This window comes from Colossoma macropomum, unplaced genomic scaffold (assembly GCF_904425465.1).
Source record: "Colossoma macropomum unplaced genomic scaffold, Colossoma_macropomum, whole genome shotgun sequence".
In the NCBI taxonomy this organism is placed as follows: domain Eukaryota; kingdom Metazoa; phylum Chordata; class Actinopteri; order Characiformes; family Serrasalmidae; genus Colossoma; species Colossoma macropomum.
In genome coordinates this window covers 5,752,911-5,824,999 of record NW_023494799.1, presented here as the reverse complement: position 1 = coordinate 5,824,999, position 72,089 = coordinate 5,752,911, and the positions used below count along the sequence as shown (strand labels likewise).

At 40.0% G+C, this 72,089-nt stretch overlaps 1 protein-coding gene across 1 annotated transcript; it reads left to right on the top strand.

Annotated features, from left to right (window-relative positions):
- The first annotated feature begins 27,916 nt into the window (after window positions 1–27,916).
- On the top strand, window positions 27,917–64,220 carry LOC118819052 (histamine H3 receptor). Its single transcript, XM_036586664.1, has 3 exons — window positions 27,917–28,277; window positions 34,431–34,597; window positions 61,713–64,220. Exons 1-3 carry the CDS (start codon window positions 28,064–28,066, stop codon window positions 62,601–62,603), a joined length of 1,272 nt encoding a protein of 423 aa, XP_036442557.1. The 5' UTR covers window positions 27,917–28,063; the 3' UTR covers window positions 62,604–64,220.
- Window positions 64,221–72,089: the final 7,869 nt, after the last annotated feature.

Genomic DNA, 72,089 nt, shown 5'->3' with positions numbered 1-72,089 from the left:
TGATGTTGACACATGAAGCCACCAAGACAGCATCAGTGCAGAACCAGACTTTCTCCATTGGTCTAATTCCTGTTAATCACTTGCTATGTTACCCTGCGTTCACAGTGGCAGTGGTCACCTCTCGTTGCCCAAATCAGTGAGTGCTCATTGCCTGTGGACGTTTCTGAACTCGAACAGACCTTTATCTGCCATGATTTCACTGACGCCAAGCACAAATAAGATGCGTTCCAGCTAAAAATAATAATCCTGGTGAGGAATCGCTAGCGTGCTTATTTTTAATTTAATCCCTCCGCCTTTATTCCGTTTCCAGTTGGAACAGTTATCTGGGAACCAAATAAGGAGTGCACGGATTCACAGTGGCAGAGATAAAGCGTGTACTACGCTGCTCAATGCTCAATTTCTATTGGTAATCGCCACGTCGCTTCACTCCTTATTTGCATAAAGTTAAACTCCCCTCAACTCCACCCACTTTGCATCACCAATGTCCACACTGCCTCATGTTGCTAGGAATGCCCCACTCTCATTGAAAAAGAATGACCTCTGGCTGCCTTGTCACGTCGTGCCTGCTGGTGTGAATGCAGGGTGGTATGGTGGGCAGCGCTGTCACCTCACAGCAAGAAGGGGCTGGGTTTGATTCCCCAGCCAGGCGACCGGCGTCCTTTCTGTGTGGAGTTCGCATGTTCCTCCTGTGTCTGCGTGGGTTTCCTCCCTCAGTCCACAGACATGCAGTCAGGCTAATTGGAGATGCTGGATTGCCCCTAGGTGTGTGTGTTAATGTTTATGTCTGTGTGTCTGCCCTGTGATGGACTGGGGACCTGTCCAGGGTGTTTCCTGCCTTCTACCCAATGAGTGCTGGGATAGGCTCCAGCACCCCACAGCCCAAGAGGATAAGCGGCTTAGATAATGGATTAACTTGCTACGTTATTTGCCGAAATCTGCCACAGGATGCTAATTTTATGTGTCATGGGATTTCAGAATTGCCCAAGCCAGATCACACAAACAAGTTAATCACCCTTTGAAGCATCTGGCCACGAGAGCCCAAAGTATATATTTTTTTTTCCTCCAAACATGGTTAGCTCAGATCATTTTCAGCCGAACATAGACATCAGCAGAGAGGCATTAGCATTGCATGAAAGTAGTTCATTTGCATCGCGAGTAAGAAACCCTGCCCTTTTGTATGGCCTACCGGCTGACGACAGAATCAGCTGAATAAAATTAATTGGAAAAATCAAATCAGCAAATTAAACGTGGCCCGGCAGGGCTCTTGCGGTGAAAGAAAAGCAGGCAGAAATGGTAATGCATGTTGTTTTTTCCCCAGCTGAAGTGGGTTCTCTTAGATGGCCACTGTTGTTTACTCAAACGAGGGTCTGGACCCTTCATCTCAGGAGATCAAACATCACAGGGGAGCAGCAGAAAGCATTCTCGCTAACCATCTCTCCTCATTCTTTCTAAGGAGGTGGACCGCACCAGGACAAAAGAATTCAATCTCTGACACTAGGCCTTTTTCTTATTCAAGCCCAGCTGCTGCAAAGGCAAAATAAAAAACAACAGATGCATTGAAAGTGGTTTTGAAGCATGCTGGGTTTTTTCTTTGGCTGTTTTTTTTTTTTTCTCGCTACACAAGAAGCTGGTGTGAAAAACCAAATCACTAATGCATCACTTGAATAGTGAGACCAGACTAATCTGTTAATGGACCGCTTTTTAGCCTCTATGGTGGGAAGAACAATATCAGGGAGTATATCTTCACTGTCAAAACAAAACCTGATATGTCTATTTTTTGCTGTCTTTTACACTGTGTGAACATTGTGTGATGAATGGACCACTTGGAATATTCTAATATGTTAATACTTACTTCAAGCCAATATACACCGATCAGCCATAACATTATGACCACCTCCTTGTTTCTACACTCATTGTCCATTTTATCAGCTCCACTTACTATATAGGTGCACTTTGTAGTTCTACAGTTACAGACTGTAGTCCATCTGTTTCTCTGCATACTTTGTTAGCCCCCTTTTACCCTGTTCTTCAGTGGTCAGGACCCCCATGGACCCTCACAGAGCAGGTACTATTTGGGTGGTGGATCATTCTCAGCACTGCAGTAACACTGATGTGGTGGTGGTGTGTTAGTGTGTGTTGCGCTGGTCTGAGTGGATCAGACACAGCAGTGCTGCTGGAGTGTTTAAACACCTCAGTGTCAATGCTGGACTGAGAATAGTCCACCAACCAAAAATATCCAGCCAACAGCGTCCTGTGGGCAGCGTCCTGTGACCACTGATGAAGGACTAGAGGACAGCCAACACAAACTGTGCAGCAGCAGATGAGCTATCGTCTCTGACTTTACATCTACAAGGTGGACTGACAAGGTAGGAGTGTCTAATAGAGTGGACAGTGAGTGGACACAGTGTTAAAAAACTCCAACAGCACTGCTGTGTCTGATCACACCACCACCAAGTCAGTGTTACTGCAGTGCTGAGAATGATCCACCACCCAAATAGTACCTGCTCTGTGAGGGTCCATGGGGGTCCTGACCACTGAAGAACAGGGTAAAAGGGGGCTAACAAAGTATGCAGAGAAACAGATGGACTACAGTCTGTAACTGTAGAACTACAAAGTGCAGCTATATAGTAAGTGGAGCTGATAAAATGGACAATGAGCGTAGAAACAAGGAGGTGGTCATAATGTTATGCCTGATCCATGTAAGTTGTTCTAGTAAGGTACTGGGCCACCACAAGCCACCAAAACAGCTTCAATGCACCTTGACATGGATTCTCTTTATCAGTACTGGAGGGATGCAGCACCATTCTTCCAAAAGATATACCCAAAATCTCCCATAGGTGTTCAGCTGGGTTGAGTTTGGTTGAGGCCGTAGCAGATGATTTACATTGTTTTCATTCTCAACAAACCCTTTAGTGACCACTAATGCCTTGTGGATGGGGACTCATTGTTCTGTAAGTGATCACTCCCATCAGAATATAATATTAATATAATATTTTTGGTGATCGTTCAGCATAACTTTGTATTGGTTTGCAGACCCTTCCCTCTAAGGGACCTAGTGGACCCAACCATGCCAGCAAAAATCCCCCCAATACAGCACAACCCTCCCCACAGCACAACAGAGGCAGTGGACCACCTCACTGTGAGAGCATTCAGGCCTGTTCTGTTGGTGTACACCACACATACACTCGCCCACTTGTGGAGAACATGGTGGAGGATGACTCATCTGACTCATCTGATCACTTTTTTCCACAGGAGGCCAGTGCTGATGATTTTTACACCACTAAACTCTCAAATGGTCATTTTCTTATATACTGCATTAACCCTTGTGTGGTGTTGGGGTCTGTGGGACCCATTTTCAATGTTTAAGAAAAGAAAAAATGATGCAATTTATTATTAATTCAACCTCAGATTCTCGGCCTTTGCTCATTTTCTGTGAAGAACATATAAAATAACCCATGTTCAGCGTCTTCACTCTGTTCACCCCCCACACATTTATATTACGCAAGTGGTGTTGAGTGAACCTGCGGGGAATAACAGTGTGGAGGTGCTGTGTCCTTCACTCTGTTCTCCTCCTACATGGCCTGCTGTTAGTGTCTGTGTGTGTGTCTCTGTGTGTGTGTGTGTTTGTATATACGTGTGTGTGTGTGTGAGGGTGGATAACATGGACAGGCTGCTGACTGGCTACAGCTGCTAAAGGAGAACCCTACGCTGGACACTTGTGATATTTAAAACATCTGGTATTTTTACATAAATTGTTATGGCTGTATTGATTTAAAAACAATAATGTGGTGGGTCCACCAGACCACTGAGTAACAAACACATCAACACCACACAAGGGTTCATGATCTAAATGCTTAAGATTTAAATGCTGATGTTGCTTTAGTCACAGTTCTTATTAAAACACAAGTCAGGTGTCTTTGTGACTGAGGCTCCTGCCATCTGTGCCTTAATATTGAACCTTCTTTCAAAATCACTTAGATCTTTTTCTCTTGCCGTCGTGATTCAAAGTCAAGGTCAGCTGGGCCTGACCAGCATTTTTATGCAGGTTGGATGTCAATAGCTTGTATCATGCTGTACACCTGTCTGGAAGCATCTGCACTCATGCTTTCAACTCATTTATTTAGTTTTTTTTTTTTCTTTTAATCTGTCACAAGACAAACTGCTCTCTGTCCAACATAACCAAGCCTAACTCAAACAACAGTAGAAGGATATATATACAGCAGAGGGGAATTCTCAGGGCCTTCTAGGCCTTTAGAGAAACGCTAATGATTTTTAGCAACTAAATAATACTAATACTAATGTTTTACTTCAGACTGTGTAGGTGATGCTCAGTTACTGTGCTTATTATATCTACATTATATTAGTTTTACTACATTTGTAATCATATAGAAATGTGTTTCATTTGTTAGTAATGCTAATCCAGGTAGATCTCAGACATACTTCTATAATTTATAAATGTTTATGTATCATTATCAGCATCAGGGAAACTTCAGGGCCATTTTTGAATGAAGACTTTCAGAAAAGGCCTAAAGAATATACATGCAAATTTTGGTTTATTCTTAATTAATAGAATCATCAGAGTTTCTGTATTTAAAGCCTGCAAGTATTGCAGTTATACTCTTATTATATTGTTCAGTTTTGGCTTGTAACAAAAGGGTTAAAATCTTGAAACACCTAATGGAATATGAAATATCCTGTTCAGGATTATTTTCTGTGTGGTATCTGGCAAAGGAGTTCTCCCATTGGTTAGGACGTCAGGGGCTGAACTGAAGGCCTGACATGTCAGATTAACTTCTAACATAGGAACTTGTGAAGGAAGTGAAGTGAAATCAGCCAGTCATGTTTTGGTTCTCAATGGGCAGGACCAACATAAAAAAACATCACTCCAGGCCTTCTGGAGGTTCTAGGTAAGTCATGACTTCATATATGAGATCTAACCAGGTTTCAGTTAGTTGTTGGCTCTTTACTGAAAGAGTCACTGTAAAACAAAAAGTGTTAATGTGTACTAATGTTCGCCTAGCGCTAACATTCTATTGGAAATCTCATAAGGGTGCTAGCAGAAATTAGCATTATTGTAAAGGTTTTTCTTCTTGTTTGCCACTGACATATATACAGTCTCTTCGGAAAATAAATTAAAGCAAGTATTACAAAATATTGGGTTGCATATCGCTTGTCTGCAACGAGTGTTTTAGGCCAGCAACCCACTGACATCACCAAACTGTTTCATTCTTCTTGTGTAAGGCCTTTACAGCAGCTTCTGTTGTTTTGGGCAAGTTCTCCTTTCAGTCTTCTCCTTCATCAGGAGATGAAATGCATGCTCTGATTGACTTGGCCAGTCAAACATTCCACTTTCTTCATGTCTTTTTTCTCCTTTTGTTGTGTTGGAAATGTATTTTGGGTCCTTGTCTTGCTGCATGATGAAGTTCCTCCAGATTAGATTGGATACATGTCTCTGTAAATTGGCAGACAAAATGTTTCTGTAGACTTCTGAATTTATTCTGCTGCTACCATCATGAGCGACATCAACGATAAAGATTAGTGAGCTTGTTCCAGAAGCAGCCATGCAATCCCAAGCCATGACACTACCTCCACCATGCTTGACCGTTGAGCTTGTATGTTTTGGATCATGAGCAGATCCTTCCTTTCTCCACACTTTGGTCTTTCCATCACTTTGGTGGAGGTGAATCTTGGTCTCTTCAGTCCATAAAACTCTGTTGCAGATCTTTTACAACTCATCTCTGTATTTCTTTGAGAATTCAAATCTGGCCTTCCGATTCTTACTGCTGATGAGTGGTTTGCATCTTGTGGTATGGCCTCAATATTTCTACTCTCGAGGTCGTCTTCAAATGGTGGATTGTGATACCTTCACCACTGCTCTGTGTGCTCTGTGTTGGTGATGTCACTGACTGTTGCTTTTGGGTTTTTCTTGACAGCTCTCACAATGTTTCTGTCATCAACTGCTGTTGTTATTCTAGGCCGACCTCTCCAATGTCTTGTTGTCAGGACATGCCATCTTGTTGTATTGGCTATGCCCAATGTTTGTTGGCTCTGATCAATTTTCTCTTTTTCCTCAGCTTCAATATGGCTTGCTTTTCCCCTTAAACAGCTTTCTGTCTTTCATGTTGGTTTATCCTTTATAACAACAAATTCCGTCTTCATAGGCGAGGCCCAGGGCTTGAATCAAGAATAGACATTCACAGCTATTAATTATTTAAACAGTCAATCTAACAGGGCACATCTGGAAAACAAGAAACACCTGTCAGTCACATGTTCCGATATTTTTTGCTCACTTGAAAAATTGGTGGGTTCAAACAAAATATGAGGAAATGGTGGACTGTGATACCTTCTCTGCTCTGTGCAGGTTGTTGGTGATGTCACTGACTGTTGCTTTTGGCTTTTTCTTCACAGCTCTCACAATGTTTCCGTCATCAACTGCAGTTGATTTCCTTGGCCGATGTCTGGTTGTTGGTACGCCAGTGGTTTCTTTCTTTTTCAGGACATTCCAAATTATTGTATTGGTTATGCCCAGTGTTTGCACAATAGCTCTTATTGATTTTTTTCTCTTTCCTCTGCTTCAAAATGGCTTTTTCTAGCTTTTTCCCTTGACAGCACTCTGTTCTTCATGTTCGTTTATCCTTTTTAACAACAAATTCATGGGCAAAGCACAGGGCTCAAACCAAGAATAGACATTCAGAGCTATTAATTATTTACAGTCAATCTAACAGGACACATCTGGAAAACAAGAAACAACTGTCAGTCACAGTGGGTTGTTCAAACAAAAGGTGCCATGTTGGAGGTTCACACATCTAGACGTAAATACACCGATCAGGCATAACATTATGACCACCTCCTTGTTTCTATGCTCATTGTCCATTTTATCAGCTCCACTTACTATATAGGTACACTTTGTAGTTCTACAGTTACAGACTGTAGTCCATCTGTTTCTCTGCATACTTTGTTAGCCCCGTTTACCCTGTTCTTCGGTGGTCAGGACCCCCATGGACCCTCACAGAGTAGGCACTATTTGGGTGGTGGATCATTCTCAGCACTGCAGTAACACTGATGTGGTGGTGGTGTGTTAGTGTGTGTTGTGCTGGTACAAGCGGATCAGACACAGCAGTGCTGCTGGAGTTTTTAAACACTGTGTCCACTCACTGTCCACTCTATTAGACACTCCTACCTTGTCAGTCCACCTTGTAGATGTAAAGTCAGAGACGATAGCTCATCTGCTGCTGCACAGTTTGTGTTGATCATCCTCTAGTCCTTCATCAGTGGTCACAGGACACTGTTGGCTGGATATTTTTGGTTGGTGGACTATTCTCAGTCCAGCATTGACACTGAGGTGTTTAAACACTCCAGCAGCACTGCTGTGTCTGATCCACTCAGACCAGCGCAACACACACTAACACACCACCACCACGTCAGTGTTACTGCAGTGCTGAGAATGATCCACCACCCAAATAGTACCTGCTCTGTGAGGGTCCATGGGGGTCCTGACCACTGAAGAACAGGGTAAAAGGGGGCTAACAAAGTATGCAGAGAAACAGATGGACTACAGTCTGTAATTGTAGAACTACAAAGTGCACCTATATAGTAAGTGGAGCTGATAAAATGGACAATGAGTGTAGAAACAAGGAGGTGGTCATAATGTTATGCCTGATTGGTGTATCAGGAAATAAAAGCTGAAATTCTATCATCTCATATTCATCTTTTGATTTCAAAGCCATAAGTCTGCAAGTTGGCCTTGCTGTTCCAAAACTTTACACATAGTAGAAAAATAAATAGGATATACCAGTTAACAGCTGAATATCACCCTTTTGTGTGAATGTGAAAAGTTGAAAGAATGTCTCTGATACATGCAAATGAGATCACATGAAAGACAGAAGCAAACGAAGTTAGAAAATTTAAATATATGGCCTTCAGGCAGTTCGAACCTCACTCACACATTGGCTCGGTACGCACAGGTCTACTAGGAGACAGCACCTCATTCTGTGTAACTCCTTATCTATTCAAGGAGCCACGGCAGGATGAATACAGCTGGCAGAAGAGGGAGGCACAGCTGTTCTTACATGTGGAGAGGCAAAAAGAACTCCAGCACAAAAGATGCTCGTAGCAGATGTGCATGCTAAGGCTCCTGAGTAACACTGGGAATTATAACCCACCTTCTCTCATTATTCTGTTTTCATTCTGGCTTCTATTGTTTTTGATGCAACACTAAATCAGAATCAACAGCAACCGCAAGGACCTGCAGAATGGGGCGATAAAATCAGCCCAGGTCCAGGTAATTTAGTTCTGGCTAGAGGCCTTCTCTCACCACTGCCTGAGGGCATGTGTTCCGTTTTAGAGCAATATTTGATTTGAGCTCTATGATGTTTTGTGCACAATTCACCAGAGCTTCAGCCAGGAATGCTCACTGTTCAGCTTGAACCTGTCTATTTTATTCAGAAGTGCTGTTTACTAGTTTGGATCATGCCTTCAACATATGGTTGTGATGTGAGAGGAGGCTGGGAGGAGGGAGAGAATTCTGAGAACTTGGGCTGGAGTTCTCATCAGCTTCTGCCTCGAGCAAGAAGATCTGATCCTCGCTTGATGAACAGAGGTGGGACTGAGAGATCAGACTGAGGAACAGGGAGGAGACGGGGGCTTGGTGGAGTGTGAAAACTTCATCACAGGAAACAGAAGGTAGACATCAGGGGAGTCTCATGGATAGAGGGGCAAAGCCTGAACAAGAGAGGAAGGGGGGATCTAGGGGCGTGGTCCCCTGGGAGAATTTTTTAATACAGAATTGCTCTTCATCTTTGAGTAGCAACATGCAGAAAATCAAAAATCAAAAAAAGGCTATTCAAATTGGCTCTGATCTCATGTATGTATCTAAAATGTAAGTATGCATAATGTATAACTGCTAATTCACCCTTTAACGCTGAAGATTGGCATGCAGACTGCTGGTCACCATAGCGACACAGACCACAATCTGGCCTAGTTAGTATCTAACGAAAAGGCAAAGTGAGAGATTTAAGATAAGCATAGATAATTTGGAGACAAATGGACTTGTTTACATTTATAATCACTCCAGCTGGTTTCCTGATACGTTTAATCTGCAATGTGAAACTGACAAACACTAAAAAGTCTTAAAGCTGAAACAGTTTCTCGTTCGTCAGCTTCTTGTTCAAATTCTCCACTTCCACCTTAAATGGTGCAGCAGTTACATTGTGGCGACTCAGGCACCATTTAAGATGGAACAGGAAAAATCGAAAAAGAAGCTAGGGCATGAGAAGCTGACTTGAGGTTTGTAAAAAATGAACATTGAAGGACATTTTACAAGAAACTGTTCTACTTTTGTGGAAAACTTTCCTGCCAGAGATGCGAGAAAAACGGCTATAGCTGAGCTAAAGCTTAAAGCAGAGCAAAGTCTGCGTGTTTTAGTTTATGCTAAGACATACTGAGACATATTTACAGCCAAGATGGTAAAACTTTACTTCAATAAAGTGGACATAAAATGTTATGGCTCCCAAGGTGGTTTAATTTTTGTTAAAAGGACAAAATGGCTCTTCTTAACATTTGGGTTGCCGACCTCTGCGCTATACCTTCCCCTTACAACAAACACAGGTCAAGCAAAGGCACTGAAGTCAAGCAATGCTATCTCTTCTCTCTTTGAGTTTAAGCTGCATGTTTTAAATATATTACCCAAATACATGGATTATAGATTCAGGCTCAGTTGGTGCAATTAGAAGGAGTGTGATTTTGTTCTGTAGGCATGTTTAATAAGCTTATGGAGGCGTATGTCTATCAAAATTAAAATAAAAATGTGATATGTAAAATGGCAATGTATTCTGCAATTTTTTAATTTGCCATTTTGTTTACTAGCATTGACATTTCATTTACATAAAGATTCAAATGCTTTATGAGTAGCTTTATTTAAATGAAAATGTATTTCCAGAACTGCATATTTAAGCTTAATGTGATTATGTAATAACTGTGTCACAATGCATTTATTGGATCTTAAATGTATTTTCACTCTCTAATAATGCATTTAAATTGCATTATCAAAGTGAACACCAAGCTAGAAAGAAGGGAAAATTCGAATGTAAATGGGAAGCAGTGCCTTTACTCTTTGCAATTACATATTCTCACCTACTGCACTCATCCTGTGGCAAAATGCCTTTGAAAATGATTGCATTTTCATTTTCATGGTCTTCCCAACCTGTCAATCATCCCATCAGGGCGGAGCCAACACTATGTCAGCGGAAAAGGCTTTATATGAAAACATGCTGGCCGGTCTTTCTTTAGAAGATGGAGTGAAACAGAGTAGCGCATATTTAGTGACGATTATTTTGTCGTTGTACACGACCCACGAAGATTCTTTAACCGAGCATGTGGCAGATGTTTCTGTTTCAATCAGCTGGTCAAAATGACTGTCCGTGTTCACTGACCACAGGCTACAGATGTGGAAGATAGAGATTAATCCAGCCTTGAGAGCTATTTTTTTATTTATATAGTGAACATCAGATGTGGATAGCATTAACAATGGCTTTTAGCTAACATTAGCTTAATTCTACATCCCTCCACAATTCACGTAGTGTATTACCAGGTGAGCTGATGGCAGAGGAATACATCCAGCTCTGGTTCTCACATTGTAGAAGATGTCCCTGCATGACATCAGGTGGAATCTCTATGTCCAGCCTCACTTTCAGCCACCATTCTCAGTTTGTGAAACAAAGCTGAAGTTAGCTTCTTTTTGTAATTTCCCTTCCACCTTAAATAGCCTTACTGAGGCACCGGAACGTAACTGCTGCACTGTTTAAGGTGGACCAGAAGATGCAAATAAGAAGCTGACGAGAAGGAAGCCAAGTTCAGCCTCATTTTTATCAACCAGATTAAAAACTTTTCTCATGGGGTTGTACATGAAGACATTAAGCATCACAAGTGGCTACATCTCTCTTCTTCACCTCATCTGCTAACATAAGAGTAGCTATTAATATATTAGCAGCCATGTTTTTAGATAAAGCCTTTTTCACTGAATGTGCTGTTGGCCCTAATGGAATGATTGACAAGTTGAGAAGACCATGAAAATGAAAATGCAGTTGGCTCAAATGCATTTTCTAAGGCATTTTGCCACAGTATGAGTGCAGTATGAGAGAACATGTAGCTGCAAAGAGTTTAGAACCATAAAACCATAAAACATGCCAGTATTTTTAATTAAAGCCAAGCCCAAACTGGTCTCAGTTCACTCATAGCCTCTTTCTGCAGGCCCCCTAGTGGCCATTCCATCAGCAGAATGGAAGTCTCTGATTAATTAACATTATATCAAATCAAATATTTTTCCCCATAACTCTTTTATCAGATTAACTAGAACTCTGTTGACTTTCTGTGTGAAATGTTGTTACTTTGTTGAAAGTACAGTTTGTGTCTAGTTTTGCAAATCATACACATTTTCACTGAAATATATTTATGTTTTTGAAGAAATGCATAGTTTAGCTGAGGGACCTCCAACAGCCAGAAAGTCTATTTTGTGGCTCTTGTGAAAAAGGATCGAACATCAAGGTGCCAAAATGGTTCCTCTGAGCAATCCATAGGTTCCCTAAATAAACTTTCAGTGAATAGTTCTTTAACCTTTTAAAATGTGTGATAGTAGAACCTTTAAAGAACATCTACATGATACAAAGGTTCTATACCATTTAAAGTATTTTCTAGAACTGTTTGTCTAGACCAGGGTCGTCAATCCAAATGTTAAGAAGACCCTTTTTGTTGTTTCAACAAAAATCAGTCCACCTCGAGAGCCACAACATTTCATGTCCGTTTTACCATCTTGGCCGTACATATGTCTCAGTATGTGCTGATGTTCTAGTGTAGGCTAAAAAAAATAAATGAAAATGCAGACTCTGCTTTAAGCTTTAGCTCAGCTGTAGCCGCTTTTCTCGCATCTCCAGCAGGAAACTTTTCCAGAAAAGTAGATTAGTCTCTCAAAGCTAATTTTTTTTATGAGACTGAAGTCAGCTTCTCCAGCTTCAATTTCTAGTTCCACCTTAAATGGTGCCTGAGGAGCGAGAATGTAACTGCTGCACCTTCTAAGGTGGAACAGGAAAATTCGAACAAGGTGAATGAGAAGCTGACTTCAGCTTTGCAACTTTTTAGTGTCTGACAGTTGCAGATTAAACGTATCAGAAAACCATCTGGAGTGATTATAAATGCAAATAAGCCCATTTTTCTCCAGATTAATGACTTTTGTCTCAAATCTTCTCTTTGCCGTTTTGTGAGCTACTAGCTAGACGAGATTGTTGTCTTTGTTGCTATCTGACCAGCAGTCTGCACTGATCTTCAGGGTCAAAAGTTGGTAAATTATCAGTTATAGGCTACATGAACTCGTTAAAGACCATTTATTGTTAAACTGTGTTGAACGACCAGCAGAGCTTTATTTTACTGCAAAGGAGGATTATTTTATTTTTACCTACTAATCTAATTTTGTGTGGAGCCACAACAGGACAGTAAAAGAGCTGCATGTGGTCTCTGGAGCCGCATGTTGCTGACCCCTAATCTAGACAATGAACCATTGAGGAACCTTCATTTTTAAGAGTGTGTCATCAGTCTTCCGAAGGAGATCATGGCAGAAGCGTTGGCTGAAAGGCGTTTGTGTTCCCTAACATTTAAATAAATGTCTTAAATAAATATCACAGATTATTTCAGTGAATTGCTGTGCGGCAGTAAAGGCCACTAAAGACTCAGCAAAGCAGTTTTACGCTGAAGATACCGAAGAAATGGAGGAGAAGCAGATGAATGTTTACTCTACGTAAATTCCCGTGTCCTGCTATGGCAGCTAGCGTAGGAAGACCTCCAATTTGAATAGAGTTTTATTTGTTGGATGCTGTTTGTTGGAAGGCGGTTCAGTAAGAACCAGCTGTCCTCAGTCCCAGAGCTTTCTCATAGTGGTCAGCCCAACTCTTAACCAATGAATATGTAAATCCATTCACACAACACTGGCAAAGTCATTTCTAACAAAGACGGCAATGTGTCAGCTTGTTACCCTGACTGTTTGTAGTAAACAGATTCAGTTATTCCAGCTCCTGAAATGCCGTTGTTTGCTTACATTAGGCCAAAATTGGCAGCAGACAATGAAACAGTAGAAAGGTGCCCTTCCCTCACAGTGACAACAATAGGAAGCTGGCAGACCCGAGCGTGGCCCTCGGCTCCACCCCCTGCTTTCCCCTGCAGTGCTGGCAGCCCTGTTTTCTCAACGTTCTCTGTTTGACCCCTCTCTGGACTCACTGCACGTCCAGCACGAAGGGAGGGGTTTCTGGAGGAGTTGCAGGAGAGAAATTCCTTCCATTGAAGCGTGTGTTCAGGCGGTTCTCAGCTGGATGTGAGGATCTACTCATCACAAACTTCCAGCTCACGTCGTTAAAGCAAAGAGGGACTGAATACTAAGAAATACAGCAATTTGTGTAAACATGTCAAATAGTCTACTTTTTACTCAAATTGTTCTGCTGATGATAAAATTTGTAATTAAAAATGTTTGTATTACGTTAAAAAGGAATGCAAAAAAGAAGCATTTTAAATGGTGGTCCCCACTTCATATGTTTAAGGCACCCCAGCTCAAATTGCATGTTGATTTTCTAAGTGTAAGTAAGTTAATGCGACCTCTACAGAGAAGACCTCTCTGCACTTTTTAATGCACAATTATCGTTTTTTTTGCTGATTTTAAAATACTGGGAAAAAATTAAGCATAAAATGTGGCCTCTTCAAGTTTTATATTTTATGGTTTTTCCAATATGTTAAACTGCACAAATAAATAGAAATTGTCCATTAATATTTGCAGAAAAATGCCACATTTCACATGTTCTTTGCAGAGGATATTTTCACTTACAAAATCAACAAAATATGTCATTTGCAATGTAATTGTAATGTGCAAAGGAAATCTATTTATGTTTATTTACACATATTGGAAAATTATATATATATATATATATATATATATATATATGTAGACTGACGTGCCAAAAGTCATGGGACAGGAAATAGTCTCATGTAGGACCCCCTCTAGCGTGGCAAAGTGCAGCAACTTGACGTGGCACCGATTTGTTGGGAGGGATGTTGAGCCATGCTGTCTGGATAGCCATCCACAGCTCTGTGACATTTGTAGGTGCAGGATCTTGAGTGTGAATGGTCCTCTCCACCACATCCCGCCACATAAATGCCTGATTGGGCTCATGACGGGCAAGCATGCAGGCCACACCATTCATCTGAACTCTCCAGAATGCTCCTCGAGCCAATTCTGGACAACTTGGGCCCGATGGCACAGTGCATTTTCCTGCTGGAATATCACATTATTGTACGAGTACATGAGTCCATCAAGGGCTGCAGATGGTCACAAAGCAGTGAAATGTAGCGGTCAGTGGTAAATGCTTGTTAAGGCAGACCAGTCAACCCAACCCATGCCATGAGAATACACCCCACACCAGTATGGGACCACCACCAGCCTGCACAGTGCCTTGTTGGCAACTGGGCTCCATGTCTTAATGGGGTCTGTGCAATACACGAACCCTACTATCAGCCCGAAACAATTGGTGCCCTGACTCACTGGACCACGCCAAATGTTGCCAGTCTTCTAGGGTCCAGTTAGCAACCTCACGAGCCCTGGTGAGGCGCTGTGTCCAGTGTCGTGGGGTTAACAGAAGCACTCTGGTGGGTCTTCTGCTCCCATATCCCATGGAAGCTAAAGAACGATGCACTGACCTGCGGAATAAATTGTGTGGGGCCTTCTGCACTGAATGTGGATGTCATTTCTGCCAGAGTCGCTTGTCTGTTCGTGTAAACAGTTCTAGCCAGACACCACCAGTCATGATCATTAAGCCACTGTGCTGTCCACTGTGGGTAGTAATACCTGCAATGATGTATTCCTGATACACACATGATACTGTGAATTGAGGAATGTTAAATGAAAAATGCATATATATATTAGATGTGCAGAAATATATGTACATATTTTTTTTTTCCATATTGGCGACTGTGGGGAGTTAGAATTTTAGCAGATGACTGTATATATGCCCCAGTGTCTGTTCAGCTCTGTTACTGAATCCTATTTACCCTCCTAAAGTAATGTTTTCACCATTAAAGAACACATATATCAAAAAGACCATACAACAAAATGAGACATAAGGCTTTAGACAATTGTGTGTTTTTAATATTCTGTGTGTGTGTTTGAAATTTTTAGGTGGGCCAAAAAAGATTGGCAAAAATGTCTCAGAAAGTGAGGGGTTTCAGTTCAGAGTAGTATTTCTATAATGATGTACCTTCCTGTTCTGCTACCAAACAGACCAGACTAGTCCATGCCTGTTTCTTCTGGGAATGCTGGACCAGTCACTAGATTGTCCATCTGTACTTGGTTTCCATGCCTTCATTTTTAGCCATTATCTCTTGTTCACATAGTTGTATGCAAAAGTTTGAACACCCCCAAATGACATGTTTTGTCGATTTTCTAAGTAAAAATAAGTAAACACATCCTCTAGAGAGAACTTGGAGGATGAGTAAATATTTTTCCTACAAATTTTAGCTTTTTTTAATTTGCTGAATTTAACATTAAATCTGTAAGTAAAGCACAAAATATCAAAAGTGCCATAACTTTTGCACAGGCCACATTTTATGTTTCATTTCACCCCAATGTATTAAATTCAGCAAATAAACAGTAACTATGCATTCAAATGGGCTGAAGTGGGGTGTGTTTTCTGTAAAGGACTTGTCAACTTATTTTCACTTCACACAGCAGTTGACCAGGGTGCCAAAACTTTTGCATACGTTCCTGTGTAGAAAGAATATTGCATGAAATTCATTCTTCTATGAGACAAAGCAAATACATTGTCTGTTTCTGCCTTTTAGTCTCGCCGGGCAGTCTTTGGGCCTACTTTTGATGTTCGGTTAGCATTGCTAGCCTTGGGGCTTCATTACTGAGACTCCACGCAGTTCTATAGTGGACTCGCGCGTTATCTTTCATCATCAGCGTGACAGATCCGGCCGTGTGTTCCAAACAGCATAAATGAAGCACGGGACTACGTATGGGACTTTGAAGGGAGAATAGTCACAGCAGCTATTTTGTAGTGTTGAAAAGCAGTCGCTTCAAAGGGCCCCTAATGGACAGCACTGAGGGGACCGGCCACTGGACACTTTTCTGTGTGATTCTTTGTGCTGTTACTTTGAATGAAAACACAGTAACATTTACTTTAGTCTAATTATCAATCATCGGCAAGATACTGTTAGCTAGCAACACAATTGTCTTTTACTGAACACGTGCATGATACAAAATGTAAACTTTTGGCAAAATTGGGGTTGGTTGGCACAGGGGTTAATTTCTGGGTCAGTAGAGGAAATCTTGCTTGAAAATGACTGCCCTCTTGTCCAGCACTCATTCATTTTGTCAAGAGTGCTGAACAGTTTGTTAAGGTGGGGATAACTTTTTCTTTTGTGTGTTAAAACCAGAAAAAGAGTCAATACATCACAGAAGTGCCTTACAGAGAGATACTGAACATGTATTCATTTCGGCGACTATATGTTGATATATGAATTGAAAGCCAGTTATAAGTAATAATAAGCTAAAATGAAGTGTGTCCTGAAGTAAGTGGGGTTGTTTGGCACATGTGTCAGTCTGCCCAAGCGAAGGGCTGTTATAACCACCGTATATTATTCTATATTACACAGTGCACATGTAGGCTGCTAAAGACAACTAGAATGCCTTATTGTACTATATCACTGTTTATATCATAAAGTTTACATTCATTTTGTATAGTTGTTATTCCCTCAAATGTGTGGAAAGGTTTTGGCACCACTGGTGAAATGACATGTTTTGATTATGTGAAAATAGTGAAAATAAGTTCACTGTTTTAATAAGAATAATAAAAACACACTACTGTACATTTTACAAGGCACAATTACTGTTTATTTGCTGAACATATTGGGGAGAAAAGTAGTGGAAAAAGTTATGCAAGCATAGCACTTTTTATATTTTATGATTTATTTTCTTCCCCTAGTGTGTAAACTCAACAAATAAATAGAAATTGTGCACTGAAATGTGTTCCCTGTGGAGGATCTGTTAACTTGACTGGGGGGTGTTCACACCTTTGCAACTGAGTTACAAAAGTTAGTGTTTGAAGTCTTCCCTATGAAATGAGCAAATAAAAATAAAATAAAATAAAATAAAAAAGAGCATTACTTCATTAACAAGCTACTAGCGCTGCTCTGTAGGCGACCCTGCCCGTCTTCAGTGATAGCAGAGGAGGGTGAAGTTCAGCTCCTCACTGCTGGGCTTTAGATACATTTAGGGAATAATATGCCTTTAAAAAGTGGAAGATGCGACAATTATTTATTATCACCCACCCCTAATTCTTCAGTAATATGAAGCTGAAGTCAGATATTCGCCAGCTTCTTGTTTGAATTTTCCTGTTCCACCTTAAATGATGCAGTAGTTCTGAGGCGCCAGAATGTCACTGCTGCACCATTTAAGGTGGAACAGGAAATGTAGTTAGCTAGCTACCAAGACATCAGCAAACTACTAGCGATTTTTAATGCTTGTTATGAAGAAAAGGACCATAATACACTGAAACACCATTAAACTAAGACAATACATCATATCATAATTATCATAATTTTACTTATATTTGTGTGTTTCTTTGGTTGCTCGCGCAGCCATCTTACCGGTTTTTCTTTTTTTCTTATAACACTCTGTTTGGAGTCTCTGAAAAACCTTCGTTTGGAGGGCCATGTAGCCTGAACGCTTCGCCCTACGCCTCTATCTCAAGAAACATCGGGACACCCTACCCCCTTGACATGAGCGCGCAAAACAGAGGGGTAAGGGCTAAGTGGTAGAGGCACGGGGTGAGATGGGATTGGGCCTAGGCATCTTCGCACATCCCATCCAGGTAAAGTGGATTGATCTTATGCTGTTTACACACCCACACTCAAATGAATGACTTTTTCTGAACTTTGTAAAATCAAAATGTTTTTAATACATAAAATATTGAAAGACTTAAGCAGGTCTTGACTTCCGCATCGAAAACAGTACTGAACCTGAAAACGTGTTATTGAACCTCTAGAGTTTCCGTTATGTAAGAGGGAACGAGACAAAATCACGCCTGTATCAAACTGTGAGTAGTGGATTCTGATTGTTGTGGAAATCTCAGCAGTGTGGAGTCTCTGGAGCAGTTACGGAGAGGGGAGGGTTTTATGGGAGAGCAGATAATGAGATTAAACCTCGGAATTTCAGTCACACTGCATAGCATGAAATTTCAAAATGACGAAATTAAACCCAAATAAAAACACTCAAGGCCAAACGTCTTTTAAGTGAAAGCCGTGCAACTTTTTAATGAACTTCAACATCAAATGAGGACAGCGAGCCACTTCGGTTCTGCCTGGTTGTTCCGCACAACAAAGACGGCTCAGTTTATCTCCGAGACATAACCTACTTTCAGCAGAAGAACAGCAGATTAAAAGTGTTCCAACACGATCTGTAAGATAAAGCCACGTTGTCAGCAGTTATGAAGCCTGCAGAAAAGATTGATTTTGAAAACCTCTGTTAAACAGTGGAGTTTAAGGCTGGGTGAATGCTTATTGAATTTGCCGTTTGCTTCGTGCTATTTGAAGGCCGCTGTCTTTCACTTCATTATAATGAATGTAGCAAGATTTGTGTCGCTGGTGCAAGACTACAGTTCTAAAGGGCGGGTCTATTATTATACACACAAAATCATCACCGTCTAGTTCCAGTTAAACTGTATCCTTACACATATGAAAACATATTAGGCTCGATAAAGACTGAATTGTCAGGCGGCCTTTTAATTTCTTTATGTTCTACACCCTCAAAAATGATGGTTCTTTAAGGGTTCTTTACCAATGCTTCCACATTTCTTGCTTAAATTGTTCTTTGCAAGGCAAAAACGTTCTTCAGATGGCTGGAAAATGTGTTGCATATGGATCTATATAGACCCTTTTTGAAAATGGTTCTGTATAGCACCTACAAGCGTTCTTCTATTATTACAAGCTTGACATTGTAACAATGGAAGAACCCTTTTTGGTGCTATGTAGAACCATATGCAGCACATTCTCCACCAAGATCTGAAGAACATTTTTGCAAAGAACCATTTAAGCATTTGGTTATATATAGAACCATTCATTTTGCCAAAGAACCCTTGAAGAACCCTCTTTTTTAGTGTACTTAATAAATATAATTAAAGGGGTCAACATGCTTCTCTGGTCTGGCAGAAGAACCACCAATGATGGTTTTTGAAGGAATACTCCGGTATTTTTTAATCTAATCTCTAATCTAGGTTATTAACAATCCTGGTTTATTTCATACAAAGGCTTGTTATTCAGTAGCTACAGGAACTTCAATGCAAACTAATGAAGCTATTCTTAGGTTATAGAAGTGTGTAATGAAACTTTGGGTCCAACGTTGGGCCCATGGCTTGTTAAAGGGTTAATAACTTTAATTCATTAATAACTTCATAAAGTGGACATCACAGAAGAGATGGTTTATTCACAATTTAAAGGACTTTGGGAACAACAAGAAGTTATGACATGGTATGACATGAGCAGCAAGACTTGGTCAGCGCTTCTCCAATATAAGGCACTCTCAACTTCATTCTCAGTGCTGTACAGCTTTTTCAATTACTATGGAATCATGCATAACTCTGTTCATCATTGAACATTTTATTGTTTTTACAGCTTCCACAAATTATTCAAAATCAATAGAATGTTATATATGTTGTAAATAGGCAAATAGAGAAAGTTTTATTTCTACTCTTTTTATACTCTTTTATACTTGAACTTATGAACTTATGAACTTATTTTTATTTCTATTTTTTTATTTTCTGCATAGTATATGTAAGTTTATGTGCAATTATATGTCTTGCTACTGAAACAGTGCAATTTCCCTTCGGGATCAATAAAGTTCTATCTATCTATCTATCTATCTGCCTGTCTGTCTGTCTGCCTGTCTGTCTGTCTGTCTGTCTGTATGTTTGTCTTTCTGTTTGTCTGTCTATGTTCGGAAAACATATATTTAACAGAAAATTACACAGAAGCCTCAGTGTGCAGTGTGTCCACTCAGGAGACTCGCTTTCAGATTTTCAAACAAATCTGCAGGGATATTTTTCCACACCTCCAAAGTTCAGTCGTAGAAGTTGGTTGCATTTTCTGCTTCTCACAATCAAAATAATCCAAAACACATTCAGTGATGTTGAGGTCTGGACTCTGGGGTGGTCAGTCCATCGTTCAGCTTCTTTGTTTGATGTGTCCGTCTCCTTTTCTCAGTGAGGTTCTTCTTGACAGCTACACATCCTTTCAGACCCACAGCGCTGAGTCGTCTTCTCACAATGGAAGGATGGACAGAAACACCTGTGGATGTTTTCAGATCTGAAGCAGTTTGATTTTCTCCTCTCTCTCAGAGATGAGAGTTTTAAGTGCTGTTTATCTGATGGGGACAGTTTTGGTGGTCTAATACGTCTTAGTAGCTCCATCTTGTCTAGGTCTTTGAATAATTTTTGAACTCTAGTTTTGGAAACTTCTGTTTTTTTTTTTTCATTTATTTTTCCTTTGACTTTCCTTGTACAAGTGGATCATCTTATATCTGATATCCTCAAAATTCCACATGCAATAACTTTTGCCAATTATGTTCATACTTCTATGGTAAAACATGAGAAAATACAGTTATAATTGACGACTATTAGAAACCTGTAGATTTCCTTTTTAAGAACTGTCCATTGAAAGATTCTTTAAGACATCAAAAGTAGGGCTACGGTATCACTCCAAAAAATCCTTCATTTTTAAGAGTGTACATGCCCCTCATGCCCCTCTGTAGGTGGTGGTGGCTGAGGACTTGCATTATTTGCATACAGGAACATTGGGTTAAAGGTCTGAGCTTGCCAGAGGGGACAGTTGGGAGTAGTTTTTGTTTCTTTGACCCCAGATCACTCCAGTGATTTGCACTCATTTGCAATAAGCAGTTTACGTAGGTACCACCTTGTTAAAAACATCACCTAGGAATACACTCTTCGTAGAGCCTTGTTTATTAGCCAGCTAGATGGTCAAGATGTCTGGGGCCAAACCTCTGTCACGTCAGCTAGGGATCCACCCGTAACAGCGCTCTTAACCTTTTCGTATCAGGGTGGATAGTGGATTTTAAGTGGAAGACCTGAGTGCATGTGCAATTAGCACTTCACAATTAGTCGAAAATGAGATTCTGAAAGGGCTGGACGAAGCATTTGTGTGGGAGACATAGAAGAAGACTCAACAGATTGACCTCTTCAAACAAATCAGATGAATCTCTAGCAGTGGATGAGATGGTAACCAACTCTGCAGGTGGTCCGCTGCTTCAGTCCTGTGTTACAAGTATGTAGAACTGAGTTAATCATATTTCTAATCAACTATGCATGAACTGTATAACGTGTCAAAGGCTTTAACCGTGTGTAATGCTACACACGCCCCCCTCCACCCCCACCCACACTCACACACAGCTGAGAATTAACTCATTGGGCCAAATTGTTCTTTTGTGTCAGCGGGGAAGTGAGTCATTCTGTGAAAAAGGACTCAACCTCTGACAGAGAGTATAATTACACATGTTCATTTTTATCAAGATTACATGGAGCGCAAGTGCATAATGTATGCAGTCTAAAAAAAAAGAAGAAGAAGACAGTTCTGATAAATCTGTTTTCAAATCTTGGCTTGAAACTTGAGTGTAATCTGTAGATAAATAATAGATCTGTAAACTGTACAGCTTAATCTGTAGTCTGTAAATAGATAATTCTTCCCTCATCTGCAGAGAGTAATCAGTGTACTGTAGATAGATAATACATCTATAATCTGTAGAGTGTAATCTGTAGTCTACAATGATAAATCTTTAATCTGTGGTGTGTAATCTGTAGTCTGTCAATAGATAATAACTGTAATCTGTAGAGAGTAATCTGTAGTTTAAGATTATAAATCTGAAATCTGTACAGTTTAATCTGTGGTCTGTAAACAGATAATAACTGTAATCTGTAGAGAGTAAACTGCAGTCTGTAGATAGAAAATATTTCTGTAATTTTTACAGTGTAATAAAAATAATCTTTCATCTGTAGGGTGTAATCAGTATCCTGTAGATAGATAATACATCTATAATCTGTAGAGAGTAATTGGTATTCTGTAGACAGATAATAACTCTGAAATCTATAGAGAGTAATCTGTGGTGTGTAGATAGATGACACAAGTGTAATCTGTAAAGAGTAATCTGTGGTCTAGATAGATAATACCTGTCTAATCTGTAGGGAGTAATCTGTGGTCTGTAGATAGATAATACATGTCTAATCGTGGGGAGTAATCTGTAGTATGTGGATAGATAATATATGTCTAATCTGTACTCTGTAGATAGATAATACATGTGTAATCTGCAGAGAGTAATCTGTAATCTGTAGATGAATAATACATCTGCAATCTCTAGAGAGTACTCTGTAAATATATAATAGATCCGTAATCTAAAGAGTCTAATCTGTAGTTTGTAGATAATGAATCTGCAGTCTGCAGAGACTAGTCTGTAGTTTGTAAATAGATAATCTGTAATGAAGAAAACAATAAATGAACTGAGAAACAGAGATAATGCTGTTCTTAAAGTCCTCTGCACGTTTCCTCTCTCTCCACATCAGCCAGCTCCTCCACACGTCGCCTCCCGAATGTCCCGCTGACAAAGAAACAATTCATACACAGCTTTTATATCTTTGAAAAGCTAATTAGTCATCCAGCAAACTGTTCTTGCCTAAAATGCTTGAGTTACCTTCAAACTGTGATGTTATTCTACCTTAAATAATGAGTTAATAGAATATTACTGACTATTTTGGTAAAATTAAAATGTAAAACAGACAGTTTGTTTTCTTCAATAAGGTAAAATCACTGTTGTTTTACAATGTAGTAGATTTGCCTTTTTTATATTTTTTATAGATGAGGCGCACATGCATTTTCTCTCTCACTCTGCTCTCTCTCTTTCTCTCTCTCTCCCTCACTCTCTCTCTCCCTTTCTCTCATTCTCTCTCTCGTCACACACACAGTCCCTCTCTCTCTCTCTCTTCTTCACTCTCTCCCTCACTCTCTCTCTCTCCCTCTCTCTCTCTCTCTCTCATTCTCTCTCTCGTCACACGCAGACTGTCTCTCTCTCTCTCTTAAGTTCAAGTTTGCTTTATTGACATGACAAATTTACATTTGTATTGTCAAAGCACAACAAAAATGATCTATATATTAAAAGTTAATTTAAAAAAAACAAACAAAAAAATTAAAACTAAATACAAACCAGGATTAATATGATAATGCAACAACTAAGAAGAGAAAGTGTTAATTATCAATAAATAATATCAAAGTTTATGTAAAAATAAAACAAAACCTATTGAATATGTGTAGTTTATAACAGGGAAGAAGAAAAAAAACAAAAACAAAACAAAAAACAGTTAATTATCAAATATATTTATGTGAGTAATAAGAGAAAAAAGAGAAGAAAAAAAGGACATCTATATTACATATGTACATATATAACTGTGAGTAAAGGCTGTGGTTTGGTGGTCACTCACTGTCTCGGAGTGTATGGCACTCATACACCTATCTGGCTGCAGTGGGCACTGCTGGACCCTCTCCTAATATAATTACTAATTTATCGTGATCTCCCAACGTCCTGAAGTTCTTTATCCGTTTTATAAATTGGTTAAAATATTTATTTCTAATAGACTCATATTTTGGGCAGTTTAGTAGGAAGTGCACCTCTGTCTCTACCTCACCTGTCCCGCAGTGACCGCACACTCCTCTACTCCTCTCTCACTAGCCAGGACTTTTTAAACCTGCCTCTCTCGATGGCCAGGCTGTGGTCACTGAGTCTGTATTTGGTGAGGAGCCGTCTCTGCGTCATATCTTGGACAGTAACAAGATATTCAGCCAATTTGTATTCCTGTTTTAGGGCCAGAAAGCAGTTCAGTCTGTTTTGTGAGTGAATTTGGTGTTTCCAATGTTCCAGGTAGGTATTTTTGCTTTGTTTAATAATTTGGTTTATTCTGATTGGTGTTTGGGAAGCAGTGCTGGTCAGTGATTTGGGGTTTTTGGGGGTGGTCAGTGAGGTGGTCAATCTCTGTACCAGCTGACACAGGGGACTCTTTTCAGGGTTCAGCTCCTGGGATCGGAGTGCCTGAAACTGCAATGTTGCTTTGGGAATTGATTTAAGGTGCATCTCTATCTCTCTCTCTCTCTCTCTCTCTCTCTCTCTCTCTCTCTCTCTCATATTCTCTCTCCTTCTCTCTTCTTCACTCTCTGTCTGTCATTCTCTCTCCATCACACGCACACTGTCTCTCTCTCTCTTTCTCTCATTCTCCCTCTTTCTCTCTTCTTCACTCTCTCTCTCACTTACTCTCTCCCTTTTTCTCTTTCTCCCTCCCTCACTCTCTCTCTTCTTCACTCTCTCCCTCACTCTCTCCCTCTCATTCTCTCTGTCACATGCACAGTCTATTTCTCTCTCTCTCCCTCACTCCCTCTATCGCTGTCTCTCTCTCCCTCACTTTCTCTGTCTCTGTCTCTCTCCCTCACTCTCTCTCTCTCGCTCTCTCTCTCTCTCTCTCTCTCTCTCTCTCTCTCTCTCTCTCTCTCTGAGTTAGAGGAGTGGGTGAATGTGCCCCTGAATGAAACCCTGGATGATGAGAGTGATGTGTAATTGAGTCGGGGTGAAACATATGAAATATTAGTGATAAAAATATTCTGGGCTAAAGGCCGGGGGCTCAGGCCAGGTGACGCCCCTGTGTGATAGGGTGCACACAGATGCATAGATTTCATTTTTCACAGTGGCTTTCAAAGAGAGTGAGGGGCGTATACAGTTTTACCTCCACACACTGTTTCAAACTTAGATACTTTCAACTTTTCCAATACTGTGTTGAAATTGTTGCACCCTCAATAGGCAGATACAGATCTTTAGTCTGTAGGTGCAAATTTGCAGTCTTTAATCATCCAACCATTTCCACCATGAGTTGTTTTTTGAGATCTGGATCAGGTGATGATCTGCTATCAAAGCTGGGTGGATCTGGCTGTCGTCCTGTTGCTGCTGTCCGTGGTCCTGAAACGAGTCGTGCGGCACCACAGCTCTGCTAGGAGAGCAAAACACGTTAATCGATTCGTGGGTTGTGCCATTATTGTTAATCTACACACAGCGTAAGAGCTGAGTCTGTGATAGCAGAGGATCAGGAGAAACATGCCTTGTTTGGGATCCTTGTTTGAATGTGGATAAATAGATGTATGTAGGATACTTTATTCATCCCCAAGCAGATTTGCATTGGCAGAATGCACCACAAGGAGGTTAGGCGATTAAAAGAAAGTTGATTTTCATTTCAAGGACATGGTTTCAACATCCATTATTGGATCCTTTATCAAAGAAGAACCTGTGATTGTGTCTTAATATGTGAGAATACTGTAGCTGGCAGTCCAAATTCAACAACTGAATTCATTACCATTGACCAGTTCTGCTTGCACATAGAGGAATATGACATCCAAACTCAAGGGGGCAGTGAGCACACTTGCCCAGAGCCCAGGGTTAGCTGCCTTGCTCAAGGACACTTCAGTCACATCCTGTCAGCTCAGGGGTTCGAAGCGGCGACCTTCTAGTCACAAAGCTGGTACTCTAACCTGCAGCCGACAACTGAGGACCTCTAAGAAACAGAAAACTTCCCCGACCGGGAATCGAACCCAGGCTATGGTGGTGAGAGCATTGAAGCCAAGCCACTAGACCAGCAGGGACAGAAGTAAAGAGTATCTAGAAGGACGAATGGTCACAATAAAATTGACCACTACAGTATTATGTAAAGACTTGGTTTTAATATCCATCAATTGGCTGCTATAAAGCAAGTTTCTAGAACGGCGTGTTTTGGACTGCCCAAATGCATCTACAGAAGATTAGGTGGTCAAGACAGTTGATCTTTTGGATTTTTAAGACATGAGCTGTTTGCTGATTTCTCAGTAGCTACCCAGCTAAAATTCCCATTCCACCTTAAATGGTGCAGCAGTTACATTCTGCCACCTCAGGCATTCAAACTGCTGCACTGTTTAAGGTGGAACAGGAAAATGCAGTGGGCAATAATAAATAATTATCACATTCCCCCCCTTTGAAGGCATATGATTCCCTAAATGTAACTAAAGCCCAGCAGTGAGGAGCTGAACGTTACCCTCCTCTGCTGTCACTGCAGACTGGCAGGGTCGCCTACAGAGCAGCGCTAGTAGCTGTTAATGAAGTAATGCTCTTTTTATTTGAGGGTCCCATTTCATAGTGGAAGATTTCAAACACTACAACTTGTAACTCAGTTCCAAGGGGCAAGGTGACACTCGAAAACAAGGGGTAGGGGTAAAAATAAAATGGGACTGGGCCTTAGTTTCAATATACATGCTGGGCTGCTCTATCAAAAAAATGCGGATGTGTCTTGATTTTCGAGAGTGACGTGTTTGGGAGTGACCAGATGCAACTATAGAAGACCGAGTGGTCAAAAGACAGGTGGCTTTTTGGAATAAGGTGTTTTTTTTATTATAAAGACAAATAAATAAAAAAAAGAAAACAACTAAAGCAGCAGTCTGATTCTTCATTTCTGAGAATGATGTGTTAAGCAGCATTCAAAACTGCCTTGGTGGGAGGAGACCAAGCTTGTGTGGTCAAAAGAAAGTTGCTTATCTGGAGTAATTTTTTTTAAAGACATGGTTTCATCCTCCAGTGTGTTGTATCAAAAAAATGAACTGGTGTCTTCACTGGTGAAAATGAGGTGGATGGTATTGCCCAAATCCAGCGACAGCAGACTGAGTGCTGAATAGAAGGCTGGCAAAGTTAAACATAGGCAAATTTTCTAGAAGGCAGAGCGATCAAAAGAGAGACTTTTTTTAAAAGATTTGATACCAACACCCATTTTTGGCTGCTTTCTCAAAAAGGGTGATCCTCCCTGCTGAAAACCATTAAGGGTGTCTGTTGGTTCCTGAGGGTTTAGTATGAGTTTGAGCTTTTTTTTAATGAGTTGACATCACAAAGTAAAGGATGCTAATGGTTTAACAGGTGACCAATGACTGATTCTAAAGGTAGCTTATGGTTTCCTAATGGGATCTAAATGTGTTCTACAGGAAACTAGTGGTCTCTGTTAGAAACCAGCCAATTCCTATTAGAAAGCAAAAACATTAGGTTTTAATCCTAATAGTTTCTCATGGTCCTTTTTCAGCAGGGGAGTTACATCTAGCACCGAATTAACATGTGCTGGAAGTGAAGACTGTACTCTGTACTTGTCTTTGGTCTTTTTAGATCTTCCTAACAAATTCCAGTTCTATAGAGAACCATGCAACAATCAAAGGCCCATCTGCATGCTTAAAGGGTTCTTTGCATGGAACCCTTTTTTTCAGCAGGGCTGTGTCTGGATTTTGGGGAGTGATGTGTTGGGAAGTGTCCAGATGCAGCTGTAGAAGACTGAGTGGTCAAAAGACAGATGTTTTTTTTCTGGAATAAGGACAAAGATATGAGAAATATAAGATGCTCAAAAGCAAAGACAGAAGTTTGGGTTCTCAAAAGAAAGTTAACTTTCTGGAATAAAGTATTTTTTATTATTTTTTAAGGGCTTCAGCAGAAACACAACCCAATCCCCGGAGCTGCTTTACCGTCTCCTACTTTGTTCTTTGGCTTATGGTGACTGAGTGATGATGGTCCGCAGGGAGGCGCGAGGAGGCTGCCGAGATTAATTCACTGGCGCTCGTGCCAGCGGGCTTCTCAGCTCGCGCGCTCTCCGTGCTGGAAAGCCACCAAGCCCGTGCTTCCTCCCTCCTTATCGCCCTTTCCACAAACACGCCGCTCAGGCAGGAGACCCGGAGCCCGCGCGGCATGGAGCGCGGAGACCCCCGACCACCCGCCCAGCGCCTGCGCTCCAGACCTTCTGCACGCGAGTCAAAGTTTGGGCAGCAGCGATGAGGTGAAAAGTGCCGCTGCGCGCCGAAGTGAAGCGGACGGACGGACCGAGTCTTCGAGCCGAGCGATGGATGAGTGCAGCCTGCAGGTCCAGGAGGTCGCCCTGATTTGACGATGGTCACCTGCTTTTCTGGGTCCAACAACTCCAGCGCGAGCGCCGGTTTACCTGCCTCCACCACGGCCATGCTCGCGGCTCTGATGGTCACTCTGGTGGTCGTGGTGGTGGCTGGAAACGCGTTGGTCATCCTCGCGTTCGTCGTGGACAAGAGCCTCAGAAATCAGAGCAATTACTTCTTCCTCAATTTGGCCATATCAGATTTTCTTGTTGGTGAGTATTAATATGTGTGGAGGCTTTTCCAGTTCAAAATGTTCTTTGCATGGTGAAAAAGGTTCTTCAGACAGATGAAAAATGTCCAGCATCACCCTTAAAAAGGTGGTTCTCAAGGGTTCTTTAGTAAACACAGTGGCTTTATATAGAACCATAAACACTCAATTGCTTAAATGGTTCGTTGCATGGTGAAACGGTTTTTCAGATTGATGGAGAATGTGTTGTATATGGTTCTAGATAAAACCTTTATATACAGGGTTCTAAATAGCACCAAAAAGGGTTCTGCTACATGGGCTGGAAATGATGACATTTAAGTAAAGACTGTCCTCGCCTTTGTTTTCTTTTCAAATCTTCATAACTAATTCCAATGTCCAGTATCACTCTTAAAAAGGTGGTTCTCAAGGGTTCTTTAATAAAGACAGGGGTTCTATATAGAACCTGAACACTCAAAGACCCACTTACATGCTTAAATGATTCTTTGCATTGTGAAAACATTCTTCAGATTGATGGAAAATGTGTTGTTTATGGTTCTGAAAGGGTTCTATATAGAACCAAAAAGGGTTCTGCTATTGTTACAAGCTTCACAACATAACAATAGCAGAACCCTTTTTGGTGCCATATAGAACCATTTACAACACATTCTCCATCAATCTGAAGAACCATTTCACCATGCAAAAAACCCTTTGTTCTTTGAGTGTTTGGGATTCTCTATAGAACCATTGTCCGTACTAAAGAACCCTTAAAGAAATATCTTTTGTAAGAGTGCAGTTACATACAAATACATAGATTCACAGCGTGTCTCCTGACCAGTTCACTCACTGTAGGGACCCAGCCCAGCCTCCTCTCAGTGAATGGGATCTGTTTGTTCCTCAGTTTTTCAAGGAGTGTAGGATTCAGCATAATATCTAATTTACAGTCTGCAGAGAGATAATAATCTGTAATCTGCATTATATGTAGTCTGAAAATGGTAATATGCGGTCTGTAGATAGTAATGTGTGGTGTGTATACAGTAATCTGTAGTTTGTAGATAGTGATCTGTATCCTGAACATAATTATCTGTAGTCTGTATTTAGTCATCTGTAGTCTGTTGGTAGCAAACTGAACTTTGTAAATAGTAATCTGTAGCCTGCAGATAGTAATCTGTAGTCAGTAGATCAAAATATGTAGTCTGAAAATGGTAATATGAAGTCTGTAGATTGTAATATGTAGTGTGTAGACAGTAATCTGTAGTTTGTAGATATTAATCTGTAGTCTACATATTGTTATTTGAAGTCTGTAGATATTAATATGTAGTTTTCAGATTGTAATCTGTAGTTTGCAGATAGTAATCTGTGGTCAGTGGATTGTAATATGCAGTCTGAAAATGGTAATATGAGGTTTGTAAAGAGTAATCTGTAGTGTGTAGACAGTAATCTGAAGTCTGTAAATAGTAATTTGTAATCAGTAGATAGTAATATGTAGTCTGAAAATGGTAATATGAGGTCTGTAGATAGAAATGTGTAGTGTGTCAACAGTAATCTGTAGTTTGTAGATAGTAATCTGTAGTCGGCATATAGCAAATCTGTAGATAATCTGTAGTGTGTAAATAGTCATTTGTAGGGTGTAGACAGTAATCTGTAGTCTGCATATAGTAATCTGAAGTCTGTAAATAGTAATTTGTCATCAGTAGATAGAAATATGTAGTCTGTAGATAGTAATCTGTAATGTGTAGATAGTACTTTGTAGTCTGTAGATATTAATCTGTAGTCTGTAGATAGTAATCTGTAGTTTGTGGATAGTAATCTGCAGTCAGTAAATTGTATGTAGTCAGAAAATGATAATATGAAGTCTGTAGACAATAATCTGTAGTCTGTAGTTAGTAATCTGTAGTCAGTAGATCATAGTATATAGCTGAAAATGGTAATATGAGGTCTGTAGATAGTAGTGTGTATTCACAGTAATCCATAGTTTTTACGTTATAATCTGTAGTCTGCATATAGTCATTTGAAGTCTGTAGATAATCTGTAGCCTGCAGATGTTAATCCGTAGTCTGTAGATAGTAATCTGTAGTTTGCAGATAGTAATCTATAGTTTTTAGGTAGTAAAATATAGTTTGTAGATAGTAATCAGTGGTCTGCAGATAGTAATCCTTAGTCTATTGAAGGTAATTAGTAGTCTGTAGATAGTCATTTGTAATCTGTATATGGTAGTATGTAGTCTGCAGATAGTAATCTATAGATATCTGTAGAGTCTGTAGTGAGATAGTCTTTTACAGCCTGTAAACAATAATCTTTAGTTATACATTTCTTTGCCAGTTTTGCTTGTAGTGAGTTTTACTTTATACTTAATAAGGTCAATGTGTCCTCCAGAGTTTCGCCTCCCTCTACTTGGCCCTTGGCATTAATCAGCAGCTGTGATGCACATTTCGTCACTGTGGTCCACGTAGCCTACATTCGCTGCCCGACCACTCAGCTTGACGTTGGCCACAATTACATGTGCATTGTGCTGTCACTGGAGTGTCTGTCCTCCCACACAATTGTCAACGTGTGCACACTAAGTCCTTATAAACAAGACTAAAAGCTCTTTTTAAGTGGTTTGGGTCTTCAACTGGCTCTTCTCTTTTGCAAGCATTATGTTGAAAGCAATAGAAGAAGCAAGAAGGCTTAGCTCTGCTGAAGAACATTCCAGACCCCAGGACGACGGGTCCTCTCATGATGTGGGTGGTTTTGACACCTAGCTTTTCGTGTTGTCCTCTCTGGTCTCAGTAAACGATGACTATGATTTAGGAACTTCAGCAGCTGACTTCAGTCAAACAAGACTGAAAGCTACGTCAGGCTCAAATGCCAATATCAGAGATTGATGTTGAGAGATCTTTGGTTTTCCTCCAGTGGTTTTCTACTGTCACTTTTAATCAGAGGCTAGAAAGAATGAAAGCCCATCCGAAGACCCTCAGGCACTCACGGCCTTTGAGCAGAGCCTTGCTGAAGCTTCCTGAAGTGCTGATTTGTTCATTTGGGGTCTCACTGGTGTAAAGTGTTGAAGCATCACTTTTCTTTGTACAGCTTTCATCTTCATGGAAGAGCAGCGGGAAATACGCAAACTAGTACTGAAATACATTGAAATGTGCTAAAATACAAACACTGCAGAATTTAGAAAGTGTCATTGAGGTTGACTAAGCTGGAGAAGATCATGTTGTGTGATTAAATGAGATGAAAAAGGACAAGGGAATGGTCCTGGAACTGATACGCCCCAGTAAGGTTCCTAAAAGGTTCTTTGCTATGGTTCTAGGAAAGAAACTTCAGTTTGTATAGAAATGTTATATTATATGTGGGTTCTGCACACTACAAAAAGTTCTTTAAAGAGCCCTCAATTGAAAGGTTAGGAACCAAAACTGGTTCTTCCACAGTCTTTGCAAAAAAGCATCTTACACAGTACTAAAAGTACTTACTAAAAGTAGTTCTTTGACTCGTAACAATAATGGAACCCTTTCGGGTGCTACAGAAAACCATAAAAAAAAATATCTTTTTAAAAAACTATAAGCGAGAGGTTCTCAATCATAGAGAAGAACATTTCACAGTGAAAGGAAACATTCAAGCAGTTTAATTTGTCATGGTTCTATATATAACCATTGCCTTTACTAAAGAACCCTCGTAGAACCCCTTTTTAAAGAATGTTTTTGGGAGCTTTATTTTAAGAGTGAGGGCAAGTGATGCCCTTAGAAATGCATATTAGAGACCAAAATAGCTGATGATGTCATTCTACATATACATGAGGCTACTTGGCTGCCATACTGGTACCTCCTCTCCCCACATTAAAATGAATGGTTGTCTATGAATGCAATGTAAATATATTCCCAAAGAATGTAAGTATAACTGAAATACAGCAAAGTTCCACAGTTTGCCACAAAGCTCACTTTAGGAGTTGTGGTGAGATATTTCATGTGGAAGTTTTTGTAAAAGTTTTAGAAAAAAAAAATAATAAAAAAAAAAATAAAGGACTGTTAAAAATAAAGGTTCCAGAATGGCACTTGGCTTGGACACACTCTTGTAACCTTTAATTGCTATACAAACGTTTATAAAAAATTCTTTAAATGAATAATTCAGTGAAAAATTAAAAGTACACAATTTTTTTTTGCTTCTTTAGTTTAGAGCTGGAGCTATGAGGCTAACATTGCTATCAAACATTAGAAGTCAATAGTCACCCAAATCCTTTCCGTAACTGCATCCCCAATACTTCTCTCAACGTTTTCAAACCACATCCAGGTCTTCATTAAGGTTGCGCAGACTTGTAGCTGTGGTTTAGGACACAGTGTGACTTACAGTGAGCTCTGAAACTGAACAAAACTTCAAAACTGCAGCTGGATGCTGTTTGTTAGTAACTTTGGCCTTGTAGCTCCAGCAACAGAAGAAGCAAATTTTGACACCATGTCTCAACTGATCAACTACACCTGTGGAAAGTGGAATTTTGTGTGAATTTCTTTTTTTGTTGTTGTTTTTTGTTTTGTTTTGTTTTGTTTTTTCTGCCAGACCATTTCTTTAAAGTGACATCCATTGTCAGTAGGCCTGTCACAATAACTACATAATCACCTAATCACAATTATTTGAGGCAAATGCATGTAAACTAAACACCTTTAAAGGGAGGTGGTGAGTAATGTTTGTTTGTTTAATCTTTGTTAATAACACCTTTAGAGGGCGGCAGTGAGTAAGGTTTGTTTATTCTGTGTTTGTTAATAACACCTATAGAGGGCAATGGTGAGTAACGTTTGTTTGAAGGTAATAACACCTTTAGAGGGCAGCAGTGAGTAACATTTGTTTGTTTGGTGTTTGTTAATTACATCTTTAGAGGGCGATGTGAGTAAGGTTTGTTTATTTGATGTTTGTTAATAACACCTATAGAGGGCAGTGGTGAGTAAAGTTTGTTTGAAGGTAATAACATCTTTAGAGGGCGGCAGTGAGTAACATTTGTTTGTTTGTTTGGTGTTAATTACATCTTTAGAGGGCAGCGGTGAGTAACATTTGTTTGATGCTTGTTAATTACATCTTTAGAGGGCGGAGGTAAACAGTGTTTGTTTACTTGGTGTTTGTGAATAACCTCTTTAGAGGGCAGCAATGAGTAACATTTGCTTAGTTTAATGTTTGTTTATAGCTCCTTTAGAGGGCGGTGGTGAGTAATGTTTATTTGGTGTTTGTTAATGACACTTTTAGAGGGTCTTTGTTTATTTGAGCTCTAGCTGTTTCTGTCATCAGTTGGGGGCTACTAAGTATTGACAGCTAGGTAGCAAGACAGCTAATCAGGCAATTTGGCTCCTTTAGGTTTGAACTGTAATCATCCATCCATCCATCATCTAAACCGCTTATCCTCCTGGGATATAATGAACAAAATAAATAAATAAATAAATAAATAAAACTCACATTCTACTACTACTACTGTTATGAATCAGGCATAACATTATGACCAGCAGCACTGCTGTGTCTGATCCACTCAGACCAGCGCAACACACACTAACACACCACCACAACAGTGTTACTGCAGTGCTGAGAATGATCCACCACCCAAATAGTACCTGCTCTGTGAGGGTCCATGGGGGTCCTGACCACTGAAGAACAGGGTAAAAGGGGGCTAACAAAGTATGCAGAGAAACAGATGGACTACAGTCTGTAACTGTAGAACTACAAAGTGCACCTATATAGTAAGTGGAGCTGATAAAATGGACAATGAGCGTAGAAACAAGAAGGTGGTCAGAATGTTATGCCTGATCCGTGTAGATATATGTGGCGATGCCCAGTCTGTCCTCCAAAGAAAAAAATTTAATGATGGGTTTTTTTGCATTCAGTAGTGAGACACTGCTCACCAGCCACTTATTTTTATCTCCGGTGGTGGAAGCGGTTGCAGGGTGTATTTCTTCTCCTTTTACTCCACGTGACATGTTTGATTGCAGCAATGACAGATGCTTTTGTGATCTTCCGTAATGATGGCTTTGCCTTGCTAGTGGCTGCATTGTTAGGCCAGCTTGTAATTTTGAGTTAACGGGCCTACTCCACACCGCATGTCCCTGAGATACGTGAGAGAATGACATGTTGGAATATTGATGAAGACTCACCAACTCAATCTGATATAGCTCTCATTATCTCCAGTCAGTGTGTCATGTGCTGTGCATTGTTATTCTCTGTTCAGGGGCGTTCTGTATCCCCGTCTACATGCCCTATATCCTGACAGGCCGCTGGATGCTGGGCCGAGGCCTCTGCAAGCTGTGGCTGGTGATGGACTATCTGCTGTGCACGGCTTCAGTCTTCAACATCGTCCTCATCAGCTACGACCGCTTCCTGTCTGTCACCAGAGCTGTACGTGAAGATTTCAAACGTGCCTACAGACACACACACACACACTCATACATGCATTTAGTAGGGTGTCTCAGCTGGTGTGCTATAGGGGAACAATATAGTGTGAATCATATATCAGGAACAACACAGACTGATAACAATACCACTATGTACCTCTGTGTATTAGAATTAAAGCAGAATTCCATCAGTTTTTCAATATTTCTGCATAATTCTGCAGTTGAGATGTAAAAAGTCATTCAAAGTGGTTTGATGTGACATTTAATTCTGAAGGAACTTACTGACTGAGCTTTCACTGGTGGTGACAGGAACCAGGGGTCACAAATAAAGTCCTTTTACTTACTTTTTTTCAGATTTTTTTTTTAACTTACTTGATGGTAATGAAATAGTAGCAAATCTGAAAAAAAGAATTTTTCTTTGGGGTAAAGAAAAAAAAATCAGTAAGTAAATCATCAAGTAAGTAAAAGGACTTTATTTGGGACCCCTGGTTCCTGTCACCACCAGTGAAAGCTCAGTCAGTATTCACCTTAAAACACCCTGCATGTACCCCTCCACCATGAACAGATTTTAAAAATATATTTAAAATATATTTCAGGGCAAAACCTTTTAAAAATTATCTTAAGCTTTGAAAGGCATTAAACTTTTCTGACGCCTGGTTCCTATCACCACCACTGTAAACAACTCTGACTCTCTAGAATGGAGCATTTCACACCAAACCACTCTGAATGACTTTGTTTACATCTGAAGCACTTCACTGTGCAGAACTTTTGAAAAATAACTGGAATTCCCCTTAAAGAAGGGATGCAAAGGGATATCTTCAACTTAGAGACATAACAAAGGGACTAAACAAGCCAGTTACATTGTCATTTTATATTAATTGAAGATAATTTTCATATAGGGGGGATTTAATTGCACTGGGGTCCATAAGATCCTCTGTTTGGATGGTTCCTTTTCACTGTGTTCAGACTGCAAGTCCAAATCTGATTTCCAGCATATCCAGATTGATTTTTTATAGTTTGGACGGCTAAAAACCACATGAAATCCGATTTTTGCAAATCGGATCCAAACCACATTTGGAATTGGAAAAGTGATTCTGATTGGTTTTTACACATTGGCACTCTGGCTGCTCAAATTGGATTTCAACGTGTTTTTTCGCCACTCGCAGCTCAACAAACAACAAAAATGTCAAATCTAGAGTGACAGCAACCCACGCAGATAGGCTAGTGATGTCTGGACACACAAATCCGATCTCATCGCTTGCAAATAACAGTCGTCTCAAAAGATCTGATTTGAGGAACTAATCCGATTTGCCTGCAGTCTGAATGTAACCTTTGACTCACCTTGGACATCGTGACAATTACTGTGATGCAAAACGTCCCTATTATGCCAAAAAAGAGCAAGTTTTTGTCAACATCTCTTTTTTCTCCATTTAAAACATACAATTGTGTTATTGCTTTAGGTCATAAAACACTTTGCCCTCCTTGAAAAAGTACCCAGAATCCGTCCTATTACTGTCCAAGACTGATGTAATTTCCATAAATTTGCATTTTACTCCTTTTTTTGATGTACAGAACCAACAATTTTGTAAGGGCTCCATCAGTTTCATCGCTCTGCAGATGGCTCAGCCTGTAAGGCCAACTCAATCAAAACTACAAATATATAATATATATGACAAGTTTTCATTCAGTGTAAACAACAATTTGCGCAAACTGCCCTTATTCGGTATTAAAGGCAGTTCAACTGAGTGAATGCAGCTTGTCCAGCAATCAAAAATAGCCTCTCAGGCAGTTACGAGACACGGGGCATCTCCGTAACAAGCCTGTCCCCTCTTACTGACCTTTCCATCCGGCTTGTGTTTGTTGTCTGAGCGCGGCCTCTGATGCTAACCACAAGGCTAAAAGTCAAGGCTAAAAGGGGAACACAGAAGTCAAACGATGCGCCGAGAAGCCAAAGAGACGTATTTTTACCCAGCGAGGTTTACTCTCTAATATCTGCTATAATGCACACAGTGGCTGATGAGAAGTGGTCACTTTTGTAACCTCATTTCGACATCACTAACAGCTCATGGCAAAAATAAGCACACCAAACAATATGACACCACTGTTACACAGCCAGAAGAGAATACTGAAAAGGGAATAAGGAGGGTCTAAAACAAGAAATACATTTTGCACTATGCCTGAAAAGGGCCAGTATCATGGAAAACCTTATTTTCCTCATTTTTTAAATGAAAGAGTTTGATAGAATGTGTTAGTTTCAAATGTATGCCAGTGCATAGAAGTCAATATACAGAAATGAATCTGCAAAATTTTGTATTCATTGTTTTTGTGAAAGCCAACTACATATAGGCTGTCCACCTATTCAGTTTACAGCAGTTTAGTCCCACCCATTCAGCCTGCACTGCTTTTTGAATGAAGCAAAATACAGTGCAGTGGTCATTTGTGTGCTTAGAATTATAAGAGTCTATCTGACATTTTTTTTGTCAAAATTCAGTGATGCACATACAATCAGTGATGCTCATTCTGAATCATTCATAACGTTCAAGCAAAATGGATCATTTGCTTCGAATTTTAATTCTGAAAATCTGGTTTTGCACATGACCTGATGTCACAGGATAATGGAATCAGGAATGTTTGTGGGTGAAATGACAGTTAATCATCATCAATTGCTGATTATTGTTGTTTTTTGACTAAAGATTCCTTCTTTAAAATCCCATACTTGGCGTTAAAAGGTTCTATCAGCAGTTCAGTCAGTGTGGTTGATGAATTCATGTTCTATCCATGTGCCCAAGCTCAACTGTAGGCTGTAAGAGAACGTAGTAGTTTGGCTATGATGTCCGTTCCCAAGCCACTGAAGTAAAATTAGCGATTACACTTATTTAAGGACTTAGAAAGAATGGATAGTGGTAAAACGTGAGCTGAAAGTACAGTAATACTGCTGGGTGACCAGTCAATTATAAGCAGTAACTTAGCTAGCGATACCTATGTTGTCAGTTCACAAGCCACTGAGGGAAATTTAGCATTTACACATATTTAATGTCTTAGTAAGAACAAATAGTGGCAAAAGGTGAGCTGAAAGTGTAGTAATACTGCTAAGTGACCAGTTAAATATAAGCAGTAACTAAGCTAGTGATACCCATTGCTAATGTTGGCTAAAGTTAGCTAGGTAGCCAGCTAGCTAAATTATCATCTCTCATCATCAGAGAACTAACTAACTAACTAACTAACTAATAAAAGCTGAATTCAGGGTAATATAGTTTATTGATCAGATAATACGGGGTCATTTTGGGTGTTATTAGTTTGCAAGGAAATAAAATACTAAAGTTAGCTACCTTGCTTATTTAGCTGGTGTTAGTTAGCCACCTTGCTAACTGATATCCAGCTTAATTAGGTAACTTACCTGATCTGCAAAGCAGCAAGCTTGCTATCAGGGTAGCAGGATGAATTAGCTAGCTAGCTAAAATAATGTCAGTGGAAATTTTCATTTTAGAAATGTAGAACGTGACCGTCGTGAGACAGGGGCAGTGAAGCACAGGCACAAGTACATTTCAAGCATTTTAGGTAATTATGACAACAGAATTTGTGTCTGTACCAGTCTGGTGAAACTTCCATTCCAGTTTGGGTTAATCACAGCTAGAACCTTTTAATTCTGAACATAAAGGAAGCTCTGACCATTAAAAGGTTCTTTCTGCATTTGGTCCATTGTGGAAAAGGCTATTTCTGAATATTTCAGGCTTTTAATACTCCGCAGTCGAAAGTATCTCAAAGCAATGACTTTGTTAAAATGAAAGCCATTTATGCACTACATAAAATTGCTATTTTGAAGTGAAGTCGTTGATAATATGTCAAAACTGGACTGAATGCAGACAGTGCAGACAACCTTGTCATTCTAGGCCCACGATATAGCAGTCTTAACAAAAGAACCTGATTCATTCTAAGGAAAATGGACATGTAAAAATGAATTATGACTATAAACCCACAAAATATGCAAAAATGGACCTCAGGAGAAAAACACAGGACAAATGTCCCTTTAAAAACACAACAAGAAACCGCTGTTTTAAATAAATTGATTGCCTTCTGAACGGAGAGGTCAGGACAAGATAAGGTTAGCTGAAAAATGAAGGGACTCCTCCATGCAAAATCCATAATTCAGTAGCGCTGTGGTAATGCCTCATCTTGGAGACACTTCGTGGTCTTTGATTTATGCAGATGAGCAAGAGTTAGCAAATTCTGCATGGTTAATAAGCTGGAAGATAAAGGTACTGACACCGAAGCTCATATTTGAAACGAAAAGGGCTCACGAGTACGGTCCTTGGTGTTCGGTGCCCATATTTATGAATATCTCAGTCAGAGTACTGCTCTAGGGTTATCTCCCCTGTCTGTGTCATTGTATTCATTAGGGGTATGAAAGACGCCTTTAGAAGTTTGATGAGATCCAGGTCTCACAAGTAATGTTCTATTCAGACATTAGTCTCAAAATCCAGGTGATACAATATCTGCTGGATCCACAGACCCACCGCTGTGGAATCAGGCCTGCTTCTCGAAGGATGTCAGCTTTCATAGTGAATCACACCTGTGTAGTGCGTGACTGAAAAATGAGGCCTGTAATCAGACAGATCCATGTATGTTTGGTAAATAGCTCCCCAGTGGACAACTAGTTGGCTGTTTTACAAGCACAGCATGGGCCATGCTTGATACATGCCCAGCGATCCTCATTTGGATCAGCAAAACAGACATCATCCCTTTAATATCTAGTAAATAATTAATGTGTGTGGGATTGAAAAACAATTGCACAGTTAAAAATAAAGGTGCTTCTTTGGAGCAATTCCATAGGAGAACCATATTTGGTTCCCTAAAGAACCTTTGAACGGAGTGTAGAGAGTGTACACTCTTAAAGAATATCATTTTCAAGGGTTCTTTAATAAAGGGAATGGTTCTATCTAGAACCATGAGTTCTATATAGAGCCATTTCATGCTTAAATGGTTCTTTGCATGGTGAAATAGTTCCTCTGATTGATGGAGAATATGTTATACATGTGTTTTGAAAATGGTTCTATACAGCACCTAAAAAGGTTCTGCTATTGTTACAATGTAAAGCTGGTAACAATAGAAGAACCCTTTTTGGTGCTATATAGAGCCATTTTCCAAAAGTTTCTGTAAAGAACCATATATAACACATTCTCTATCAATCTGAAGAACGATTTCACCATGCAAAGAACCATTTAAGCATGAAATGGCTCTATATAGAACTCATGGTTCTAAATAGAACCATTCCCTTTACTAAAGAACTCTTGAAGAACCATCTTTTTTTAAGTGTGTAGAGAAACATACCAATCCAGATTTCTTTACAGTGGTGCTGATGGGAACTAGGGGTCACAATATCTACAACACACACACACATTTACTAAGCTGCTTATCCTTGTGGGTCGCTGGAGCCTATCTCAGCGCTCACTGGGTGGAAGCCAGGAAACACCCACATTCACACACACACTCACACACCTAGGGCCAATTTAGCATCTCCAGTTTGCCTAACTGCATGTCTTTGGACTGAGGGAGGAAACCCATGCAGACAAAGGGAGAACATGCAAACTCCACACAGGAAGGACCCTGGTCCCCCAGCTGGGGAATCGAACCCAGACCCTTCTTGCTGTCAGGTGGAAGCACTACTCACTGCAACTCCCTATGGGAGGAGAGGTACATGCAGGGCATTGTAAGGCAAAAACCTTCTAAAAACAATCATAAAACAGTGTGTCAGGCATCAGGCAACACGAGGGAGCAACTTCCTGTGAGGGAGAATTTAAAGGCAAAGTTCTTCTCCACCGTTGTGAACAATTCTGACTAGGTTAGTTTCTCTAGAATGGCACATTTCAGTTCAAACCATTCTATATGGCATTATTTAGCAATTCAATTATGCATTTTTCAAAATTCTCCCTTAAAGGTTGAAGAATCTCCACATAATCTAAAGGTTCTATAGAAAATAAAGGTTTTTCCAGGACAAGAACAATTTAGGAACCTTTCGTTTTTCAGAGTGCAGGGTTAGGGTTTCAGGGAAGGCACTGGCCACTCTGGCCACCCCTTTGCTTTTTTGAGGCATAGGCTACCTGGAGGGTCATGAAAGCTTAGGGCTTCTGCTGGCAGAATATGAATGGGAGTCATCACAGCCCACCACGATATTTAATTCCAGAGTAAAGTTTAAACAAATCATTTACAGCCTATGTAAAGTTCAGCGTGACTTGACAAGTAATATTTAATAAAAACTCATGGATGGTGTCCTAATACCTGGAGAAATTGCTATCACATGTAGAGATAAGGAAGGTGACGGTCACAGTAGTGAGGGAGATTTTCCCACTTAATCCTCCTAGAACAGCAGGAGAGAACTTATTTCAGTATTCATAAATCTATACTGTATATATTTGAGTCTATGGAGCACCAAGTTCAGAAGAAAGTGTAACTGCTAATGGGTCTAGCAGGCCGAATCTAAGCAGGTACAGTTGTAAAAACAATGAGGATCTAATTGTATCTTATTACACAGCAATGTTTAATGCAGAAACCTCGTAATTCGTTTCAAGGTCTCAGTCTTGACTCGGACTTGATTAATACAAAGCCTCAGTCTTGACTCAGGCTTGGCCTCTACAAAGTCTCAGTCTTGACTCAGACTCGATTTCTACAAAATGTCAGTCTTGACTCGGACTCGACTTTTACAAAGTCTTAATCTTGACTCGGGCTCAACTTTTACAAAGCCTCAGTCTTGACTCGGGCTCGGCTTCTACAAAGTCTCAGTCTTGACTCAGACTCCATTTCTACAAAGTCTCAGTCTTGACTCGGACTCAGCTTCTACAAAGTCTCAATCTTGACTCGGGCTCAACTTTTACAAAGTCTCAGTCTTGACTCGGGCTCGGCTTCTACAAAGTCTCAGTCTTGACTCAGACTCCATTTCTACAAAGTCTCAGTCTTGACTCGGACTCGGCTTCTACAAAGTCTCAGTCTTGACTCGGACTTGACTACTATAAAGTCTCTGTCTTGACTCGGATTTGACTACTATAAAGTATCTGTCTTGACTCAGACTTGACTTGACTCCAACTCGAGTTGGACTTGGTCTTAACTTGGACTACTACAAAGTCACTACTACAAAATCTTGGACTTGACTCAGACTTCACTTCCACAAAATCTCAATCTTGACTCAGAATCGACTGCTACAAGGTTTTGGTCTTGACTCACACTCCACTACTAAAGAGTATCAGCCTTGACTCAGACTCCACTACTGCAAAGTCTCAGCCTTGACTCGAACTTGACTTCCGCAAAAGTCTTGGCCTTGACTTGGACTCGACTACCACAAAGTCTCGATCTTGACTCAGCACAACACCACAAAGTCTCCGTCATCACTTGCTTATGTACTTGTGCAAATAAGTTATGCAAATGAGTATCTGAGTAATCCGACTGTTACAACGTGCAAACATGAATACTTGAACGGATTTTTGCTCTAAAGGAACGCAAGCAAAAAGCAGACCTGGAAGCTTCTAACAATGCAGCTCAAGCCGGATGAACAGAATTTAGGAGCTTCTTTTATTTGCCGCAAACTCAAAGTCTGTGAAAACCCAACTGAACTGCTTCTGAATATCTCCAATAACGGCGCTGTGCAAATCTTCTGAAGCAGCGTTCGGTGGCATAAAACGCATAGCTCATAATTTCCTGCCAGTCTGAAACCCTATCTTGTTAAGAGGAAGAGAACTCCAGCTGTGAGCCATTTCGCATTTGAATCGTCTCTGTAAAGCGAAGTAAAGGAGTCTGTTAAACAAGCTTTCAAACCTGAATGGCCTGAATGATTCCTAACCAGAGGAATGGTTTGAAATAATTCAGCCAATATGCACCCGGATCTCTGAAACTGGAAAACGAGCAGGCGATTTAGCTTAAAAATCCCAGTTGATAAACATATGCTATGAGCTTGACACCATCTCACTATTGTATTATAGTTTGTATGGTTTTGTTTTGAACACTGAGATGAGCTGTATGCACCCAGTGACTTGCACTGAAATACAAAACGTTATAATATCAGAGTCACAGCTTTTCTGGTGCCAGATCACTACTGAATTGATATTTTGTATCGTATGTTTTCAATTGCTTTCATATTAGCTAAATATATTTATTTTTTTAAATGTCCCTGGGCTATGAAACATCATAAGCACACTGCAGCCACCAGTTGGCCACTTTGAAGCTTTCAGCGTTCAGTGGAAAACTGAACAGACTGCATAATATTTAAAGGGCCCATATAATGGAAAATAAATGTAGTATATAAAGACAGTTAAAGTTTCAAAATGTTCACTTAGGGCAGGAGTCGTTTTTAACAATATGGTCTTAAACTCTGGCTAATTCACCCTTTAACCCTAAAGGTTGGCATGCAGACTGCTGGTCACAAAGCAACACAGACAACAATCTTGCCTAGCTAGTAGCTAACGAAAAGGCAAGAGAAAGACAAGATGAACATCGATAATTTGGAGATGAATGGACTTCTTTGCATTTAGAAGCACTCAGCTGGTTTCCTGATACGTTTAATCTGCAATGAGAAACTGTCAAACACTAAGAAGTCTTGAAGCTGAAGTCAGCATCTCGTCCACCTGCTTCTTGTTCGAGTTTTCCCATTCTACCTTAAATGGTGCATCAGTTACATTCTTAAGGTGGAACAGGAAAATTCAAACAAGAAGCTGGCGAATGAAAAGCGACTTCAGTCTCGTAAAAAGTCAATCGTTGAGAGACATTTTGCAAGAAACTGTTCTACTTTTGAGGAAATGTTTCCTGCTGGAGATGCGAGAAAAGCGACTATAACTGAGCTAAAACTTAAAGCAGAGCAAAGTAAGTTTGTGTTGTCCTTTATATTTTTTAGCCTATACTTGTACATCAGCACATACTCAGACATATCTACAGCCAAGATGGTAAAATGGACATGTTGTGGCTCCCAAAGTGGTTTGATCAAAATGGCTCTTCTTAACATTTGGGTTGCGACCCCTGACTTAGGGGAATGAGACAGTCCGTATCACAAATAACAGCACAACTGGAACACTTCACAACCAATCAGACTGCACAGTTAGAAGTAACTGTTGCATAATGTGGAAAATATACTTAGTCCAATACGGCCTTGGCACGGCATTTAGGAAAGGAAAGGGCGCATTTAGTGTGGGCTTGCGCTCTGAGAAATGGGACACACTTGGACACTTACCAAAAAACACATGAATGCACACACCAGTACACAAGGTTTAAACTATGCCGATGTTTTGCTTGATCCCCTGCCACATGTTTGCTGCTAGCTAGTTGAGCCTATAGTTAATTAGCTGGAACATATTGAATATTTTGCTTTGACTTTAATGTTACTAGGAAAAAAGCTTGATATGTCCCATCTGGATACAAACAATTCTGGCAGCTCGCCCAGTGCAGTCTTACTCTAACAAACTGGAAAGAGAAGAAACCATAGAGATGTCCAAAGGGAAGCGCTAATCACGTCATGAAGTACTCTTGTCTGTGTATTTTATTTCCTTCCCCCACTGCTCATCAAGCTGAATGGAAACTTTCACTGTTTTTGTTACCGTACAAATACTAATATGATGTAACAAGTCTTGTTAAAAAAGGCCCAGAGTTTTTATTCCTCGAAAACTACCATGCTGCAAGTGCTTTGTTTGGATTGGGAATGATAGGCTTTGGCGTTTTTATCTGCAGGGTATATTGTAATTGATTTCTTGTGTGGTCCAAAATAATACAAGAAAGGTGATTTCAGGTCTGATTGACTTGGTAAGGTTATCGGGATCTAAAACAAATGAGGATAAAGTACTTGTTAAGAAAAAAGGTGCAACACTCACTCCACACAAGTGCGCGCCATCCCTCCTGGAGAACTACCAGGCTGCAGAGTTCAGTGAAAACAAACAATTGAAGCCCTTGATTAGCTGTGTTAGAACTGGGTTGAAGACGAAGATCTCCAGGAGGAGGGATGGTGACCACAGCTCTATAGAGAAAACACATCATTGAGTTAGAATTTGACATTTTGCCTCACAATCAAGGACACAATTTAAAAGCTCAGACAGACTGCAAACAGGTATGGGCCCCTAATTGAAGGTGCGGTTTAAATTTCTCATCTACCTCCTCCCCTTAAAGAGGCACTGAGGCCAACATGGGAAATCTACCCATCATTACATCTGTTGTAAACATCCTACAGCAGTGTAGTCTCTAAAGTGTGACTTGCCACTTTAAAGACTAGCAATAAAAAAACCTGATGTGTCTTAAAGATGGGAGTAACTTATAAAAAACTACTATTACAGGTGCTTTGGGACGAATTTTTGGGTGTTTGATTTTTTTTTCGTTAGCTACACTCAAAAAAAGGTTCTTCAAGTGTTCTTTAGTACAGACAATGGTTCTATATAGAGTCATGAACACTCAAAGAACCATTTGCATGCTTAAAGGGTCCTTTAAGGACTCTTTAAGCTTCTAAATAGAACCTTTTTGAAAAGGGTTCTATATAGCACCAAAAGGGCTTTGCTGTTGTTATGATGTCAAGCTTGTAATGATAGAAGAACCCTTTTTGGTGCTATATAGCCATATGACACACATTCTATATCAATCTGAAGAACCATTTCACAATGCAAAGAACCCTTTAATCATGCAAAAGTTTTTTTGAGTGTTCACAGTTCTATATAGAACCATTTTCTTTAGTAAAGAACCACTGAAGAACCATCGTTTTTAATAGTATAGACATATAATACACACTTAAGAAAAATGGTTCTTTAAGGGATCTTTAGTAAAGAAAATTGTTCTAAATAGAACCATGAACTCTCAAAGAACGATTTGCATGATTAAAAGGTCCTTTGCATTGTGAAACGGTTCTTCAGATTGAAGGAAGATGTTGTATAGGGTTCTATATAAAAGCTTTTTGAAAAGGGTTCTATATAGCACCAAAAGGGTTCTGCTGTTGTTACAATGTCAAGCTTGTAACAATAGAAGAACGCTTTTTGGTGCTATATAAAACCACAAACAACACACTCTCCATCAATCTGAAGAACCATTTAAGCATGCAAATGGTTCTTCGAGTGCTCATGGTTCTATATAGAACTGTTATCTTTAATGAAGAACCCTTGAAGAACCATCTTTTTAAGTGTGTAGCGAACGCGGTCTATAGAATATTAGCCAATAGATCAGTGGCTTGAAGTCAGGATTGGTTGGCACCACAGGGATTCCCAATTGTTTTATGATGCATTTGCGTAATGCATGCTGGGAATTGTAGTGAGAAGACAATGCTGGGCTACAGAATACTGCAATAAAATGATAAAGAACATGTTAAGTTTTAGACCAGAAGGCCCCTCCTATAATACCCAGACAGAGCTTTAATGAATGGGGACAAAATTCTTTGTGTTAAAGAATTAATGTTTGTTTATGCATGTTGAATATTACAGAAATAAGAATCAATATGTCAATAATCCCTAATAGAACCTCATAACGTTTTTGAAAAAATCATAACTTGAGCCATTTTTGGCTCATAATCTGAAAGCTCCCACAGTTTAAATACGTTGAGTAATGTCTCATTTTTCTCAACGGCATTAAACATTTCCAGACATCTCCATCTCAAGAGCGCATTCTGCGGTTTCATGCATAATGCATGAGATTTTGGGGTGAATTCTGAATAAATATGTAATCTCGTTTCTCTTAAAGAGCTGATTGTTTTAAAGAACGGCTCTGCATCCTGTTTATTACAGCAGTAGGTTTTTTTTCTGTCTCTAATTGCTTTTAAAAGAGCGAAACTGTTACATGAGTCACTAATGAGCCATTGCATGTTAAACATTTTTTGACATTTGGAGAAGCCTTGGGCCTCATGCAGTGTAATAGAACACAGTCTCTGGTATACTGAGGGTGGCATTTTGGAGGAAAATGCTGAAATGCTTGAGCTCTGAACTGCCTCGGTCTCAGGTTGTCGGTGAAATAGCAGTGGGCTAACAGTGCTTTTCAGGCCTTTCACAAATGGGATCTTGTCAGAACCGGAGCGAACAATTCCTCGTGTGAATAGTCCTTATTTGCAACCTCGAATACTTTGAGATTTATGTAATCTCCGAACTTGGAGCTGCGAGTGCTGCGAGGCGTGAAATGCTATAATAAAAGTCTGGAGCCACTGCGGCCCAAAGCTTTCTGCTTCTTCTCTCCCTAAAGGAAACGCTTATTTCCAGTTTATGTAGTGAGAGGACGGAGGTATATCACGACGACGCACCTCAAGGACTCGCGCTTTCCTGAGACCGAGCGGAAGCGGATGATTGCTTTTCTTGGTTGTCATCTCATTTGTCATTTTTGGAAATGGAAAAATCCACCAAGCTTTTTTCCCCCGGCTGGATTACCTGCAGTTTCACTGAGCGTCACCAGCACAATCCATCAGCAGGCCAAATGCACCTTCACCACTCCAGCGCTTCCAAAACCAGGAGCGCTATAGCAAAACGGAACACAAATAATCGATTTTACTGGATAATCAATCAAGGATGTAATCGTATTATGTGAAAGATACGTTTGGCTTTGTCTAACATTGCCAGCTAAAACAAACACTGACGTTTCTCATTTTCTTTCATAGATTTGATGCTTGTTAATTCACTCGCACTAGGCTAACCCTCAGAACTCCCACGTAAACAGATCACACAAAAGAAATTTAATTCACTGAAAGAAATGATTCCAATTTCATGGCTTTGAAGTACCGCAGTTTTGTGTAATTCCCATGCTGAGAGCGATTCCATGGCAAAATAAATTGCTTTTCGGCTAAAGCAAGATAATGCAATGAACAAATAAAGTAAAACTTACTCCTAACTGACAACAGTTATTTCAAAAGTAAGTCCTGACATGCACCCCATAATAACAAGGCCTTTTCAGCGCTCAAGCTGTACGCTGGAAAAAATGAACCAACAGGGATGTTTGACTTACAAACTGAAAATATGTTGACATTAAATAAATGAACTGTGTTGTCTTTAAGGTCCTATTTCTTATTCTTACCCCTAACCCTTGTTTTTGAGTGTCACCTTGTGTAACTCAGTTCCAAGGGGTAGTGGTTAAAAATCTTCCCCTACAAATTGGGACCCTCAAATAAAGAACATTACTTCATTATCAGGCCACTTGCGCTGCTCTGTAGGCGACCCTGCCAGTCTGCAGTGACAGCAGAGGAGGTTAAAGTTCAGCGACCTCACTGCGGGTCTTTAAATTTAGGGAATCATATGCTTTCAAAGAGGGGGATGACAATTATTTATTATCGCCCACCCCTAATTCTTCAGTGATATGAAGCTGAAGTCAGATATTCGCCATCTTCTTGTTTGAATTTACCATTCCACCTCAATGGTTCCACCATTTAAGGTGGAACAGGAAATTTAGCTAGCTAGCTATTGAGACATCAGCAAACTACTAGTGATGTCATGAAGAAAAGGACCATATATATTGAAACAACATTAAACTAAGACAATAAAATGGTTATCGTAATTTTTAACAGAGAAAATTCTCACATTTGTGGGTTTCTTTGGTCTCTTGTTCAGCCATCTTGCCGGTTTTTCTTTTTTTCTCATAACTCTCTGTTTGGAGTGTCTCTGAAAAACCTTCGTTTGGAGGGCCATGTAGCCCTAACACTATGCCCTACCCCTCTATCGCAACAAGAATCAGGACACCCTAAAGGCACTGAGATGTACCCTTGAGGGTCCTACGACAGTGACAAGAGGCGGACTGCGCCAGTGACAGTTTAGTACCTTTATTTCTGAGAGTGTAGGTGTAGAACATTTAATGAATGAGAGGTGGATAGCCATGGTCAGTCAAAGTCCAGGAGATTCACCAGATTCTTGATAAAATGTGTCGTCATATCCATTTTATTGCATGAAAATAAAGATGCGTAATGTCTGTATGTATCACAGTAGAAAAAAAAAGGTGTAATAAAAATAAACAGACGGTTAGTTTAATTTCCTATCAGTTTGAATTCACCCACTAAGGTCGCTGACGCCTAGCCCAGCCTAACAAAAATATGCTCCTTCTGACAAAATCAGACTCTTGTTGCTTGTATGCTCTTATTAGCAGCAGCTTCTGCTCCAAGAACAATACAAGGGTCAAGTTAAACAGCGTGTTATGTGGACAGTACAGTGCTGCAAAAACATGCTCTGATCTTGAAATCTTTAATTTTTGTGTGAACCTTCATGCAGCAAACTGAGCCAGGGCTCATTTGGAAGACGACCAAGACCCACGTTTTTAGCACACCATGTTTCTGTCATGTGGTGCGAGTGTTCACACCTGCCAAAACGAACCGAACTAAAGGAAGAGTCTGATTGATCCTCCACCTTAAAAACAAAGCAGTGTGAAAGCAGCCTTAAAAATGAAGGTCCCCTAAAGAGTGCTTTGCAGAGATGCGATAGAAACAGACTTAGCACCAGGAGGTTGTTTAGTGGGACAATACTCCACCAACTAATCATCATGGTCCACCTGACCCACCGTTTGGTACATGCTTCTATAATGACAAGCAGTAAAAAAATTAATCTAAACTTTGAGAGTGAGCTGCTTTCCTCACACCCAGTGTAAAAATTGCACTGATTAACACAGGAGGGTTTGCATGCATCACTTTATTTCAGCTGCATTTAAGGTATGCACTGTATGTTGTGGCAGAATAAAAAAGGGGGACGGGTTTGCTAAACGGGTAGATTTTGGATATTTGGTCTAAATGTGGATGTTCTGTTGACTCGCTCGTGAGACACTGAATCCGTACACTGCTTTTTGTACACCTTCACCTGTTAAACTGTTACTGTAACTGTAAACTGTTCACTGTTCTGATTAAGCTAAAATGTTATTTTCATAAGTGTATAAAATGTCCAGTGAGGTCAAAAACTACCTCTTATTTCTTTAGGGTCATAGGGTTCATAAATGGCTTGGATGTACATTTCTTACATTTCTAGAACATTTTATTAACTTATAAATTTAACATAACATTCTATAAAATAAAGGTGCCAAAAAGTTATTTTTAATATATAACCACTTTTGGTTCCCTAAAGAACCTTTCAATAGATGATTCTTTATAGATCTGTTTTTTAACATGAAATGTGGGAGTGTAAGGAACCTCCATGTAGTGTAGTAAAAACCCTAAACTGGTATAGAACCTTTATATTACACTTTTTTAAAAAGATGTTTTTTCAAGGGTGCTTTAGTAAAGAAAATGGTTCTACATAGAACCCTAAACACTCAAATAACCCTTTGCATGATTACTGGGTTCTTTGCATCTGAAGGCGTTCTTCAGATTGATGGCGAATGTGCTGTAGAAGGTTCTACGTAGAACGTTCTTAGAAACAGTTCTATATAGTTCCTAAAAGGGTTCTTCTATTGTGATGATGTCAAGCCTATAACAATAGAAGAACATAGAACCCTTTTCAAAAAGGTTCTGTGTAGAACCATCTACAGCACATTCTCTATTAATCTGAAGAACGCTTTCACAATGCAAGTCATGCAAAGGGTTCTTTGAGTGTTCATGGTTCTATATAGAACTATTTGCTTTACTAAAGAGCCCTTGAAGAACCATTTTTTAAGAGTGTATGTGAAAGTTCTTTAATCGTTATGAAGATTTATGACAATTATTTATTTAAAGAACCTTTTACTGAAAGGATCCTTTGGGAACCGAAACTGGTTCTTCTATGCAGGCCCTGCGCCAGATCTAAATCATAAGCGCAGCATCTGAATCCCGGGGGGGTGGGGGACTGAGTGTTGGGGGGGGTGGTTTGGGGGTTGGGGGTGATGTGTGACTCCTTCGAACAAACATTTCTCACCCTGTATTTTCTTCTGATGTTTTTTTCTTCTTTCTGGTTGTTTTTTTGTGCACATCAAGACATCAAGACCAGGCTTTTCTTAGAAACTTACATTAAAGCCAAGAGCCATTAAAGAGCCTTTATTTTTGTCAGGGCTGTCAGTGCAGTCAGGTTAGGAAATAATGGGCAGTATTTGACCTCACTGACTGAAAGCCAGGGGCATTTTATACACAACGGGGGCAAAGAATTCAAAATAACAATTAAGCTTAATCAGAACACTGACTAGCAGCCTAATACCAACTGAAGGAAATGTACAGATTGAGCTGTGCATAGATTTAACGTTATGGAGAAAATACAGGCTTGGTGCTGGTGAATGCTCTTAGACTGAGATACTGGCATTTGCAGTTTCTCATATAAAGAAGGTGTCCAGTTTAACTAGAGAAGAGAGCGGTCATCCTGTCAGGTCAAGATCAGAGGTTAAAGCAATGTGATAAATGTTTTATTATCACAATAGCGACATTCATTCTTCAACACTGATTTACTACATTTATCAGTCGAAGGGGACTTCCACTCATTTTTCAAAAATTCTTCAAACATAATTCAATCATTGAGAAGTAAACAGTCATTCAGAGTGGTTTGATGTGCTTTGACAGAGAGACTTACTGGCTCAGATTTCTTTACAGTGGTGGTGATAGGAACCAGGAGTCACGATGTGTACAATGCAAATATAACCACTTTATTTACTACCCAAAACCTACACGTGCCTTCTGAGTTATGTATGTTATGCTGATGGTGATAAGAGTGGTAAATCAGAAAAACGTTTTCTTTGGGGACTATTTTGCCTAACAACACCCTGCATGTGTCCCTTCACCATGAATGGATTTTCAAAAAATGTTTAAGGGTGAAATCTCCTCTCAGAACTACCATAAAACAATGTTTCAGAAATCAGACAGCATATTCAAAAAAGAATGTAATGCTTTTAGGGGCATTAAACTCTTCAGACATCTGGTTCCTATCACCCCCACTGTTGGCTGTAAATATGTCTCGGTATGTGCTATTAGCATAGGCCAAAAAATATAAACGAAAACACAGACTTACTTTGCTCTGCTTTAAGCTTTAGCTCAGCTATAGCTGCATTTCTGTCCAGAAGGAAACTTTTCTGTAACAGTAGAACAGTTTCTTGTAAAATGTCTCTCATCGTTTGACTTTTTATGAGGCCAAAGTCAGCTTGTCATTCACCAGCTTTAATTTCCTGTTCCACCTTAAATGGTGTCTGGGGCGCCAGAATGTAACTGCTGCACCATTTAAGGTGGAACAGGAAAATTCGAATGAGAAACTTCAGCTCTGCAACTTTTTAGTGTTTGACAGCTTCTCTTTGCATATTAATAGTATCAGGAAACCAGCTGGAGTGATTATAAACACAAATAAGTCCATTCGTCTCCAAATTATCGATGTTCATCTTAAATCTTTCTCTTTGCCTTTTCTCTTTGCCTGTCTGCGTCGCTATGGTGACCAGCAGTCTGCATGCCAATCTTCAGCGTTAAGGGGTGAATTAGCAGTTCTACATTAACTCCAGAGGTTAAGACCGTTAATTGTTAAACTGTGTTGAACGATCAGCAGAGCTTTATTTTACTGCAAAGGAGGATTATTTTATTTATAATTAAAAACCTAATTCTGCTATGGAGCCACAACAGGACAGTAAAAGAGCCAAATGTTGCTGACCCCTGCTCTATAGCATTCTATGGCTTCTATAGAATTTGTCTGGTCTGTTATCAGAAGCATTCCTGTTATTTACATCACCTTAGTTCAGTACAGATAAGAAAACTACCTAAACAAGTGATTTCCTTCTCTGGAATGTTAAATGTTTCCCCAAAAACATTAATGTTAAATCACCTTTAGAGAGAGAGAGAGTGTACAAACTGATTCTCGCTCTACCTATTCGCAGCAATATTTAGTTTGATAGTAGTAGTTACTGAATAGGTCTAGAGTGTAAGAGTTTTCTCAGAATTTTTACACAGTTAAATCTTAAAGGTGTAAACAAAGTCATTCAGAGTGCTTTGGTGTAAAATGTTCTGTTCTAGAGAAACTTACCAAATCAGAATTGTTCACAGTGGTTTTGATAGGAACCAGACGTCTGAGGATTTTACAAGCATTATAATTAAACTTTACATATAACAACTTACATGTAGGTTCACTGGTAGTTTTGGATAGTAAGTAAAGCACTGTAGACCCCTGGTTCCTGTCAGCACCACTGTAAAGAAATCAGTCAGTAACAATGAACCATTTCACATCAAACCAGTCTGAATGACTTTGTCTACATTTTAATGATTGAATATTGCATAAATTAAATTAATTAAAATATCGATGGAATTAATTAAAATATCGACGGATTTCTCCTTAGAATTGGCCAGGTTTCTATGTGAAGAACACCCAAAGGCAGACTTATGCGTACACAAACTCAGCATTGCAAATTTAGTGTTGCTGAAAACATCCAAAACTCAATATAGCCGTTCGACTCATTCCTACAGCCAAATGCAGACCACACTATGATATATTGACTCCAGTATGAGCAGTCATCCTCTAGGTTACATCACCTCCACCCAGTACAGATGAGAAAACTACCTGCATGGTTGATTTTCTGCTCTGAAATGTAAAAGTATTGATATTAAAATCCATTTAGAGAGAGGATGTATACACTAATTCTGGCTCTACCAATTTACCGTGATCTTTGTGGTGTGACAGTTCAGTAAAGGTCACTCTTGTTGTTGCTGATTGTTTGCATTTATATTTTGGGTTTGATTTCCAGCTTCTTCGATATGAGTTAAATTGGTCTGGTTTCTATCTGCAGTACGCCTGGGGGCACGAAAATCAGTACAAACACTGCGCCGCTGCAATCTCCAGAACTGCCTGTAGAAGTTTGACCCATTCCTACATCAAAAAGCAAACTGCCCTGTGATAAACGGACTCCGGGATGAGCAACGTACCTGTATGTTACATCACCTTAGTCCAATACAGACCAGAAAACTGCATACACATTTGATTTCCTGCTGTGAAATGTAAAACATGACCCCAGCACTGTTTCCCTGAAAAGTTTGAGCAAGAGTTATGCTAAAGTAGTTTTAGAGAAAGCGTACAAACGGATTTCCTCCACATTAGTAATATAAGATTAAAGGTTTTCCCCAAAAAGCATTAGAGATGTGATGATACACAAATTTGACAGTACAATAAGTATTGTGCCTTTTCCACCACAATACTATACATTTTCAACAGGTTAATAAGACTAGGCAAGCCTCGTTCTGCTGGACCTCCATCAGCTGCATGGTATTAGAGTCAAGCAAGTGTCTACAGTACAGGATATAAAAGCATTGCATTGTGGGAGGGGTGGCCAATTAACATTTTGGTCTGGTCGATGCCCACTCAGCTTTTTCCTGCCAGTTTTTGTCAATAATTACACACATTTTCTATCATACACACTTCAAAAAGATGGTTCTTCAAGGGTTCCTTAGTAAAGAAAATGGGTTTATATAGAACTTTCATGATGAAATGGTTCTTTGCATCATTAAAGCGTTTTTCAGATTGATGTAGAATGTGTTTTATATGAGTCTACGAAGAACCTTTTTGAAAAGTGTTTTATATAGCACCAAAAAAGGATTCTTCTATTATTACAATGTCAAGCCTGTAACAATAGAAGAACCCTTTTTGGTGCTATATAGAAGCCTTTTCAAAAAGGTTCTATATAGAACCATCCATAGCAAATTCACCATCAATCTGAAGAACGCTTTAATGATGCAAAAAACTTTTAGTCATACAAAGGGTTCTTTAAGTGTTCATGGTTCTATATAGAACCATTTTCTTTGCTAAAGAACCCTGGAAGACCCATCATTTTTAAGAGTGTACTACTACTACTACTACTACTAATAATAATAATAATAATAATAATAATAAGAAGAAGAAGAAGAAGAAGAATATTAACTACATGAAGTTCTCTAGCTAGGTCTAAATCAGCAGATTCTAGGTGTATTAGCATTATAATATGATAATAACATGATAATTACATGATAATAACATGACAACAATTTGATTTCTCCTGATGCTACATCGACCCAAAATCGTGTTTAAAGTCAAGTAAATGTACCATTTTCTCATTAGAATGTAAAAATATGAGAAGCAAGGACAACTCGTTCTCTAGCTGCCAGCATATAGGCTAATAGTGCTAACATTATAGATAGTATACACAAAACCCAGAAAAAGTGCCCTGCGGCCGTATTGTTGGTATTCCGGCTGCATAACTTGTTTGAGCAGTCAATGCCGGCTATGGCTTCCAAATCTATACTTCAAGACAGAGTCTTTCATCAGAGGTGTTGATCCAAACGTACCAAATCGTGTCGTGATTATGCGTTTTTGCCCGTGACAAGAGCGTACACCTCACAGAACATTAAAAAATAACTAGAATCATATAATTATTTCTGTGGAAGGGTCGTTCCAATTTATTGCAACAGTGAGTAATAGCTGACGTTACAAATCTGTGTTGGTGTTGCATGAGCCCTGCTAACATTCTGACATCCTCTCAACTGCATTCATTGTCTAAAGCATAAGACATCTAGACACAAAGGCCAATCATCAATCAATGTCTATGTTCAAAAATGATCAAAACTACACAATTACACTACACTCCTTTGCCTAACTCTACCTGTGACAGTCTGATGAGAGCGTAACATTATGAGGAGATGGCTGAACGTTATTGCTTTGCTGGTTCAGCTCTTCATTGGACAGCCAGGATGCTATAAAAGCTCACATCATTTTGTTCTTTGTTGCTATTGTTAATGCAGTTATGAGCCACCCAATACACCATGGCCATATTTTATCTGTCAGGATGCTTTATTAACGTATGGTGTTTGAACAGTGATTGTAAATTATCGCCGCATATATGTCAGTAATATGTTGGTGACGAGTGTGATGTCAACTGGACACTATCTGTAACTTCTGAGCTATCTAACGTTACATTGGCAAACTCTTTGCAAAGTGGTCATTCTAAAAATAGCTGTAGACTTGTCAAAACACTGTTGCAGTTTGTGGTGCACTTAGGGGTCTGGCACTTGATGACATTATCCTCACCTGAAAGAGTGAAAAATGGCTAAATAACACTGCCTATACTACAAGGAGAGAATTGCCAACTGAAGCCAGACGAAGCTCAAGCTCAGACAACATACAGTAGTCATTAGTATTAGTGTTAATGTTGTTATTAGGAAGGGTTTTGTTGTTTTGTACGGCCCATGTCTAACATGTTATACGTACATTTGGGGTAGGAATATATGAGCAACAACACCATTTCATTTATTTAGGTGTACACCACCACCCGGGCTGTTTCTACAGTGGGTATTAGTCAGTCAGTCAGTCAGTGAGTCAGTAAGAGACAGCAATTCTTATTGCCTGGCTCACTGGGCAGTCCAACAAAAGGATATGCCTACAATGCTAATGCCAAAAAAGACTGTAGCATCTTGTGAAAGCATAATTAACACAAACAAACAAAATGAGTACCAAGAAGTAATTCTATAAAGAGTAAATGGTTTCGTGTTCAGATTATACTTTTGGTGTTGACAGTGTTTATTTAAATAACAGTGAACACCATTTCGGTTTATGTCATTATCACTGATATCACACACATTTTTTACAGCATAAAGTCTAATTGTATTCAATTTACAGCATGAATTTACCCCCATGTTGAAAAAATGAGTATTAATATGCATATTATAACATGCCTAAAGAGTGTTAAGGGTGAGCAATTTTTCAAAATTTCATAATTAAGTGGTTAAGTTACAAAGTATCTTGGTATACAAAGTAATTCAGAGTGGTTGGATGTGAAATGCTTCATTCTGTAGAGTCAGAATTGGTCACAATGGTGGTGATAGGAACCAGATGTCTGAAGAGCTTCCTTATTACATGAATTGGTTATGAATATGCTGATGTCTAAGACATTGCTTTACGATAGTTTTGACCAGGTTTTGGCCTAAAACGTATATTTTAAAAATCCATTCTCAGACAAAATAAAGCAAAGAAAACCCAAAGAAAACATACGTTTTCCAGATTTTCTGCTATTTTACCATCATCAGATGATACTGGTCATAGTAAATAATGAGCTTCTCTACAATGAATTTCATATTGAACCACCACTCTGAATGACATTGTTTACAACGCAACAACTGAATCTTGCAGAAATGTACAACATTCAGTGAAATTCCCCATTGATTTGGAGCGAGTGTACAAACTAATTCCCGCTCTACCGATGTGCTGTGTACCTGTATTGCGTGTCAGTTGGGTGAAGGTCAGTCTTGTTGCTGGAGTGAACCCTCTGATTGATTTCCAGGTTCTTGGGTGCGAGTTTTAAAGCAGCTCTGCAGGGGGGCTGTATTGCAGGAGGAACATTGCCTTCCCCTGAATTACACACACTCTAACACAGTGTTACAGCTGGGCGAAAAGACGGACCGCTCTGCTACCCTGTTCTTTACACACCACCTTAAAACGTGTCGCGTTTTCCAATTTTGTGGTCCACTTTCTGATCAGTACCTTTAGGTGCACTATTACTCATCCAGTCTGAAGCAGCACTCTCAGAGCAGCCTTCATACCGAACATTACCATGTGTTCAGTGTCCAGATTGTATCTGAAAAGACTTTGAGCGGATTTCATTTACACTTTTTCCCCATTTACACTCAGATTTACTTGGTCCTCTCCCCAAACAACTTTGGTCCCCTTGACTCACTTTGTAAGAGCCTTGAACTCATCACTAACAGGATGGGACAAAACTCTCTGCAGTTAAGAGATTATTTTATTCAGGAATAGCAATGAGGGGCACCGACTAGCTGCCTATTTGGATTTGAGAGCCCTAAAATCTGAAGAACTAGCATGTAACCTCGATGTGCTAATGGACTCAGATCTCAGTTTAAGCAGTCATTCCAATCCCTGCTGAAAAACCCATAGAAACCATTAAGCGTTTCTGTTGGTTCCTGATAGTTTTGCAATGTGTTTTGGCTTTTTTTAATGGGTTGATATCACAATGTAAAGAATCCTAATGGTTTAACAGGTGACCAATGGCTGATTCTAAGCATATTCAATGGTTTCCTAATGGGATCTAAAGGTGTTCTACAGGAAACTAGTGATCTCTATTGGAAACCATTGAGCCGATTCCTATTAGAAAAGAAAATAATTAGGTTTTAGTTCTAATAGTTTCTAATGGTCCTTCTTCAGCAGGGAAAGCAGTTACTAAATCAGGATTTTATCACCTTAAGAACATCAAGTAGATGTTAGACTAAACTAGACCGTAAAATTGTAAACTCATTATAAATATAAGGTTCTATCTGACATTTTGTCGAGTTATGTACATATTGTTAATCACTTAGTGCTGAATGTTGTTGCTGGGGTTTTTCTTTAAAAACAAAAAAACGCCACAGTCTCTAAGTAATGAACAAAAGATTCCTTCTTGAGAATTTGCTTGCTAAGTTGGCTTCATAAGGTTTTACCTGCCTCAGCCAATCAGTGTGGCTGATGAATGCGGGAAAACCAATCAGAATTAATATTTCAACCATGTCTCCAAGCTGAGCTGAAATCTGTTTAGAGGGCTTATGCTATATTCATGATTTCTGGGAGCTCTGAATTTTCCACTCGGAATCTCCTTCTTCCCACCCAAAAGTGTTCATGCAGCTTCAACATTTACAGTTGAATTAAAGAGCTGTTTGGTTAGTGCTTCATGATTTGGATGCAGGCAATGGCAATTAACACAAAAACGTGTGGTTTGATCAAAAATCTTCGCAGAAGGTCTTAACTATACAAGTATTCCCTGTATTTATTGACATTCTACACAAATAGCATATCATCCACAATCAGAAACTCAAGAGTCTTTTTAAAACACTTAAAACACTCTATGACTTCTTGTTCTGTGTGCGCTGCCATGTTGAAATGATGCCTCAGATTTGCAACTCTGCAGCTCTTGAGAAACTCTGAGTGGGAATTACCAGTTTGAATGGATTTATCCTACTTGGAGGTCGGAAACATCCCAGTTCTCACCTGGTCTTGAAAGCAGCTTTAGTAACTTGGCTGTGAAAACTTTTAGACCTTTACAATATAGTAAGAAATGACTGTAGTAAAATGTAAACTGAAAATGTAGTAATACAACCGAATTGCCAACTAATTTAAAGTACTGACTTTTTTAAATTTGAAAATTTTACAGTTAGTGATACCAAGTGCTAATGTTAGACTGATTTGTGCAGAAATTTTAAACAATGAGATTTAAATGATTTATTGTACTTTGTTCATGAAAATGTTCACATGTAATACTAAATAAATTAAATTAAATATAAAAAAACTAAGTAAAAATATGCTACAATATGCTACTGATGCAACATTCTCCATGTTCCTTCTGCTTTACCTTAAACAAGCAGATCAACTGGCTCTTCTTCTTGGATCTAAAGGGATCGTTTGAAAAAAAAAATAAAGCAATGAAATGTTTTAAATGATGTGATCTAAATAATCCCAAATCATTTTTTGTACAAGTATTTCCCTGTGAGCATTTTAAAGGACTAATCAACCTCAAATAATTAGGAGGATTAAATTGGCCGGGTTTGAATCTGAACTACACCGAATGGCAGATTCCTGCACTGCAGTGGAAACTTAGAGCAGCTGAAAATATCCTGATTAGTGTTGTATTTATCAACAAGCAAGTGAAGGCTGCCACAGTCTATTTCTGGTAGCTCTATTTAAGACATGGCCCGACCCACCACCCCCAGCTTTAAAGAAATCATGGAGGGTAAGGGGAAATAGAGGCTTACATGTGTCGTTCAACTGTTGACCAATCCAGTAATCTATCTTGAAAGCTAACAGGATGTGTTCCACAGAAGTAGACATCTAGTCTCTCTTATCACAGAATATTTTAATATTATCTGAACAAACTGCACAGTGTATTGCAATCGTGTAGCTCCATTACATATGCCCTTTCTGAAGTGTATACTAATAACGTGATTTGGGACACAGCCCACTGAGGCCTAAATGTATCTGTGCTACAATATGATCTAGTCCCTTTGAAGCTACATGGTTGAAGTACTTTCAGTAGAGAAGACATACATAAGTAAACACACAATTAGCACCGACAAATGTAATTTTCAAACCCATGTACACACAAATTATAGCAGGCATTCGCTTTTTTAAATCGCTTTTTCATTTGCATATTTTGTGTTAGACCTATAATGGTTATAGTTGTGTCACAGCAAAGTTTCGATTGATCTATGAACTCCATGAAGTGTAATTACTAGTGTAATTGTTTTTTTTACACAAAACCAGTTTGTCTCCTCTCACAGATTTTGCTTTTTACGGTTAGCTTGTTAGACTTTTCTGACACCTGATTTATACATTTTTTTTACTCCCCCGTTTTAATGAGTTTATTGAAAATACGCATCTTTTGAAATCATCTGTCAAATGACTGTCTTGACTGTATGCGAGGTAATAATTCATTTTCTCGTTCAAAGGAAGCTTCGGATAGACTGGCTTTCAAGTTCTTTTCTTCAAAGGCCTTTTTTCCTCTTTTGACTTCAAAACTCAGAGCTTCACAATGAATATATTACAACTGGATTAGAAGCAGTCAAGGCCAACCACTGTACATTTCACCAGCCTTCTTACAGCTCATCTTACAGAACTGTTCCCAGCCCTGGACCTGGAAGCTCTAACACATCCATTTCAACACAGCTTGTTAATTAGCTGACTAGTTAGCAGCAGAACACCAAAAATGGAAGGGCTCTTCCAGGACCCAGGAGGCAAAATTGAGCTATACGTTGTGACAAAAGTTCTTGGTTTAGCTGTGTCAAATAAAACAGCATGTAAAAATTGCAGTAATAAACACTGAGGTGCCAGTTTGTTAGGCACTCATTGACAGTTCCATCAGAAACACTCACCATATACACGGATCAGGCATAACATTATGACCACCTCCTTGTTTCTACACTCACTGTCCATTTTATCAGCTCCACTTACTATATAGGTGCACTTTGTAGTTCTACAATTACAGACTGTAGTCCATCTGTTTCTCTGCATACTTTGTTAGTCCCCTTTTACCCTGTTCTACAGTGGTCAGGACCCTCATGGACCCTCACAGAGCAGGTACTATTTGGGTGGTGGATCATTCTCAGCACTGCAGTAACACTGACGTGGTGGTGGTGTGTTGGTGTGTGTTGTGCTGGTCTGAGTGGATCAGAAACAGCAGTGCTGCTGGAGTTTTTAAACACTGTGCCCACTCACTGTCCACTCTATTAGACACTCCTGCTTTGTTGGGCCACCCTGTAGATGTAAAGTCTCATCGATAGCTCATCTGCTGCTGTACAGTATAAGCTAATCATCCTCTAGTCCTTCATCAGTGGTCACAGGACGCTGTTGACTGGATATTTTGGGTTGGTGGACTATTCTCAGTCCAGCAGTGACACTGAGGTGTTTAAAAACTGGATGTAGACATGTGGTGTATTGCCTTTCTTTTTGTTGTTGTTAGCCATGTAGCCTTTAGCTTGTTAACGACCAAGAGAGCAAAGGGACAAAGTTGTCTTAGCTAGAAAAACCAGCAGAGATCTGCATAGCTGGTTACCAGCAAAGCAATGTTATGTTTTGGATCGTCAGCAGCAATGGCAGCAGTGGCTGATCACCACCAAAACCAGCATATATTGTGTTTTGGGTGCTGGTATACTGGTCAACCAGTATGACCATGCTGGGTGACCAGCTAAACCAGCACCAGCTCAGCATAAACCAGCATTAAGCCAGCTTAGACCAGCTTTGAATGCATGCTAAGCTGTTGTTCATCAGCAGTCATGTATAATAGATACAGTAGTTTGCAGTTCTGGTTGTAATTCTGGTGCTGAAGCCAACAATTGTGTTCATTCAATCCTTTGCCTCTCGTTTCATCCATTTCTGACTTCATACAAAACAATATAGTATTAAAATGTACCTGGACCTTAGAGGATGGGCTATAGACTCTAAATGTACCCCAGCAAGGTGAAGCTTCAAGGAAAAGGTGTCTAATAAACTGGCCAGTAAATGGGCAATGGGCAAACCCCCAGCAACACAGTACCATGCCTCTACCATGTCAGTGTCACTGTTGTGCTCAGAATGGTCAACCAATCAAATAATATCTCATCAGTGGGGGTCCTATGGTGATACTTATCCAATGATGGACGGGGTAAAGATGGGCTATAGTAACTGTAAACCTACAAAGTGTTCAAATAACATGGCCAATGAGTGTAAATACAAGGTAGGTGTCCTAATGTCATAGTTTGTGCTCTTTGTAGGACAGTATACCTGTACCTGATTTTACCTTTGTACCCCATTCTCCAGGTGAGGTACAGGGCACAGCAGGGGATGACCCGTCTGGCCGTGGGAAAGATGTTGGCAGTGTGGCTGCTGGCCTTTCTCCTCTATGGTCCGGCCATCATCTTCTGGGAGCAGGTGGCCGGGGAGAGCATCGTTCCGGCGGATGAGTGCTACGCCGAATTCTACTGCACATGGTACTTCCTGCTGAGCGCCTCCACCTTCGAGTTCTTCTCGCCCTTCATCTCCGTGGCCTTCTTCAACCTCAGCATCTACCTCAACATCCAGCGGAGGAACCGGAGCCGGGCGGCCCGCCGGTGCATCGAGAGAGAGGACGGCTGGCGGGTGGCGGATGGTGCCCCGTCGTCTTCCTCAGCTGTCTTCTTCGTCAAAACGCGCAAGGTTTCCTCCAGCGAGCCGGCAGCCGTGTCTGCCGTCATCGAAGAAGACGAGGAAATCTCGCCTTCCTCAAGTGGAGGAGACCCCAGCAGTAGCCACTCTGTTTCTCTGTCCATGAAGACCATCAACAAGAAGAAAGGAGCTTTGGGTTGCTGGTTAAGGACGCGCATGATCCAAGCACAAAGTCCATCCAACTCTTGCACCCCTTGCAGGACTGGAGGGCATTCCCGCCTATCCCGGGACAAGAAGATTGCCAAGTCCCTGGCAGTGATCGTGTGCGTTTTTGGGGTGTGCTGGGCTCCGTACACCCTGCTGATGATCATCCGTGCGGCCTGCAGTGGCACGTGTGTAGAATACCACTGGTATGAGGTCACCTTCTGGCTTCTCTGGCTCAACTCAGCCATCAACCCTTTCTTGTACCCACTCTGCCACAGCAGCTTCCGCAGGGCCTTTGCCAAGATCCTTTGCCCGAAACGGCAGTCTGTGGGGCCGCATGAGGAGAACCCATCCTGCCAGTGATGGAGTGAGTCCAGCGGATGATGTTTTGCACAGTTCTCAGTGATTATGCGTCAAAGCTGAGAGCAACAACCCGTAAGATGAGGAACGCCCTAGAGAGGAATTACTTTTGAGAAAAATCAATACAACAAAGGCAGCTTAATTGTGTGGAGTGGTAACAGGTTTTCATTTCTCCTCGAGAAAGCAAAGGAACCTTATTATGAATTAGTAGCGTCATTTCCTCGTTCTTTTCTTTGTTTCTTTCCAAACTACAATATCAGGATTGACCGTCACTTTGTGAAAAACACAACTGCCTACTGACCCTTTTGACGAATATTGCAGCTGGAAATCAGTGACAAAAGTGATGCATCCATGTTTGTGCATGTACAGGGCCTTCCATCAGCTGTTTGGTTGGCCTTGAAATTGATGATTGTGGATTCTGCTTCGTGGACTGAAGATGCACTCAGCTGGAGAAGCTCTGAGCTCCTAGATTAGACCCTGCATCATGATGCAGAGGAATGCAGGAAAATAATGCACTGCTGTTTCTCCGGCTCTCTGTCTCGAAGCCCAGCATGGCTTTGGAAAGACTTTATCAGCTGCCCTCTGTGGTTCCCTGAATGTAGTCTTGTGTTGTTCTTCAACGTGAGACAAACTGGTGTTAGTTTTGTCATCTGTAAGGAATGTGACTCGTGTTTTCACAAGTTTGAATTACAAAACGGAAGGCGTGAACAGCCCAACTCGAACTTCAGCAGTGTTCTCTTGTTTAAGTCTCAGTCATGGTTTATAAAACAGAGTAACGCTCCACCATAACAGGCCTTAATAAACAGCATAATCATTATCTAATGGTTTGTAGCCTCTCTGAGTCGGATTTGGTCACAGTGGTGGTGATGGGAACCGAACGTCTGAAGTGTTAAATGTCTCTGAAAGCCCTTTCACAGGAAGCTATTACATGAAATGTTTTGACTACTTTGTCTGATGCCTGAGACGATGTTTTATGCTAGTTTTAAGGTAAGATTGTGGACTAAAATGTGTTTTTAAAACCCAGAGAGATGTCTGCCAGCAATTCTAAGGCAAAATTGTACCTCAAGAAAACATTTTTTTCATATTTATTACTATTTTACCATTTTCAACATTACAGGTATAAACTCAGAAGACACATCTTGGTTCACTGGTTGTTTTGGAGAGTAAATAAAATGGCTATATTTATGTTGTAGACATTGTGACCCCTGGTTCCTATCAGCACCACTGTAAAGAAATCTGATTCTGTAAGTTTCTCTAAAATCTCACACCAAACCACTCTGAATGACTTTGTTTACATCTCAGCTATTGAATTATGCACAAAATTTGAAAAATCAATGGAATTCCCCTTTAAGTAGTTACTTAATACCTATTCCTAATGCTCAGTTAATCATTTCTAAGTGGTTAATATGTACTTTTTATACATTGATGATCATTCACTGGACCCATATTATAAAGTGAGACTTTATAATGTATTTATAAAACTATATCATATTATTTATAACACTTAAATATAATATTTCTAACAAGCATTTACATTGGTTTAATGTATGTCACTGAGTATATGGTTAATGGTAGCACATAATGCTTAAGTAACAATGATGTCATTATTAAAAACTATTAGATTATGAAGTTTATAGAGGCCTGTTATCAAAATTTATAGACAAAGATACTACAAATCACAATTAGAGCATAATTGGATCCACAAATGGGGCGATTTTGTTGGTGGCACATAAATCACAAATCATAAATATGTGCTTTAGTCATATTATGTAAGAAATAACTACTTGTTCTTAGAATTTGGAAAGAATAACGTATAGGATTTTTAAAAAAATGATTGTACATACAGTTATGATATTACCCTTTGTTAGATAACTTTGGTTCACGACTTGTTTATCAATGATTTCTGACCGTTTAAATGCCTTTTGACCATTTGTGACCATTTTAAATGCCGTTCAGTAAAATTAAATGCCGTTGTAACTAATTAGTCCTAACTGTCTAACTCGCTGGTTTTCCAGTTCTCCCAACAAGCAGCTCCTTGTACAAGACTGAGGACTCCAGAATGGAAAACATATCAGGGAACAACTTGCCTTTTAAATGTCAGCTGCTAATCCATGCATTACACAGACACTGAAAGCGCATTTCTTTAAGCGCGGCACAAAATTGAGTCTTACCACTCCCTCAGATTTGTCTCTCCAGTGTCACAGCTAACCTCGCCAGAGTGGTTTTATTGAAGTAAAGGCAATTTTGCAGATGGGTTCGAGAGTACTCCGAGCTTAACAGCTCAATTTCAAGCTGAAGTTAATTAAACATCAATCTGTGGCTTCCTTAGAAACTTAATGTGAAAACCTGAGGCCTCTTAACCAGGTGATGCTTCTGTGCTAATGTGATGGCAAAAGAAACTGCAAATTATGATGAATTAGAGAAAAATGTCAAAAGCCTACAGAAATGTGAAAAAAGTCAGACCACCATTTTTTATTTAATTTCCTATTAAAACAGCCATTAAGTACAACTTATTCATTTTTGCTGTAAATATTTCTGGGGACTTTAGATACAAGATTGCACAAGAAAGGCCAAAGCTTTCAAAGTTGAAGTTTACTTGGTAGACCACCAAAACTGTCCTCATCAGATAAACAGCACTTAAAGCTTTCATCTCTGAGAGAGAGGAGAAAATCAAGCTGCTTCAGATCTGAAAACATCCACAGGTGTTTCTGTCCATCCTTCCACTGTGAGAAGATGTCTCAGCCCTATGGGTCTGAAAGGATGTGTAGCTGTCAAGAAGAACCTCACTGAAAACCAGAAACATTTTCAAATTAGACAAAAAAATTGGAAATCAACTGAAGAAGAACAGACCTCAGCATCACTGAATGTATTTAGGATTACTTGGATTGTGAGAAGCAGAAAATGCAACCAACTTCTAGGACTGAACTTTGGAGGTGTACATCTCTGCGGATTTCTATAAAAATATGTTGAATATATCTTCTGCTTTTATTCCTGACACTGAAAAATGAATATCTTGTACGTAAAGATTATATATATGACATTTAAACATTAATATAGCAGCAAACAACTATTTTCCATGTAAAGACATAGTGTGCGAACAGCCTATGAGCTACACTGCTCATTAACCAATCAGTACTCAATAGCAGTATGCTAACTAATCAGCACTCAGTAGCAGTAATGCCAACTAATCAGCACTCAGTAGCAGTAATGCCAACTAATCAGTACTCAGTAGCAGTAATGCCAACTAATCAGCACTCAGTAGCAGTAATGCTAACTAATCAGTACTCAATAGCAGTAATGCCAACTAATCAGTACTCAATAGCAGTAATGCCAACTAATCAGTACTCAGTAGCAGTAATGCCAACTAATCAGTACTCAGTAGCAGTAATGCCAACTAATCAGCACTCAGTAGCAGTAATGCCAACTAATCAGCACTCAGTAGCAGTAATGCCAACTAATCAGTACTCAGTAGCAGTAATGCTAACTAATCAGCACTCAGTAGCAGTAATGCCAACTAATCAGTACTCAATAGCAGTAATGCCAACTAATCAGCACTCAATAGCAGTAATGCTAACTAATCAGCACTCAGTAGCAGTATTGCCAACTAATCAGTACTCAATAGCAGTATGCCAACTAATCAGCACTCAGTAGCAGTAATGCCAACTAATCAGCACTCAGTAGCAGTAATGCTAACTAATCAGCACTCAATAGCAGTAATGCCAACTAATCAGTACTCAATAGCAGTATGCCAACTAATCAGCACTCAGTAGCAGTAATGCTAACTAATCAGCACTCAGTAGCAGTAATGCTAACTAATCAGTACTCAATAGCAGTATGCCAACTAATCAGCACTCAGTAGCAGTAATGCTAACAAATCAGCACTCAGTAGCAGTAATGCAAACTAATCAGCACTCAATAGCAGTAATGCTAACTAATCAGCACTCAATAGCAGTAATGCCAACTAATCAGCACTCAGTGGCAGTAATGCTAACTAATCAGCACTCAATAGCAGTAATGCCAACAAATCAGCACTCAATAGCAGTAATGCCAACTAATCAGCACTCAGTAGCAGTAATGCTAACTAATCAGTATTCAGTAGCAGTAATGTTAGCGTCCTGCTGCCCAAAATCCGTTGGCTGTAGAATAAAGGAAACACAGTGTTTTTAACTGTTGAGCTCTGTTTACTCCCATTCTTTGAGGACTCGCTCGCGGGCGCCCTCTGGCATTTTGCAGTCATGTTTTTGCTATAACGGGGGAAATAGGAAGTGGCCAGGCTCCTCCTCCCCTTTGCTATTTTTGCTGTTTCACAGAACCAATAGGTCAATATTGTTTTGTCCCGTTTGTTAACATTTGTGATAGCAACTGGTTAGCTTCGCTGCAGCAATCTTAGCGACAGTTTTCTAACCCACAACCCAGCTAATGCTAGCTACATTACTTGCTGCGTCGTTGGTCGCTCTTATGTCATATCATGGTATTTGTCTGTACGTTTGTGAAGGTTTTATGACCACACAGATCTAAAAAAGCGTCGTTCACCTCGGCAATGCCCGTCCATGAATCTGAGGGGCGGAGCTTCTGAAGGAGCACTGAAGGGGGGGGTGTGTTTGTTTTGCTGTTGAGTTCAAATAGAAACAATCGTTCTCCAGAATCCTATAGTGCACCATTCATGGTTGTTTTGACTAGAACTTAAACAATTAAAGGGTGGTCTCTGACTTTTGCACAGTCAATATATCAAAATGAACTAAATTCTTCATATGATCAACATTTTCAGCGATTCAGAAAAGCATATTTGGGATTGTTGAGTCTGTTTAATTCTATATTGTGGGATATTTTCCTGATGCTGTGCATTGAAGCAGAAGCCGGAGGTTTGAGGTGATATTTCTCCACTCACACTCACCTCTTATGGTTATTTGAGAACATTATTATGTAAATCAGTGCTTAAAGCGAGTGCCTAAGAATGTTTGATGACTTTCATAATAGGATTTTTGCCTGAATGAAACCGGGCATTAGGCACGTATGAGGTTTCAAAAGATGTCAGGAAATGACGGAAAAGAAATTCCCAAGGGGACCGTATTTCATGAGCTTAAGTTAGAATGTCGGAATTTGAGTGATGGGACCAAATGTGGACCAAAACCCTTCAAATTAATTCCACCCACAAACAGCACAGTGTGGAACTCGGTGAAGTGCAGGCCAAGGTTACCGGAATATCATTTCGTCCTCGGAGTTTTATACGTGTAGACTGCCAAATAGGACGACTCCTTAGGAAAACAAAAAAAAAATACTTTAATGAAAGTTCATTTGGTCTCCCGAATACCATGTATCATCAAGGTCCCTGGATGACGATAGAGACGAGGGCAAAAATCTTCAAGCCCTTGACCTCTCGGAAATAATAAGGATGACTGTCACTGTATTGAATCTTTTGTGTGAAGTGGGACTCATTCCCTTTCCAAAATAACTTTGCCTTCCTCATGGCTCTGTCTTTGACAGACGTACCAGTCTCCCCAAGTCCCTTCCTAGGGACCCCTACTTATATCCCGGGTGAGCACCTCATCTGCATCAGTAAGCAGGATGAGTAGGATTCGGAGGGCCGCTTCTCCATGGCCGTCATTGGTATTCTCCCATTTGTTTCAGGTTCCCAAGCGGGTAAAACAGGAGAAAACTCATTAAAACAGCTGGGAGCAGGCTAAAGTTGTGACACAGCAGGAGAAAGGACACATTCCACTGTAGGCTCCCTGCCAATTTAAAATGTGGCCCAGCGACCCAAAGCCCGAGGGGATAGCAGGCAGCCAAAGCAGCCACAAACTCATTCGACACTGTTATCTCTCCATGCTTTCCCTCCATTACTCTGAGAGCATAATGAACGGGCAAGCAAACACTTAGAAATCAACAATTAGTTTGATTAGTTTGAAAGCGAAGCACTCCAGGCTGCAAATGATACGCTCTTATCGAACCCTGCTTTTTAGACCGCTGTACAGGGGCCTGGAATGTAAGATTATTCCATTCAAAATCATTCCATTGACATCCCTGGAGATTTGAGTTGGGGGGAGGGGGGGGTCTGTAGCTTGTGCCAAAACACCCTAAACTTATTTTAACTAGGGATGTGCATTCTGACCAGTTTTGATATTTGAATATCCCTAAAGGTTCAAGAATAGATATCTGGTAAACCGAAGGGAACAGGGAAGGGAAACAACTCAGAAATAAATGAAAAATTAAATAAAAGGGCCTTTTGGTGAAAATAATGGGCTGTAGACTTGGCTTTTTAGGTGACAGCACTGCTGTTATTACAAAAACCACACAGAGGAACGTTTTATTATTCCACAACAGCCGAGAGGCGTCGGTAGGTTTTGTGTTGGATGAGTAAATGACTGCCACTTCAGATGAGCTAATGAGCTAACGAGCTAACAGCACGAACTGGTGTCATGTTGATGCCTTCTACACAAGGTGTTTCCTCCTCGGTGGATGATGTGCCAACATATTATTTATCAAATAAAGGTTTTTATTGTTTCTGGCCCAGCTAACATCAGCTAGAGTAGCTGGCTTAGTTAGCAAAACAGCTACGCTAGCTTAGCTTTCTCAGCCACGTCCTTAGCAACACTTCCTTAGCAAAGCGTTCACGTTCAGGCACTCGTGTTTCAGAGTAGCAAAGTAAGTTATTACATAAAATATGAGCAAATATGAGCAAAACTGACACGTTTCACTGAATTTCTGGCCTGTATATTTTCTGTCTTCCTGTGACAAAACATAATGAATATGCAAAGTAGTGAATTTGGTATTCGAATACCAGCAGCTGAAACAGCAAACCGAGGACTACACAATATAATGTGATTAATCGTGATAATTTTGTTTGACAGCTAAAATATAGTGATAAAAACTTCCCATATTTATTTGTTTCAAGTTTCCTTTTTTGTTAATGAATGGTTTGAAAGCAGCTAACATCTTAAGAATGTGCTCAAATAACTAAAGGTTTTTAAATGCCTTCTTTCAGTGGACGTATCAGATCTGTTAGGGATGGAAGTCTGCAGGAAGGTAGGAGCAGGTTTGGTTACCACTGTCCAGGAAAATAAGATTATTCCAATTAAAAATGGTTCCATGGGCATCCCTGGAGATTTCTTTTTTGGGTGGGGAAGCTGTAGCTTGTACCGAAACCCCACAAACTCAGGTTAACTGCTTTCCAGCCATTCATCACCACTAAAGAAACAAGTAAGAGCTGCTTTTATCACTGTATTCTAAAAGCACTAGACCCTAAAAAAACGATTTACCTGCGTAAATCGTCTGAAAACGTGATTAACAGCAGTTTGCCAGTGACCCCACAGTGTAAAAGGGTTGGAAGGTATGAAACACAGGGGAGAGCTCCACAGCCGGCATGTTGTATTGTGAGGAAGGCAGCATTGATTTTTCCCATGCACACACACCAGATGAAAGCTGGCAGTGGGCGTGCATTGTCAGTTGGTCAGTGGGCGTAAGCAGCACATTTGCAATGATGTGACAAAAGCAAGACAATAAACGAGCCCCTCGTGTTGGGCGACAGTGTCAGCATGGCTATTGCAAATGCCGCCGGGAACATTTTTGGTAAACAAAACCAAACCTAAAGGTTACTGCATTCATTCAGAGCTAAGCCGACTGTTCCTTTAACTTTTCAGACTTAAAAAAAAGCCTTAATTAAGACGACTTTTATGAACAAGAGAAAGCTAAACCAGAAAGCACAGCTGTGCACATTGAAATCCACTGTTCAAAAGCTGTTCCAAGGAAAGAATCACAGCCCCATTCATCTGGGTGGAGAAACAAACACTGGAAGCTGATGATAATGATGGAAAAAGAGGATATTGCAAGAAGCATGATGCAATGAATGTTAAATTCTAGTGCAAGACAGCCTGTCAAGGCATGACGAACAGAGCATTTCTAGGCCACATGAAATAACTCCTCAAAGGAGGGAGTAAGCAGAGGCTGCAAGAGGGGGCCGTAAAGAAGAGAACATGTAATATGTATGGACTGAGTTGACTAGGACAAAGAAAATGAATGTGTGAGGAAGACAAAAAAGGGCGACGTGCGAGAGGAAAGTGAGAGACAGGAAGATGGGAGTGAAGAAGTGACGTTGAAAGGCTATAATGGCCCGGTGGTCTTGCGAGTGGACAGCTAGAATTGGGGAGCGGCGTGGAGGCACAATAGTCCCAGTAACCCTGAGAAGAGATACAAAGAGGGAGATAGTTACTCAAAGCAAACCACAGGCCACCGTATGGATTCTTCTCAGCTCCCTACAGAGACAGATTAGGGCTTGACATGTTAAAATTGCCATAAGTAATATGCCGGAGTCGCTAGAGGTGCCAGTGAACTACAGAGATAAGAGGATGAAATTCGGCTCACCAACAGATAATCGATTTCTATCATACACACAAACACAACACCCCCCAATGTGTTCCGCACCAGCCGTCAAGGGTCTAACCAGTGAGAAGCACCGCACTCTAGTGGTAATACGGATTTCCAACCAGCTTTCCAACTCGAATCCCAACACTTATTTTCTGCCAACACCAGCTCACCGTGGCGTCCTCCGCACTATTAAACTAAGCTTTGTAGCTCTGAAGGGTGTAACAGCACACATTTTCAGATTGAGTGCACCTCTCAAGTTCAGTCTTGGATGTTGGTTGCATTCCCTGCTGAAAAAGTCCATAGAAATACCTATTAAGTGTTTGTTAGTTCCTAAAAGTTTTGTAATGTTTTGGCTTTTATAATGGGTTGATATCACAATGTAAAGGATCCTGATGGTTTAACAGGTGACCAATGGCTGACTCTAAATGCATCTGATGGTTTCCTAATAGGATCTAAAGGTGTTCTACAGGGAACATTAAGCCAATTCCCATTAGAAAGCAAAAGCATTATTCATAGGTTTTATTCTTAACTATTTCTAATGGTCCTTTTCACAATCCAAGTACTCAGGATCATAAAATAAACAGAAAACATGACAGAACATTTATTTATACACAACCCTCAACAATTAAATATATTTTATATGTTCTATATGTAAAATAGGCCACCACTGGACTCTGGAGCAGTGAAAACGCATTCTGAGCGATGAATCACACTTCTCTATCTGTCAGTCTGATGGACGAGTCTGGGTTTGGCAAATGCCAGAACATCACCTGCCTGACTGCACTGTGCCAGCTGTAGTTTGGTGTGAGCCAGGCCCTCTCGTCCAACATCAGTATCTGACCTCATAAATGCTCTTCTGGATGAATAAGCAAAAACCCCCACACTCTCCAACATCTTGCAGAAAGCTTCCCAGAAGAGTGGAAGCTGTTAGAGCTGCAAAGGGGGACCAACTCCATATTACTGCCGCCTATGGATCTTAAGTGGGATTCATAAAAGCTCCTGTGGGTGTAATGTGTGGGTGTACCAACATATTTGACCATATAGTGTATGTCTGTCTCCTTTTCTCAGTGGTCTTCTTAACATCTACACATCCTTTCAGACCGATAGCACTGAATCATCTTCTCATAG

Coding starts and splice junctions, on each gene's coding strand:
- LOC118819052 (XM_036586664.1), top strand. CDS start 28,064: ATGGTCACCTGCTTTTCTGGGTCCAACAACTCCAGCGCGAGCGCCGGT. Junction 28,278..34,430: donor CATATCAGATTTTCTTGTTG/GTGAGTATTAAT, acceptor TTCTCTGTTCAG/GGGCGTTCTGTATCCCCGTC. Junction 34,598..61,712: donor TCCTGTCTGTCACCAGAGCT/GTACGTGAAGAT, acceptor CCCATTCTCCAG/GTGAGGTACAGGGCACAGCA.